Consider the following 72089-nt stretch of genomic DNA (forward strand, 5'->3'; position numbering starts at 1 on the left):
TTTCTCGTGCATTTTCCTGAAATGCAATGAGTATATGTCGCGGTGCAGAAACACCCTGCTGTGATGCTACCTGCCATGTAAATAAACCAACAACTTCACTTGAAATACTGTAAGTTGTCATCTTCAACCATAACAATGTTGATTTACCACCTTGAGTCATAAAAGAGAGTAACCGGGGTTCTTCGTCGATCGATGGAGTCATTACTGGCATCCACAACGAAAGTTTTGTTAGTCTTACTATACAGGCACTAACTGCGTCGGGTCGCCAGATTGCATCATTTCCGTTGTCTTTTCTAACAACTACAACTGTATGCTTTGCTCCGAAAATAACCTTTCTGACATGTCTGCAAAATCCAAATATATGTGATAATGGAATCACAGATGACAATTCATCTTCATCATTTAACATTATTCTACCTGAGACAAATCCTAAACTGAATTCTGGGTTAGCACCATGAACTACCAGCCATTTATAATCGGCAGCATCAACATAACCAAGTCCATCACCGTAGGTAACTTTATACGTAGGTAATCGTGAATCTATCACCCTGACCATTACAGGTCCACGTTGAGCATTATGCATGATCATCTTATGTTATTGTCACTGATCTAATGACATACCCTCGATCACTGTGGTAATCATCAACGATTTCATCTACGAGAGACCGATAAACATTAATTTCCAGGATACCGCCTGTACATAATCTCTAACAAATAGCAGCTGCTTCATTAGTGATTTTTGGGGCTCGTCTTCCACCAATCAAAATTTCTAGTCGTTCAACGTCGGCAAGGATATTATTGGGGCATGAGGTAATAAGGCCACTTTCTCGTGTAACAAGACCACTTCCAGTTGCTCCTTCTTCCTCCCCTCTAGGGGTTTTATCTGTTTTTTCTTACCTGCTTTTGCGGTTGATTTCCCTTCTGCTCTTGCTTTTTCAAGTTGCTGCTTCATTTCTTCTTCTTCTCTTTTCTTTTTTGCTTTGATCGCTCCATATACTGTTTGGAAAAAGATGGTATAATTATTAATATCTTCTTCAGATCTGATTTGCAGAGTATTAGTGGCGAGACGATATACATCCTTGACCCAATCGGCAGCGTTTAGAGTTTTAACATATTCGGGTTTTACATACCTATTTCTATCACGATATCCATACGCGACAATATTTATTACCTGGTTTGGGTCTTTCATAGCGGCAATAACTTTGGGCGTGAATTTATCTATGATATGTATTCTGACTCTTGGCAGAGGTTATGGTTGAACTTCAGGTTGTGGTTGAGAAGGTAGCCCGGGTGGTGGTTGACCTGTTTGAAGACGCCCAGCAATATCAACAGGTAATGTCTCAAGAGCTTTTTGTACCTCCTCAGTTGCTGTAACAATTATGTTGATTGGTTCGTCATTTGGTTTAAATAACTGTTCTGTACCCTCTGCAAATTTCACCTGAGACTCCTGACGCGCATGTAGTTGTTGCTTGACAGAATCAGGGAAGGGGATATATTTCTTAATGGTCTCTAGTTGCTGTCGAGCTATTTAGCTGGTGAGATTCCATTATTGATATAATAATGATTTAATTACGCACACACTACAGCAGCAGGAAGGGTGACGACAAAATATTTAGTGTCCGGGTGGGTAAATATCCATTGAAAAAAAACAACAGAAACTTCAAAAATAAAGTAACAAAATGAGCTAACCCAATTATAGAAAATCTTAGTCGTTTAGAGGCTTCGGTTTGGCTTTATTGACCTTGTATTTTCATTTTTTTCGTATTATGCTTTATTTTCACAAAAAAAAAACATGCTCCAACAGTTATAGGTTTCACCAGCCTTGCTGTTAGCATGTTAATGGAGCTTAACCATTCCACTGCATCAATGATGTGTCATCTACCAATATGTGTTATTTTAATATATCAAATATATATTCTTTTAGAGGTTGTTTACTGTTTCTGTTGTAACTTAAGATTTCGGGGATATTTATTTTAATAAAAGCCCCCAAAACCCCCAAACAAAAATTAAACTACTTCAGCTGAATTCGTGCACAAATACGAAAAGGAGCGCGACTTCTTTGGAGGCAAAACCGAACAGGGATATGATTTACATGCAGTAGAAATTAAGGAAACACTCGACCAGTGGGACAGCTTGGGTTTACTATGTGGCGTGTTTGGTGTCAAACGTACTTGAGAATTTATATGCTCGAGCTTGCGAGGTTTCGTCTGGGTTTGGTTTCAAAACTATACGGGTTTGGAGTTTTTATATGTTCGTCCACGAGCCTGTTCGCATGCACTAGGAATACACTCGTGCTGTACGCGCGAGTGAAAAAAAAAATAAAACATTCGGAATAGAAGGCGTTAACCAAGTTAGATACTACAATATAAAACTTCAGTTTCCCTACTACAACAAGATTAAGAATAAATACTTGATATATAGTTGTTATATGTAGATGATTTGATTAGATCTTCAAACTATTATTTCAATTTGTTCCAGTCGTTAAAATTATGTTTGAATTTGTTTGTCAGAAATCGTGTTTGCAATTATATTTTAAGCAAGGTATCTTAAAACCCGTCTGAGTCTAACCTGTCCAAGTCAGAAATACTGAGCATATCCGTAGACCTGTCACGGTTCTGGTTATACTGTCGTTATGTTTTATGTTTACACAGTTGTGATTTGTTCGGAACGAGAGTTAATTGTTTGTAAAACTGCTTGCATGGCTACCCAACATGCACTTATGTTTGGCAAATACAGTTTTGTGAGTATGTCTGTAATAATATGTAGATAACTTGAATACCATCGATTTTAAGCCATCATCTTAATAATTCGATTTGTTGCACATTTTTGTAACATTTAGAATTTGACGTTTATTACCAATCCAATTGTTTAGCTCAATTTACAAGTGTCACTTGAGTCACACAAACGAATTGGGTTTGAAGTTTGCATTTTAATTGAAAATTAACTATAGACCTGTATGATGTTTTTAGTGTCATAGAAACCACAATTACACCAGGCTTGGTCACATGACACTAGAAATAGCAAGCACATACCCCACTATTAGGCGCTGCATGCTATTATATATCTATATATCTGTTTATCTGTCTGTCTGTCTGTCTGTCTACATATCTACCTACCTACCTAATTATGTATCTATCTATCTGACAATCTGTCTGTCAATCTATCTATCTATCGGACTATCTGTCTATCTATCTATCTGACTATCTGTCTATCTGTCTGTCTGTCTATCTATCTATCTATCTATCTATCTATCTATCTATCTTATCGAATCGAATCGAATCGAAACGAATCGAGTACCAGTATCGCAGAATTACATTTTCATGCTGGGTTTGGGGGTGACAAAAACAAAAGCTTTCAAAACCAAATCCCTTCGATTTTACAAATATATAAGTACTATGGAACTAATGATGTGCCGGTTGAATGTGTGTGTTAGTGTGTGTGTGTGTGTGTGTGTGTGTGTGTGAGAAAGAGAAAGGGAGAGAGACAGTGACCAATGGTAGCAAAGTTAAATTGTGCAAATTGATATAAAAATAGTTTATAAAATAAAAAACTGTTAAAAAATTAACGGGATTTATTAAAATACGTTCTATTTAGTGAAATAATTGCTTTCTCCTATGTAGTTAGGTGTAAATAAAACGGCAACATTGTTTAATTAACATTTATTTATATGTAAAAAAATACAGCAGTTTTGTTATTTTCCTGTTTTAAGTTCAATGAACTTTGCCGAACATCGTTATTGACTGTACTTACTTATTTTTAGGACTCAACGTAAAGATGCCATACGGTACGTGGTACCTTGAAATAACATGAAAATGCATATCCTCGTACTGGGATTATGCAATGTGTTTCAGCGGAAGGATCACCAGACCCCGCCTGCATCTTAATAATGCAATTTACATATAATTTAAAGTCTTCATTAACTGCAAAGGCTTCCATAGGAAGTGAAGGACATTCCTAGTATACACTAAAAATGTTGCCAAAATGACGAGAACTTTGAAGGTTTAAGAATTTGAATTTGCATATTTCAAATAGTGGCAATCATGAAGATGTAAGAGCATTCCGAATTTCCTCTTACCTTCCCCATTCTGTTTTAGAGATTTCGACAGTTAATTTCGGATGGAAGGTCAGAGCGAATTCACTGTCGAAAACATAGAAACCAAAGAATCACTCGGTAACAAAATAAGGTACTCACGTTAAAAAAGGGATAGCTAAAACAAGCAACATTTTACCGAACTCTACCTAACTTATACGGATTCATATAATATGTCTATTCTATACAAAATATGGCAAATGCACTAAAATTTTCCACCCTAAAATAATTGTCTTAAAAAAATAAACGGGGTGGAAAAAGACACAAGAAATTTGGACTAGTGTCAAAGTTGCTACGACAAACCAGGTAATACGATTTAGTACTCACATCCAGAGACAATGCTACATTAATAGAACATTACGTTGTCTCACCCTTCTCTCCACAAAATGCTTTCCAAATCATTTTGTTTTGCAGAATACTGTTCTTTTCTGATATTTTTCCACCTGCTTAAACTGCCAAAAATTATAATGATAATAATAAACTTTCTTTAACGAGGATACCATATATTTTACTGACTGACCCATCTGCCATGTGGTCCTCAATTTTTGTAATTGGTTATGTTAAAAAAAACGTATACATACTCAGCTATCCTAGAACACTCATTCACACAAATTTAAAATGAACGAATATGTGTGACTGTACTGGAAACAGATACGTGTTTGAACAATAAACTAAACACAGCTACATACATTTCAGTAGAACCTAAATCGTATATATACATAAATCAGATAAGACATGGACAAATTACGTCTGGACACAGTCATAAGGCTCTCTATCCTAAGGCCTTAATATGTCATTTCAGCTCTTCAAGATAGAATTTGTTTAATTATATTTTAAACGAGGCAAGGGAATTTGAATTACGTTACGTATCCTAAGGTGTAAGGAACTCCATATAGTAGATGCTGATACAGTAAATGAGCTTTTGACAAGAATGGTTCTCGATCTCGGAATCTGGAGATCATTGTTAATTATAGTTCAGACATTACGCTCAGTATTTGATGCTCTTAGCTCAGTTGGGTTAGAGATATAATCTGGAGAAAGACCGTTTAAAGACTTATATGTGATGAGTCCTTAAAAATAAAGAATACGTTTTTGTATGGGTAGCCATTGTAGACGTAAAAAAGAAACATTCGAGGGAGTCATAATAGGAATATGGTAAATCGTAGTCTATCAGCAAAATTTCAGGTCTTGGTAATGCTTTATATATAAATCTCAGGCTTGTACTAGTGTATGTCTGTCTCTGTCTCTGTTGTGTTTGGCCCTCTACCATCATTGTGCCTAGACAGTCCCACCATGTTAAATTTCCCTTGACGCTATATAGACCCACCATGTTCGATTTCCCATGACGCTATAAAGGCCCATAATATATTCCCTTGTTCAATTCCCCTTGACGCTATACAGGCCCACCTTGTTCAATTTTCATTGTTCCTAGAGAGACCCAATCTATTGTCCCTCTATAGTCCCATCCCTGTTTCAATTTCCCATGTTAATTTCCCTTGTCCCTAGACAGACCCAAACTCTATTGCCCTGTTCAATTCCCCTTGTCCCTAGACAGACCCAAACTCTATTCCCCTGTTCAATTCCCCTTGTCCCTAGACAGACCCAAACTATAGTCCCGTGTTAAATTCCCATTGTCCCTACGGTACAAAAAAATTTCTCTAATGTTAAATTTTCCATAGTCCCTACGGTACAACTCTCATGTTTTTAATGGTAAGTCCCCTAGTCCCTACGGTATCCCCATTTACTACTTATCTTATGTGTGGACGTTTTGGAACCTGCGTATGGCATGTCAGCTGGCCGTGAGGATGGACAAATTTAAAGTTATAGGCATTATTCAGATGATTGCGAGTGACAGCATTATATAAACATTTGACGAATCGAAAGAGGAAAATCATTCCTTGCCTTGATTTGTAAACTGATATACAGGTACATCAGTACAAATGTTTGAACACGACAGTAGTACAGAACACCGCCCAAACAAATTTCTGTCCTTTAAATTCTGTATAACACACAAAGACTTGTACACTACCACACACTCGTATATATCTCCACCCGGACCGTTATGGTCCAAATCTGCGATTTCAGCATGCAGCGTCAGTAGCGTTTCGATAGGTAAAATTAGTATCATTTCCAGAGAGACATAAGCGCCGAACTAAAGCATTTATTGACTGCTATTGGTTTTACCCGTAGTTGCAGTCTAAAATTGCTCCATCCTGAAGCTTATCCCCAGGCATCCCCCTCCGAAAAGAATTCCATGCTAGCCTTATGTTCCACCCAAAGGGGAAGTAGCTGATGTCACTTTTCCACTCTACTGCTCAGCTGATCCCATTGTCATATTAATAGGTGATAATAAAAGATAGAAACAAGTACTTGGGCTGTTGATGTTTATAGATGTACATTGCTATTAATTAAGTCTTTAAAGCAAAAAATAAATTGAATGAACCAAACGCTCAACCTATTGTATCTTTTGTGCTTTTGAATATCTCAACATTAAGAAAATTAAATTGTGTAATATAATTTTAATATCAAAGCCATGACAATATTTGGAAGTCGTATTGGTTTTGAGACTTATTAAAAAGTTTCGAAGTGGGAGAAAAGGTATTTAAACTTTCTTAGAAACGCACTGCTCAAAGCCATTTATCTGGACATATATTTTAAGAAAGTCAGATAATTTTCAAATAGGATAAAACAGTCTTTCTATTGACCAAACTTCTATTCTTTGAACACAAATCAGCAAAACCCGTTATATAGAAAATAGGAGTTTGAATGTCATTAATTTTATAGCGCATAAAATAATATTTCAGTTATAGGAGCGGATTTCAAATTTTATCGCACACATACACTATGCCAAATTGTAAGCAACGCATTTATTTCCAAACGGAAAACATCTTTTTCATGTTCACACAAAGCTTAGATGCATTGAACTTATCGTTTATTACTTTATCTGAAGACCATGTTATATTTCGCTGGCATGCAAAGTGATTATATGGTAAGACCACGGGCCCAGACAAACTCTAGCTAGTCATCGTTGTGCCACTCTACAAAGAAATAAAAAAACGACAGAGAATGAAAGCGGATCGGATATCAGGTCGCGGTATATACTTTCTTATAACACACTGTATGTTCATTCTTGCGCTCATACGTGTTTTTATAGAGTGTTAAGAACAAACTAGAAGCGCACATGGAAGCCAACTGAAAGACATTTACATGGTAAGATCATTTTAATCACATTTTAGTAAATTTTAGTGTTCTGTCTACCATTAAACAAGTTTACCTGATATTTTATTTGAAACCTTTGTCATAGATCCGAGAAAATTATGCGATGGTCTTTCCACCTTAGTCTGTTAGCAAAGTTTATTAATCCTTCTAGTCCACTGGGAAGATTGAAACAGAAATTTATTAACACCTTCCTCCCATGAAGATCATGAAAATGGTGTCACTTAGACATCCAATATGGCTGCCACAACCGCAATCTTGTAAGTAGTATTATCATCACTACTTCTGAACATAAGATCATAATGACATGAACCTTTCACCAAAATTCTTTTTGTCATGTTTCGTTTGTCCTAAATGATAACGGGGCCGATGTCTCATCCAATATGGTAGCGTACGATCATCGTGAAAATCTGATCATCGAAACTCCTCCTGAATGGATGGTTGTATTGACCAGCATTTTTTCTAAAAGACTCTTGATGATGTCTAGCTTGTCCTGAATGAAACTAGTACTCGCTGGAAATGTCAAATATGGCTGCCTCGGGACTGCATTTCTCCTATTGTTGCCGATGTCGAATGGATGATAATATTAACATTGGATTTTCACTAAAAGGCTTCTTACGATGTCCAGTTAGACCTAAAAGAAACTGGTTCCATCAAATATTTAAAATGACTGCCACAGGGTACATTTTGAACATATTCTTGTCGCCAATCCTCCTGAGGTGATGGACACGGCATCATGGGGTTTCCAATTAAGATTTAAATGAAAATGGTACTGCTCAGATCTACATCATCAATATCTTCCATCGCTAGCACTTCTAAATGTATGTCCATTGATACATGGGGATTTTCGCGAAAGACATCATGCTAAGTCTAGTTTCTCTATGAGCTTGTGGGTACATTCAAATGTCCACAACACCACCAATAACCTACATGTCTCAAGTACATCGACTGGCTCTAAGTCATCGTCGACCTCACTACGTTTAGTTGGAGAAAAACAAGTTATTTTCCAGCTGTCCCATATTCACACATAATATCTTCGTTGTTAGTACCGCAAATATCACAGTGGGACTATTAGAATTCACATAATTCGAGAAATCAACATTCTAGTTACCTGACTCATGTAGGAACAACGCGTCACCCACCTAAGAAGGATACTATCATCCTCATCCTCGTTATCGCTGGTAATGACATCAGTTTGCTTACTAAACCATGTCTTAAAACCATTTTCATAGCAATAGTTTGAAGTATCGCACCATCACAATATAAATCATATTGATCCAGGACAATAAATTAATTAAACACTCAATTCTTTTATTAATGCTCGTGAGGAATCTTGTAATTAGAGCACATCCGTACTTTGCCTTAAAATTAAAAACGACTCCTTGAAACACGAAAGAGATTTACTTCAGGCTTTACACATTTAGTCAACATGCAGGTATTGATCGATAACTAAAACGTATTTCAAAATCATTTGTTCAAACATTTTGTATTTTCATGCTTTAAATGCATTGTTTTAGAGCCGCGATTCTAAATCGCTGACTATGAATGAGGTTTAGTTATCACGCTTTTGTTACCTGGCCCCTTGTTCATTAGGCTAATATAATCAAAGTGTGATTTTGACGTTGTTGTTACATGACACCTTTGTTATTTAAACGACAGACATTGCGTACCTCGCTTCGGCACCTCTGGTGATAAAAACGTCATGACTGAGCTCATTGTCTTTGATGGAGCACAAGATAAATGCTAATTAAACGTTGTGACAACGGAACCTTATAAGAAAGTCTTTAGAATATGACAATGGAACCTTATAAGAAAGCCTTTAGAATATACATTTATTAGGAATTTTGCCTGTGAAATAAATCTTTATCTAGTAAGTTAGATATGCAATAAGGGTGCCGTGGTAACCATCTTAAACTTTTTGTATATCAGCATGTCTGAACAGATGGTCATAATGGTATGGGGTTTTAACACAAAAAAACTTTTAAAATCTAATTGGTTATAAATAACATTAGTGCTGACCAGACCTCCAACGTCTTGACTACCTTTCAAATTATGGTATCACTTGTATTCGTTAAAGAAATATTCGTTAAATCCCTTGTCATTAAAGGGATAGTCATATTGCCATGAGATGTTCATTAACATACTTATCTAGAAATGGATGATGATATTAACATGTGATTTTCATTCACACATTTATCATTACGTGTAGTTGCTCCTAATTGAAGATTATATTAATGTAAACACCACAAAAATTAGACAAATCGTGCAAAGTTTCTTCTCTGGAATGGATGACTCTAGTGATATTTTGAAACTGCTTCTTTCTTGCAGCACATGTTTGTTCCTGTATAAAAACGATGCTGGTAAAATCTCAAAAAATGGCTGCCTTGACGGCTATCCTGAAAATCTATATCTGATTACGTCCCTTAATAGATCGTATCGGCATCTTATTGCCATGTATACGATATATCAGTAGGAAACTAGTTCTAATGAAACCGATGCTTATCTAAACTCGAACACAGCACCATATCCATCGCCAAAATCTAGCTATTGCTACCCCTCTTACATAAATGATGGCATTGAATTGGGCAATCAATAAAACACCTCCTGGAATGAAATAGTTCTGAATGAAAATGGTTCATATATGACAACCAACTTATCATTGGTTTTAGAAGAATGGGATTACGTCAAAGGTCACTATCAGCTGTTTTGTACTTAATTGAGTTCATGATAATATTGACTTGTACATGTGCATGTACATTTTGAAAAGATTTTGTATTTAGTTATATTTTAAGAAACAAATTGATTAGTCGGCACCCTGTCATAGATTTTGAGGATTAGGTTTATGGCTGCAGTGGCTTGTGAGCATGATTGTTACGACACTATCGTCTACAACTAAGTAAAAGAAAGACGTAACATTAATAAATAATTTATTTCTCTGAGTTATGAAGTGAGATTTTAAGAGGAACTTAGTGTATTGTGAATTCAATCCCAAATAATCCAAATTGTTCTATCATAAGTCCAAAAGTAGAGACTGTTCCGAATGAATTCCAATATTGGTTGTGCTGATGTACCAATAATCCTGAATAGGTTCATATACCAACAGTCTTGATGTGTCACAATGATATAATCCAGAATGTTTTTGAATGATTTTACAATAATCCCAAAGTAGTGTTTTAGTCCAAAAACGTCAATGAGCACTTTGTAATTTCTATGAATAATTTAATTCAGTGATTCCTCTCAAATTATGTCTGATCAGAACAGTAAATAATTCCACAGATGGAACTATAAAGAGTTATAGTTTTGTTTGCCTCATTTCTATATACTAATTTTACGTGACCTAGAACACTATAAAAGGTCCAGAATGTGGGCCAAATGTTCGCTTCCACAACATTCTAAGATTGTAAACAAGGCTAGTCTTTGAACTCAGATATTTCTTTAAAACTTTCTGACATGACAAGAATCAGGGTTCACACAAAACTCTATCTTCAATCTTGGACAACAATCAGGAACACAATATAAATTATAAATATCTGTAACAATGACAACATAAAGAACCTGATTTGTATTATTTACCCAAGTTTATTACGTGAACCAAAATATCAGACTGAGACTATAACAATTCTCAACATTTAAAAAAAGAAATATACCATTCTTAGTTTGCGCCTATCGATTGTTTTGTTCTAATTCTGTATGCACCTCAGCAATGAAAGTTTTAATACTCTTCCTTTAGTACTTGAATAGTGTTTCAATTTATAATTTTTCTGTATGGATCATAGAATAGAAAACACAAAGCTATGATTTATTCTCACCACCTTACATTACAAACATGCGGATTACTTCGAGCTTTTAACTGTCGTTATATATATATATATATATATATATATATATATATATATATATATATATATATATATATATATATATATATATATATGTGTGTGTGTGTGTGTGTGTGTGTGTGGTGTTATTACATGTGTAGAAGAGGGGTGCAAGTTATTGTCAGAAAGAAAGTGAATGAAAACACAGGGGTCTGTAACATTAACTTCTTTTATGAGATTGTAAAATTAAATGTGCATACTCCAGCCTACTCTTTCTGACATCGATAGAGTCGAGAGAAAGATAGAGAGTGAAAAGACAGAATTCCCTAGGTCAGTCGTGCAAATATAACAAAGTCAAAGTATAAGGGTACACCATTAAAACAAAGACAAACATTGTGTTTGCTGCTGGTCACTCTCGTGACTTTGTATTGAACATGAATGATATTAGTGAACCAAATATAAAAGTCAAACGCTCAGCAAAGTTTATGAAGAATTAGGACCGCAAGATAAGTAGGTGTTACCTGAATGTATATCGTCTTCGAGAGACATTGTCTATGATCCCCAAGCATCAGCGCGAATCATTTGTACGTAATGTAATACTTTCCAGCTGTCCATTCATCCATCCGTTCATCCGTATGTACGTTGCCTCATCTCCACATCTGTCCGATGTAAATTCACGAAATCGGATACCCATCTTGCCACTTTGAAATTGAGTTGCAAAAGATTGGTTATTCTCGGCTTCATAAATGAGATCCATGGAGGAGTCCAAGATCAAATATAAAAACATTTTGGTTACAAAGACATATTCAAATCTTTTCTGACGAATCTTTATATATATATATATATATATATATATATATATATATATATATATATATATATATATATATATATATATATATATATTGATGAGATTGTACAATTAAATATGCATATACTAGCCTACTCTGCAAGTATATGTATATATCAGTTGTAAGTATATATATATATATATACGTGTGACGGTTTTCACGTTATGACTCTAGGGTCACCGTCTAATGATGGGAAGGAATGATTTAGGGATCAGGACTGTTTTGTAATACGCGGTGTTGGGATTTGAGATTACGAACTATCGTAGTTGCTCTCAAATTAAAATTACGTGCAAAGATTTCCTTCAAAACGGACGTCGCTATCACCAAGAATCTGTCCACCCAGCTGAGATTTCAAGTTAGTGCAGGAATGTCCAAAGTGAACCGATATGACCAAGTCTGATGAAAATGTGTTTAAAACTTTAATTTACAAGTTAACGTCCCAAAGGCAATGTTTTTATTTTGTTTATCGGGTTTTTGATGTACAGTAATCAAAATATTTCGTAATATTGCAAAGATTTACAGATCAGTGCATATTTTATTTAAAGAAAATAAAAGATGCATTTCTGTCTGCATATAACAAAAAGGTGAAAAAGAGGTTCTACAATTTTATTCGACAAGAGGTTTTGTGATTCAAGCTGAACAAATCGAAATTAATACGTTAAAGCATTTTAGTAAGCATTTATGAACGAGGTATCAACTACGTGTTAAATAAATACTAGAAGCTACGGTAACAGTTATCACAAGTTAGCCGTTGAATATGTTTTCAAACGATCAAGACGAAATTGTATTTCTTTGGTTTTCTTTCAATACTATTCAGCTGTATGAAATAAAGGAACAAATTATTTTTGCAAACTATTTTAATCTTTAATTTCTCAGAAAGAGAAATAACCTGGGCTGGTGAGTTATATATACACTACTAGCTACTTAAAATTAACGTGTCCACCTTCAAAAGGTGGTATTAATTTAATTCGTGTAAATTTCCTCTAGAACATGGCAGAAGGTGGCAATGATGACCCGGCAGAAAAGTAAGTATTACAATATACGGAATACCAATTGTTCAGATATACATGATCTGGATTTTGTACGTATTTTGTATATTATACTTTCCTGCTAAGGAACTCGGACGGGTACACATCTTGAGTTCTTCAGGAAATGATTATCTGAATCTGAAAATGTATCAATACGACCGTTGCTTCAAACCCAAATCGTATAATGCATGGTAATAAAACAAAAGGAGTCTTGATGTGAAATACCATGACATTTCAGAAGGCAATTGTTCGGTGAAATATGTGGTGACAGGAAACGAATTGTCTACTAACGAATTTAAGGGGTTTCCAATTATAATACAATTTTGACGTGCATGATTTTAATCGTTTGTGTTAGACATTCACTGTGCCTTAACGTACCAAATTAGAAGTGTTCAGCTATATCTACTTGATGATTATATCACAGAAAAAGAAATGACATCAGACAATAGAAAATGAAGTCATGGCTAATATTAATGTTCAAATCTGAATAGACTGGGAATTGCATGAATGTATCAAAAACGCTAATATAACTAGAATCAACGAACATCAAATAAAGGTGTATGTTCTACGAAAGCACGCATGCAAATGTCTGTCTCCAACTCATAATTTGGCAATGAGTGTTTGAAAACGAGAAAAAAATTACCACTAGTGTTATAAAGTTCACAAAATCGGTAAAGTTAACATCCTAACAGCTAGTTATGAAATATTGCAAAAGAAATACGCACCTTACAATCGAAAGATCCAACAAGACACTGGAGTTCGATAAATGATGTAGTCAAGAAACACCTTTTCTAAATATTGCATTGCAAGAATGCCTTGAATATTTTCATGAAATAAACTCAGCGGACACAGATAGAACCAGGAACTCCAAGAAACGGCGCAAGTGGGGGATGTTGTCGATAACTCTTGCCTAAATGACCCAATTACAGCTTAAGAAATGTTAAAAGTTGTTAACAATCTCAAATACATAAAGCAAGTTAAATTTATAATATATGAAATTAATTTATAAAAAGCTCAATTGCTGAAATACTACATGTCTTTGCAAAACATTTTATTATAATCTTGAATACTGGTTCGTACCCAATGATTGGACTAAATGTGATGTAATGCCAATTTATACAAATGTTTCACAACCGAGCTGTAAAATTATAAACCTATTATTTTACTTAGCTGTTTTGGTAATGCTTTTACAGATATACCACATTCAAGATTGTCTAAATTCCTTTATGATAATAAATTACTATCTGAGATTCAATCTGGATTCAGCAATAACTACTCCACTATAGACAATAGATACTCCGCTATAGACAATAGATACTCCGTTATAGACAATAGATACTCCACTATAGACAATAGCTACTCCACTATAAGCTGTAAGACAATGGGAATATTTATCCGCACCATTGTTCTCCTCATTCCTAAATTACATCTAGTCCGTTCTACAGGTTACAGGTTATTTAAAACTAGCTTGGATTTAGAAAAGATCTAGCTCTCATTACCCAAAATACACCTAAACGCTTAATTAAGTTTAGAGCAGCAAATCATAAGTTTCCTGTTGAAACTGTTTTGCTTCAACGAATGATATCGTACACTCTATCAGTCGCAATAGATAGCGACTAAATATCACTATCTCATGCCGCATTATTATTTTCATGATGAAATATGTTAATTTGCGTCCGATGTTTTATATTTCAAGGACTAACTTTAATAAATATAATCAAGTAATGAAAACTGGTAACATACGACTCTTTAAAAATATTTGCCGATTCTTAGATTGTATTTGTCGAATTGTGTAATTCCTGTTAATCATATGATATGATATCACACGTTATTTTCATGTCATGTCTCATATATGTTATAGACTTTACAACCTGAGTGTAATAATATTGTCTTGTCTCAGTATTAAACATTTACGTATAATTAATTTATTGTAGATGTATCATATACATTTGTAGGCAAATGAAAACCTTACTCCAATTAAAATCGAGACCTCTTATAATAAGTAAATCTGATGGACACCGACAAGAGGTCATGTTGTGTTTACACCGGGATTCACCAGTCCAATCACATCTTTCGGATTTATGAAGCGAAAAACGTCATTCGGAACTTATGATTCCTAATGTTATCTTTAACACGAAATGCTACGCTTTGTTTGATAGGTTATTAAACGTACGAGGACCAGAAAAATGTCAAAGGCCACATAAGGTAAACGTTGGTAGTATATATTTTATCTATGTTGGATATCTCGATTTTAATCAGATTTACGAAGTCCCCTGCACGATTGTGAATCCAACTTATTGTCAGGTGAAGAAAAGTTATTTCTACACGCGGAATTGTCTGTGTGTTACTATAGTTGAAATTATTAAATGTCAAATGTTTCCTAAATAGGAACAAAGTGAATTCAATTTTTTGCTGCCACTATCATTTCACAAAGAACGTTCCATTTTTATCATTTTATCCATTATTAAACTTATGGAAAACTAACTTGACATTTCCAATGTCGTAAATGTGCTGCGACTACTACATCTAATATTCTTAATGATGTTGCTTCTCCTGTTAATACTAATGCCATTATTATAATTATTATTATTACCTCATGATAGTTAATGCAAACATATTATGCCTACCGCCAAGATATCAATCAGAAATGTGAATCAAACATTACTTTACATAAATGATATGACCGTAGCGTCATACTTAAACAAACTCTAACATTAGCTATTCTTTATTTTTTCAGGCTTAGAAGAGATGAAATCAGGTAGAACTATGCGTAAATTTCTGTATTTTAAGACAACACTTTTTTGAGGCAGAACACTTTTGTCAAGGCGAAACACGTTTTTGAGGCAGAACACTTTTGTCAAGGCAAAACACGTTTTTGAGGCAGAACACTTTTGTCAAGGCAAAAAATGTTTCGGACGAATGATACGTAATTATGCTCTTGACTACGATAATTAGCAAGAGTTTAATTTTGTTTGTTTTTCTTAAATTACCATGCAATTATTTCAATAAATTTGAAATGAATTGAAGTACGGTGCTCTCATAATAGTGGGTTCAACTGGAAGATGTAGACTGTATTAAACAACGTTAACTATCTTGAAGCTGATACTCCAGATGACTATGAACATGGGTCATTTAATACCTTGTAAGCAGGCTTTTTGTTCTACTTACAAAAACGGTAATGTCTAAACATTTTGCAAAGGAATTTCAAATTATCTCAATAAATTGGTGGATATATTCACCTGTGTGTTCATTTGTAAGTCGCATAGCATTATAGAAAACTGTGAGAGTATTTATCTCTTAAATAAAACTTGTCTTAAGCTTTAATATTAATCACCTGGGATTTATCATGGAAGAGGCTTAAATTTAATAGCATGGTTCATACAATAAGTAAAATATAGAGCAGACTTCTTCCTAAAACTACTCTTTTTTAAAAGATATTATACAGAAATGGAAACGGTAAAAGTGTTAGCTGTGTGGATACAGTTTGATACAATAACTTGTATTCGTTCAAGAATTTAATGATATTTTAAGGAACATAAAGCGGTACAGGTGCTAGTTGCATGGATACAAATTTCGAACTATCAGATACGATCATTTGTGTGCGTTAAATAATTCAATGATGATTATAATTTTGGCATAACAATTTAAAAGTTTCTTTGAGTCATACATTTCCTGTCATGGTCATAATGCAAGATATCATATGACTTGTTCGTTGATGTACGCATCACTTAACTTAAGATCATCTATATAATTATGTTATTCATCTCTTAAACATAGAACCTGAAACATACACTTATCCTCGTTTACACGCCAGATTTATACATTTTCCAGCGCCTCTGAAAGGAAAAGAGCAAGCCTTTGTCATTTGACCTAGAAGTTAATCTCATTACATTGGCATTCTTCTTCTTCTTCTTATTATTATTATTATTATTATTATTATTATTATTATTATTATTGCTGTTGTTATTATTGTGGTTGTTAGGGTTCTTAGGGTTATCTTTACACTACGGTTATGGAGATGTTATTTTTGACAATAAATGTCTCAGTTATATGGTGTAAAAACTTAAATAGAACGCATCATTTTATAAAATCTAGGGACAGCACTTTTCGCTCTGTTTGGCTGATATTCGTAACTCTCTGTATTTTCCTCTGTATACTGTGATATCTGTCGTTGGAATTCTGAATGAATGTGTACTTAGATGAGAATTAACTGATGGGTGTATCCGCTTTGCCCGAATGCCTATATTAGAGACTTTATTCCATCTTTTTAATCACTCAAATTTCCCTACAGCATCTCAGTGGAAACAATTGGTCAAGACACAATCAACAGTCACCGTGAAATGTCTACACTTTCAAGCACAAATTCACCATTTCCACTCTGTACTGCATTGCGAAGAATAATTATGAATGCACATTTCCCAGGTTTATAACAGTCAAAAACGTAGTCAGCCGTATACCGACGTCTTTCAGCATGTGCTCACATCATGTATGTTGACAAGATATATTTACCACGACTTTTACATGACGGTGGTTCTTTCCAGGGTTTCCCGGGTTCTTCCTCCGCCATGTATACAGTCCGCCATGTATAGCCTATCTTGTGCTGAAAATGGCGTTAAACCCTTTCTGTGTTTGCTATGACTGAACGAGTTACTTTTCCTTGCTGTATGGATATGGCGTTACGGACATACATTTTGTCTTGACTGTTCCCCCCGAATGTTTCATAAATTCTGAACAAACTAATGCAGGAATTTATAAAGCAAATACGTAAATAATCACATGTTTTGAAAATAACGCGGACAAGAATAGCGTATAAGCCAATTCTGAATCTGTTCTATCTCACCTAGAGCTTGCACCTTCCCTTTACATACAAGTCAAAACATGTGGAAACCACAGAACAGGTTGACAAATTTCATATATTTACACCCTATCGTCCCCTACAAATCAAGACATGTGAGAACCATAGGACAGATTTGCGAATTTGACGTTCTTGTACCTTACCTTCCAACACAATTCAAATCATGTGAAAAGTACGGGACACATCTTAAAAATTTCACGTTTATATACCCAGGGATGCACATGGCATAATCTATTCTTGTAGATTATAATTGTTGTAACTGTACTTATCGTTCTCAATTTTTATATGCATCTAATACAGCTTCTTTTCCATACAAAATGATCAGTCAGCAACATGTGCTAATAACAGAACCATGTGCTTTTTATATGTGATTTGCGATAATAATTTAAAACTCGAACAGGACCATAATTGTCTAGAAATTCAAACATTGGAGAAAATAAAATTACATTGTCAATAAAGGGACATAAAATAACTTAAGATATACTGTGCGTTCCTCCTTTCCATGTTTCTTCATCCTAAAATAATTTCTGAAGCAACTTATGATACATGAAATATTATGAGACAATTTTTTTTAAATATTGTTTCAGACTATTGGAAAGCCTGAAGTAAGTACAGAGTATTTACATTCTACGATTCATTTTTAACGAAAACTGGTGATAATAAACCGCCTCATTATCAAAAAATGGTGGTAATTAACCGCCTCATTAGAGACACAGCTTAACATAACTATGTGTCTTATTATTATTATATTCTGTACAATATGTTGCTTTGCTAACCACTTAATTCTGAATCGACCCTTGGTATATGTAACTAGCTAAAGTAGTATCTACCGCTATGCTATCTTATTGGGTACAGTTGAAGAAAGTGATCCAATCAGATCGCTTGTTACATTTTACGAACAAGAACCTTTTGAAAATAATCATATGGGCCTTCCGCAAACAACGTGTAGGTTTCTCCAGCTTGACTCGTTTTATTTTTGTTTAATCAAAGTAATTAGACCTTATAAATCGCGATACCTATGTTGCGAGCTATGTCATTGATATCGCTTGCTATTGGTAGTAACTAGTTCAAATACAAAAGGGCACTTGTGGAAAGAAAAAAAAATAAAACAGTGTTTGAGCTAGCTACGCCAGTCAAGGGTCCATGTTAAAAGAAGCTGATCGAATTCCTGTTGCTATGCAACTATGTCGCAGTTGCAAGGACTTCTGATTCGTTTTATAATCAACGAATTTAAACAAGAAAACAGGCAAAAGATATATTATTATATGCTCATTTTTCCCCCTATAATTTTACATTATCACAATTACTGAACTGCTTCATATTACAAGACACGCGTGTCTTAAAATAGTATCGTGTATGAGGGACTACTATGATTGTAAACAACGTACGCTCATATAGCACATGCTTTATATTTCAGTTTATTAGATTTGATTTTTGGATGAACCAAAGAAGCTGTTTCGTCCATATGAAAGTAGACGATAACAATGTTGACGAGTTTACTGAGTCAACAATGAAATTTTCAAACTCCAGCTGCTTCGCAATTTTCCACGTTAACATTCCTTTTAAAATGTTTCGGATTTAGGCTAGCGATAGAGGCCATACATCTCATTACATAACTGGGGTTTCTACAAAGATCATAGAAGCGACAAGGCATTAACATATCTTCTTTAGCTGGTAATAAGAAGAGCAAAAATATACTTACATTTTTGCATCTTGAAATTCCTCAAAATATAATTTCATAGTTCTTTAAATCCGAATGACATTAACTTTGTCGTGGGTTCCGATTACATTTCAAACTGCAATCACATTCAACTTACTGCACTCAAGATGAAATGAGCGCGATATTCCAATGCGCCTTTTTGATAATTTCTTTTGAAATAGTTCATATATTTGCCACAATATTATTCTCAAGTAATCAATGACAGAACAGAAACACACACGCAGCTGATTCAAGGCGGTTTTCTCCTTGCTCAAATCACATTCACTTCATACGGAACTGACACAGATAATAAGTACAGTCCATCACAATCAGAAACGTAGAATTGAGTAGGATCGACATAAATAAAATCCATCCATTCCAGACCAAATAGAAAAGTTGTTTCAATGCACATTCATTCACAATATGACTATACATTTCAATGTTCAGTAGACCAAAACACAACACTCTTTTTGAAACTAATGTCGAGCAAGACGAAACTCAGAGGTCGATATACGGTAATATCGTTACTTTGTGCTGATGAATGTACTGTTGTGAATTTGTTGTGGAATACATCTTATATTCAATTGCTTTGTTTCTTTGTATTCTTTTTATTATTAATCCTCAGATAAGAAAAGCAAAATGAATATATAATAGAAAGGTTACTGCATTGGTATAGGAAAATATGAACTACTTTTTCGGATTAATACTTTATTTCAAAGGTCGATCAGTATTACTCAAAAGAATGCATTCATATTTTCCCATGCAAGCTGTAACCTATAAATGCAGCTCATTGTTCACGAACTATGCTTTTTGTCCGTCGCGAATCTGGGTACATATCATCTACGACTGGGTAAAATATTACTGCATGAAAATTATTTTACGTATGAAATGTCATCTGTTTACAGAACTAATACATCTTTTCTTAGCACATATTTACACCTGTAACTAAGATAACAAATATAATTAAACAAGATAATGGCATACCTTTCTTTACATGACACTGTTGTATATATACTTTAGCATATAATATTTGTTTCACGCAATGTCCCACCTGCTTTGCAAGTTGCATACTCATAGGGCGAGTAATTAAAGATGCATATAGGTCTATTATACTTTCGTCTTCTCAAGAACATAAAGATAGACCAGGTTATTGGAATATCGATTGTTAAAATTTTTTATAGCTGACCCGGACATGTCTGATGTTGTTTGTTTGATTGATTGGTTGGTTGGGCGATTGATTGATTGGTTGGGCGATTTATTTAACAATGTATTGATTGATGGCATTTGCATTCAACGCTTTCATTTTCGTAGTAAATATTTTTGCTCAACAGGAAAACGGTTAACACAGATACGGAGTAAGTACCTTTTATGTATTCAGGTTATCATTTTTCTGTAACATTGTATGAACTCTTGAATGCCTCAATACCGTTTATTCACATGACTGGTCTCAAGGATACGAAGCCCTTCTCTATACTAGAGAGCTGATAACCTCTTTTCTTCGCTCATATTTTACTGCAGATGGGAAACGTCCATTGTCCTGAACTGATTAAACTGACCACTTTTCAGTGTTAATTGCCTGTTGAGGAAAAATCAGTAGGGTATTATTAAATATTCCATGTTATAGACAAGTTGAAGTTTTCTTATTACAACTTGTTTGATACAGCTAGGAAACTAAGTTTTACCTTACCTGTAGCCCTTACTGACAATTTGGTTAGTGAATTGCTTTTAACGCACAAAAGAGATTTAAATTTTCAGGATCAAATTGGACATAATTTTTGCCCTTACCCCATCACTTTTGAGGCCGCAAGTGGCCGAGTGGTCTAAAGCGCTCACCGTTCCGGATCACTACCTCCGTCTGCGTGGGTTCAAGTCTCAGACTCAGCTAACTTGGGTACGTGAGAAAGCTTGCTAGTAGCTTCTCGTGGGTTGGTGGTTCTTTCCGGGGTTTTCCAGGGTTCTTCCTCCACCAGTTATACTGGCCACCATGTATAGCCTATCTTGTGCTGAAATATGGCATTAAACCCTACATTAACAACTAAAACCATCAGTTCTAAATCTGCACGTTAAGAAGTGTTGCCAACAACATAGTCCAGGATAAATTAAACATGTTCTGATGCATTTTGGCGTCTCGTAGATAAATTAAAATTAAGACCCTTGATGCTGTTTTTAAAAATCACCATAGTTCGTGAACCATTCAGCATATTCTGATGCAGTTGCGTATGAATATTGTCTTCTCGACCTCTATGTGTATTTTATCGGTCATGTTGCGTATGAATATTGTCTTCTCGACCTATACGTGTCTTTTATCCGTCATGATTTGTTGTTAACTCCACTTTGCACAGAATTATTGCCATTAGCAATTAAGCTCGTATCTTTACAAGGAATGGTAGTTATAGCCGGTACAAGTCGCGAACCATTCAGCTTATTCTGATGCAATTTGTTAGGAAAAAGTATTCAGATCTAGAAGATTATTTTATAGATTTTGTTTTGTCAGGTCTATTTTGCATAGAGTTGTACCCCATGACATTTAACTTCATATATTCACAAGGATGTTGCTTTTTTGTTAGTTTTTTATTAATGTTATTCTATAAAGTCTGAACCAATCAATGAAAACTAAGCAGTTTTAAATGTTACTCGTTTGTTTCCCTTTCAGATGGGACGAAGTTAAATTTGTGTGAGTCAAAACGGTGACATTCTTCCCTATCTATTAATCATGCACATAGTCTGACGTCAGAAGACTTCTTTATGAACTCCAAAATATGTATCACTCTGTAAAGTCCATCTAGCAGAAAATAAGCATTCCTCTTAACAAAACGTTTACGTCTTACAAACCAGGGAAAAGAAACATAAAATAAAGTGCAGATGTAAAGAATTGGATATTGATTATTGGATTCAGAAGTATGGATTTTTAAATGAAAACTTCTAAGCCACTTTATTCCTTGTATTTGCATGCCCCACTTAATGAAATAGATAGAGACATAAAGTATTCAATTTGTTATTGGTTCAGCCAAAAATTGGTTTCCCAAGGAAAGCCTTAATGGTATATTGAAAATAGTTTATTTTCAATCAGATTTGTTGTGTAACTATGTTTTTCACCAGCTGTCAAACGTTTTTCACTTTCTTTGATATCAACATTGAACTGAGTTATGATCCTCGTTTATAAATCATCCTAACTTTGGTTTAAGCAGCAAAACTGTACTAAAATCGTTGAATTTGCACGAGTATTATATATATCTACAACACCTTAGTATTCAATATCATCATTAACAGGAGTTGAGGCTCCTGATATATAGTTCTCCAGACTTTATATTCAGATCGTAACTAAACTAAGGTTTATTGGACTTCCACTAAAGTTTGCATGAAGTACTATATTCACGAAACCTTGAACAACTTTGAATTTTAAGTGTTCCATGACATCCTATATAGAATACATTGACCCTAATTACGTGTCCTATAACACTATGGTGCCCAAAGCATTACTTTACTAAGGATTGTTAAATTTCAGCCAGATTTTAGATCTATCTTATATTGACAAGAACTTAGATAAGGCTGACATCGAGTTATTTTACGGTATCGTTTAGAAACTACCACCTCTCATACCATTAGAGGTAAGCGGCATTACCGGTATTCTGGTTTACAGAGGTATTTATTCCGATGGTATGTACAACGGTACTCTTCCAGTGCACCGTAACTTCGGTAGTTTCCGTCAGTTAGAAATGTACAGAAATTCCAGATTAATCTTGTTATGAATTTAGTGATTTTTACAATTTATTTTCATCTTTTCAATTTTTGTTATCAAACAGTTGTATTTTGTCACAAAAACATTTTGAATTATTACAAATATAATTCCAAACTATCTAATGGCAGCACAAAGTCATTTATTACGTGCTAGATATAGTGTAAGCTTAATCATCCCATTTTAGTTACAGGCATAGATGGCAATTTGTACAAAAGTAACATAGACACAGAGCAGATATTAACTATAAGGTGCTGTTAGGTATATATGATTTATAGTGTGTACTTGACCCTTGTCCGTAGTTGAGGGTAGAGTGTTTGTCAATCTGACTATTGTCATGTTTTGTTTACATGATTTTGTCATGATTATAAGTAATAACAAAGATGTTTAATACGATTTAAGTTAAAGACCTGACATTGTTTACGAGTTAGTAAATTTTTCCAGAATATTCTAATGGGTCATTGGTCATGTGACAGTCTGTACATAAATGGAGGATTTGTAATGAAACGTCTTAATTCTTTTTCATATCAATCTTTGGGAATCTGTGATCAGAGTTTGTTGTTGTGTTCAGATATAATTTTAAAAGAATTCTTTATTTAAATTATTCATTGGAATTACAAAGTGATCATTAACGTTTTGGAATAAAACACTACTTTGGGATTATTGACGATTCATTCAAAGATATTTTCGATTATATCACTATATAATACATCAAGACATTCAATACTTTTGGACTTGCGATAGGATATCGATCATTATTTGGCATCTAATTCACAACAATAAATACCTCTTACATTTTTACATTATAACTTAGAGGAATAAATTGTTTCTTGACTTTTACTCAGATTGCTGGTTTAACTTCCTTTCTCTTACATAGTGTAAGACCAAGGAGTTGCAATAGTACTTTCGTGGGGTCCGCTGCGACTTTCTTTTGAGCTGAGATATTCTCTTTTATTTTACCGCAAGATAATTAATTTATTTCAAGCAACATAATGGATAATGGAAATAGTATGGTGTTTGTTTGCTTAAATAGGATAAGGTTAATAGATTTCAACAAATTTAGCATGCATCTTTTTATCGATGAGACTTTCCATGAATTTCGTTTCTTGTCGTCCATGTCGTACCTCGTTTGAGTTATTGCTGACAAAAACACATATCACCCAACCTTTGGTTCCAGAGTATATGACTAAGGCTGGCCATCACCTGTATATTGATATGACCTTGGATAAAGTCGTTTTCAAGTAATTCGCATGATCATTGATATGCGTTGTGGACCTTGATTGTCCGTACTTTTCTAAGTTTGATTTCAGCAACATAACGTATCTATGTATCGTTTGGTGTTTCCACCAAGTTTAATACACACTGTTATCTCGAAAACAATATGACCGTATTTGGCTTCCAGAGTTCCAAGGCATTCATGCGAGTTATGGTCCTTGATTTTCTGTCCCGTAAGCTTTGGTTTCCAAAGCACAACCTTACAAAGCATTGCTGTTTTTCACACATATATGGTATGCAGCTTGATAAAATGACTTCACGGTGACTTTTATTTCCATCTTACTAATCGTTTGGAAACGTAATGCCTGTGATTTCCCACAATCATTTTTTATTCTACCATTGTTGGATTAGACACACATTTTGAAGGTTCATTTATATTAATGAGATACTGTAATTTGTAGTTTCCTAATGCCAATATAATTAATTGTAAGGTTACAATATCATTAATTAGTAGAGAGATAGCTTAATAATCATTAATTAGAAGAGAGATTGCCTAATATCATTCCTTGATAGACAGATGACCTGTTGTTTCAAACTTTATGTCTTGCATCGTAACACCATTAATGGAATCTAAGCGATTTTTTTGCGCAGCTTTAAATTGATGGACTCTTGCTTTATTTTGATTTCCAGCATTTTGTTCATCATTGCATGTAGTTATGATCTATCATTGTCGGATACCACAATGTTCCTCAGCCCTGCTGTAAAAAAGAAAAAAAACATGTGGAAAGCGCACCTTGCATAGATTTTAGAACAAAAATGCTGCTCAAATTGTACCGAAACGTTGCATTTTAATTTCAAATTATATTCGATATTAATAGTTATTAAACTCGTGTTGAAAGTTGTCTACTATCTTTGCTCTGTATATTATATATTCCAGACAACTACAGCTGGAAAGGTAACTCTCTCTCTCTCTCTCTCATGCAGACACGTCGATGTTTATTTGCTGTTTATATAGATATAATGAAATTGTGTGTATTACTTAGATCTGTTTTATACCTCAGTTATGCCATTCCTTTCTTCCGAATTCAAGCATATTACATCGTACATTACCTTTAATGATTGAACTGCATTAACGCTCAGTTTTTTTATAGACTTAGGAAGAGTTATTCCCCATGTAAAAAGAAACAAGATGTTAATCGTCATACATGAATATTCTAAGCAGAGATGGGCGTCTGTATTTACATTTTAACTGGGCGTCGGTATTTAACATTTTAGCTGATGGTCTGCATTAAACATTTTAACTGGCCATCTGTATTTAATCTTTTAGCTGGTAGTTTGTATTTAGCATTTTAGCTGGGCGTCTGTATTTAACATTTTAGCTGGGCGTCTGTATTTAATATTTTTTGGTGTCTGTATTTAACATTTTAGCTGGGCATCTGCTGTTAACATTTTAGCTGATTTAACATTTTAGCTTGGCGTCTGATTTTAACATTTTAGCTGATTTTACATTTTAGCTTGGCGACTATATTTAACATTTTAGCTCTGCTTCAGCAATGTATTTGAGTTCTCATACAGATGAATCATTTTAATTTCAATTTCCATTTTGCAGGGAAGAACAAGAAAATAAACGGTTTGAAATATTTTACTGTTATCTTGCATTTATATTTATCAAGCCTGATATTCCTGTTATATTGAATTTACTTTTTCTTTGTTTACCAAAACGGTAATCATAATGTCGTACATCTATACCAGGTTATGTGAAATGAGTTTACGCTTAAAAGATAACAGATTATTTAAAAACTTAATTGACAGAACATAACATTCATGTATTGATATCATCCGTTATTATCAGAATTTTCAATTGCATAATTTCAATACAAGCTTTCCTGTTAGAGTACTTCCTCATAATAGTGCTTTGTATTTTTCGTCTTGAAATGGATTACTTTTCTGCCAGTATTTGCTTGCTTGATATTTAAGATTTGTTTCATTCCAGATATTCCAGATGGTTCAGTGCGAAATACGAGTAACCAGTCTCTCTCTCTCTCTCTCTCTCACACACACACACACACACACACACATATGTTACAGTTAGAGAAAACAATTTTTTACCTGTTTAGTTACATTTATCAATTGGGGCCTATAGTGGCCGAGTGGTCTAAAGAGCTCACCGTTACTGATCACTACCATCTCACCTCTGCCTGCGTGGGTTTGAGTTTCAAGCTCGGCTAACGTGGGTACGTGCGAAAGCCTGCCAGTAGCTTCTCGTGGGCTGGTGGTTCTTCCCGTGCTTTTCCAGGGTTGTTTCTCCACCAGTTATACTGGCCGCCATGTATAGCCTGTCTTGTGCTGAAAAATGACGTTAAACCTGCAACAACAACAACATTTATCATTTGACATCGCCATAATAACATGAAATCTGAGTTTCCTTATCTTGGTCCATATGTCTTTTAGTCTGTCCACCTTACTGCGCAGCAGTAAGAGCATGCTTTGGACGTTTAAACATTCCAGTATTTTTTCGATTTTGAATTACATGTAGCTAATATAATACAGTCTCTGCTGACTTTATTTTCTTTAACTATTGTGTGCATTTAGAACCACGGACCAGGACAGAATGTAAGTATATTTTTTTCATTCAATTAGTCCATTTCCTTTTTAATTCATCCATTTTAACGTAATCGACTGTAAGCTTTTCTTTTCCTATTTATTTCACTGTAACAACCAGGGGGTACGTGCTCTGTGTAGTTCCATCTCCGTTTGGTAAATGGAAGATATCAATAATCATCCGTTGGGGCGCACAGAAGCAGTTGGTTTTTGTGAACCTTTTGATATTTAGACAACTCTCTGTGAAACACCTATAAGTAACATTCTGGCCAAAATGAAGTGCTGTGTTATATAGTTTGTTGGACTTGTTGAGCATGCAGCATACAACATACCTAACTATTAATATATGATAATTTGTAGTGTCCTATGGCAAGACTTTGCTTCTAAATGTACTTGATTCCTGAGTCAAATAGAAGGCAGATTGGACTTGACCTGTCATCGCCATGCCCCGTATTCATGAAACCATGGGGAAATTAGTGTTCGCTTATATACAGTTTGGATAAGAAAACACAAGCATGTAAAGGACACTCAGTAGCACACAAAACTGTCTTTATGGACATATATCTTTTATATAAAGGTTAAATAATTAAACAGTTGACTTGAAGAGACCTTGATTAATGTGAAGTTTCGGAATCAATGACATTTGAGTACGAGTATGCTCACAACTCGAGCTGTTACGAAGAGACAGAATCAGTTTCCATTTTCACTAAACATCTAAGAATTTCTTCCTTACCCTATTACTTGTCGGAGATATTTCTTATTGCTTTTTAAGTCACAATGAATTTTTTTCAGACGACATTCTGCAAACACCATTAATTAAAATACAGCCTTAAAATATGGACTCATTTATGATAGTCTTGCAATATCTGGAAGGAAATTTTGAGGACTTCCTCAACCCTTGTTGTCAAAACTAAAACGATGTGCATGTGTTCAACATTAAATCAAAGAAATGATTTTCCATCCTTTCCGCTATTCTCTTCCTCTTGCAAAACATTAATATGGTCTGGAGTGTCAAGATGATGTAAACAATTTGAGAAGTTCTGAGGTTGTCAATGAAACCGGGGTTAGGCCCTGGACCTTATAAGTTTAATGAGTCCCGAGCTTTAAATCCGAATATATTCTCAGTGTAATGCTGAAGGCAAGAAAGTTCTTGGCTTTCTTAAGTGTAATTTGGCTAATTTAAGTGTAATTTGTCTAATTTAAGTGTAATTTGTTAAATTTAAGTGTAATTTGTCTAATTTAAGTGTAATTTGTCTAATTTAAGTGTAATAATTTAAGTGTAATTTGTCTAATTTAAGCGTAATTTGTCTAATTTAAATGATGTAGACCATAGTGCATACATTGTATGTATTTTGTTGTAAATATCAAATTAAAAATAAATATTATACCTGTATTGTATAAAGCACATCTTTTCTAATTTATATCAGTATTATAATGTATTAGTCGGCCGATATAGCAGTCTCAAGTCATTTTTTTAAATTTCCATATATTTTTCACACAGTAGTATGCTAGTTGTGTTATTATATCAATTTATCCCCATATTATAAATTATTTACACAGTCGTTTGTAACCTCCTCCACTAAGCCGATTATGTACATTCTTGAATAACATCCTTCCACTACTTTTTATAGCTGTGTTGAGAATTTATGCTAGACGGTAGGTCGTTTGCTGGTGAATAAAAACACTGTAGTTTTCGTATCTTTATATATAAAAAACTTGACCTTCGATAAACACACACAAAACATTAAGTCATACATATCTAATATATTAATACATTTTGAATATGCTTTTTTATCGAAATGCTTTTATACTTGTATTTTCAATTAGAATCTTCGAAGAAATAAGGTATTTTCTTTCTCTCTCTCTCTCTCTCTCTCTCTCTCTCTCTCTCTGTACGGAGCGTAATTTACTGTATCAAATGCGAATGATTTCAAGACGTAATTCATTTCATACGAAATGCATTATATTGATTCTTCACAAATAATCGCATGTACGTAAATTTTCATTCCTATCACTATAATAAATCATAAGCCTTAATGGTTATATGACATTCATTGAGTTGAGTGCACGTGCTTTTATATTATTATTATTATTATTGCAGACATTGGTTCGCAAAAGCTAGGTAAGGTTTCCATTTCCATCTATAATGAAATCACATCTTTAACAGATGTGTATGTTAATCATGTATGTTTGTGAAAGTAAACTTTAACTATTTTTTAATTTCTGTTTCAATATAATTGTACCATATATATATATATATATATATATATATATATATATATATATATATATATATATATATATATATATATATGCGCGCATAATGGGATAACTTGAAGATGAAGGTCAACCTTTCTACAAAACCTTTTCATTGAGATATTCTCATTTACGGTTTAAAACAGTTATCAAAGGAAAAACAAATAAGAAACAATCATGCAAGTACTAATGAAGAAAACAAAGTACATTTTCGTATATTATTTCTTACCATTCCATGCATTTCGTAGTGTCATGGACAATAAAGTATTAGAAAATACATTCATTAAGCAAATATAGGTCACATTAATCTATTTTTATGATGACAACATCTACTGACGAATATTTTCTTTCCAACAACCACGTGCTATTTTCGCTTTCCATGGCCATGTGGATAATTTGGAATAACACGTAGGCATTAAAACAACATCGGTAAGATTTAGCATCGCAGTCCTGGCCTTTCTGTCTTCAAAATCTCGGTCTGGTATGGAAAACTTCAAGTCCTCGTGAGAAACAGAGTCCAGGAATTGATTTAAAAACCATTACTATGGAGACATAAATCAAGACAGTGCTATTTGAATTAAGAAATTTTTATGTTTGTTACTTTTATTCATACCCCATGTCAATACCTTGAATTTACTTGGGTCCTGAGATAATGCATGTATTTGGGTATAGGAATCTTTGAGTAGTCTATGAAGTTTAACACCAACTAAGTCTTATGTTTAAAATTAAGGTTTTGCTATTGAACTTTAAAAATAAAGTTTTTCAAGGTTTTAATATCTGGAATTGTTTTTGTAATAAAACATAAGAATCAACAGTGAAATAACTTCTGTCTAGCTATTTAGTATGCAGATCAGAACTAAAATACTGACAGAGATCGTTTCTCTTCTACTGTGTTTCAGAAGCTTTGAAGCTTTGTGTTATAATGCACGTGTATTTTCAGATCCATTCTCGATGCTAGATTTATCAGGTCAGTTTCTCTGCGATGAATTTCTGTGTGTGTGTGTGTGTGCGCGCTCGCGCGCGCGTGTGAGTGTGTAAGTGGGAAAGGGAAAGGGAGAGAGACAGTGACCAATGGTAGCAAAGTTAAATTGTGCAAATTGATATAAAAATAGTTTATAAAAAAAAAATAGTGTTAAAAAATTAACGCGATTTATTAAAATAGGTTGTATTTAGTGAAATAATTGCTTTCTCCCATGTAGTTCGGTGTAAATAAAACGGCAACTTTGTTTAATTAACATTTACTTATATGTAAAAGAATACAGCAGTTTTGTTATAATTCTGTTTTAAGTTCAATGAACTTTACCGAACATTGTTATTGACTGTACTTATTTATTTTTAGGACTCAACGTAAAGATGCCATACGGTACGTGATACCTTGAAATAACATGAAAAAGGATATCTTCTTACTGGGAGTATGCGTTATGTTTCAGCTGAAGGATTACCAGACCCCACCCCGACCCCCTGCATCTTGATAATGCAATTTACGCATACTTTAAAGTCTTTATTAACTGCAAAGGCTTCCATTAGAATTGCAGGACATTCCTAGTATACACTAAAAATGTTGCCAAAATGACGAGAACTTTGAAGGTTTAAGAATTTGAATTTGCATATTTCAAATAGTGGCAATCATGAAGATGTAAGAGCATTCCGAATTTCCTCTTACCTTCCCCATTCTGTTTTAGAAATTTCTACAGTTAATTTCGGATGGAAGGTCAGAGCGAATTCACTGTCGAAAACATAGAAACCAAAGAATCACTCGGTAACAAAATAAGGTATTCACGTTAAAAATGGGATAGCTAAAACAAGCAACATTTTATCGAACTCTACCTAACTTATACGGATTCATATAATAGGTTTATTCTATACAAACTAGGGCAAATGCACTAAAATGTTCCACCCTTAAATAATTGTCTTAAAAAAAAAGAAACGTGGTGGAAAAAGACACAAGAAATTTGGACTAGTGTCAAAGTTGCTACGACAAACCAGGTGATACGATTTAGTATTCACATCCAGAGACGATGCTACATTGATAGAAAATTACGTTGTCTCTCACCCTCCTCTCTATAAAATGCTTTCCAAATCATTTTTTTGCAGAATGCTGTTCTTTTCTGATATTTTTCCACCTGCTTAAACTGCAAAAAATTATAATGATAATAAGAAACTTTCTAAATCGTATATATACATAAATCAGATAAGACATGGACAAATTACGTCTGGACACAGTCATAAGGCTCTCTATCCTAAGGCCTTAATATGTCATTTCAGCTCTTCAAGATAGAATTTGTTTAATGATATTTTAAACGAGACAAGGTAATTTGAATTACGTTACGTATCCTAAGGTGTAAGGAACTCCATATAGTAGATGCTGATACAGTAAATGAGCTTTTGACATGAATGGTTCTCAACCTCGGAATCTGGAGATCATTGTTAATTATAGTTCAGACATTACGCTCAGTATTTGATGCTCTAAGCTCAGTTGGGTTAGAGATGTAATCTGGAGAAACACCCTTTAAAGACTTAAATGTCGTGAGTCCTTTAAAATAAAGAATACGTTTTTGTATGGGTAGCCATTGTAGACGTAAAAAAGAAACATTCGAGGGAGTCATAATAGGAATATGGTAAATCGTAGTCTATCAGTGGTAGTATAAACCCCGAAAAATAAAATTCAGGTGACTGGGGAGGTAGAAATCTCGAAAGCAATTATAACAGAGTATACTATTTTACTATTCTTAGCTGGATATTTTACTAGTATTGGCAAGCGAAAACTGTTGAAGTGCACGGTACTCAATTTTACTTTGAGGAGAACATGCTCTCTATGCTTTTCCTCACCGTATTTGATACTGACTCAAGTCTTATCTGAATACTGGTGTAATACGGCATTATTGATTCAAAATCGATCTAAAGTCAAACGATGTGAAAGATGATTTATTTTTCCCCGCGTAAGACGTGGAGGGTGAATAATTTCGTGAAATCTACACATCATGTATTATCGTACTTTTCTTTTGTATTGGCAGAATCTTGTATTTTTTTAAAATATTTTTTAATCTGCCTTTGCAATAGTTTTTCGACTACACTTGATTACAGAATGTAAGCCATTTTAGTCTAATCACTCGCTAAAATTATCATTATTTATAATATCACATATTACGTTTTCTTTTACAAAAGTAATATATATATATATATATATATATATATATATATATATATATATATATATATATATATATATATATATATATATATGTTTATTTATATTGACGTTCCAATTCAGCTTATCGTGATATACATTTTTCAAATTCTCTTACAACGCCATTGCTTCTCTACTGTAAGCAACTTTACGATTTCAATATAGGTACACTTTATGTTATGTTCATTTATCACATCGAGCAGCCACGTTGTTTTCGAAATACTGGATGAGCAAAGTTCAGTTTTAAATGCCAATTGATTTTTATTAAAATTGTCTTGTAAAAATATCGACTTCATGATAAAATGCTGATCTGCAATAAGTCGAAAACTTCCTTTAGACGCATACATCATGAAAAAAACATAAAACAGATAAAACAGGAGTCGGATTAGGAAGACTGGAATGTATTTAACGGCACAATATGATTCCCACAATGTACAATTTGCAGTGAAATCGTCCTGTATGATGATCCCAGAATCACAGCACGAGTTAAGAGCTCAGTGGAAAAGAAACTAGATAACATCAAAGCGGAACCGTTGTCCAACCGGGATCGGACCGAATTGCTATCGGGCAGGACGCCATCATCATTATCTGGAATGCAATACATTAGCGACATCTACCGGATTAGTGGTGGTTTCAACTTCAACGATCCTTGCAGTGTCAGCATTCAGCTGAAAAGGAAATATAACGAGAAAATCGATGACCTGATGGCAGTTGTAAGTGACAATGACAAATGGACCGAAATACCTGCGACTCTGGAGGTAATTATTTATGTTACTGACCTAACTATGGAAGATCTTTATCTATTTCCAGTTCATTAGAATATTCATTTTTATAGTTGTTAAAATTATTTCAAAACTTCTCAAGCATAACATTAGCAATGACATTAAACGTAACCCGGGTGGCAGAGTGGTCCAAAGTGATCGCATTTTCCGATCACTGCCATCTCACCTCTCTGCTCATGGGTTCGAATCCTGGGCTCGGCGTGGGTATGTGAGAAATCTTGCCAGTAGCTTCACGTGGGTCGGTGGCTGTTACCGGGGTTTTCCCGGGTTCTTCTTCCGCCAGTTATATTGGAATTATGCCTAAAACAATAAGAAGTGTAACCTGTAAATAGGAGATAACAAACTGAGCTCTTAAATTTGTTAAGATCTCGATTATCAAAGCTACTATATAATTCAACTGAAATATGACTGGTGTGTGCAGTTAATTGTTTGTTTTCAGCAGTAACTGATGACCTGTGATTGGTAAGTTCTCAAGTGTGGCAAGACATGTAGGTGCAGTGGCAATTTAAGGGTAAACTCTCACATCCCTAGTCTCGTTTGCGAGATGTGTGATGGTTCAAAACTTTTAAAGGTATCACAATCTCTGCGAAATAGTTTTAAAATTGTGCAGTATAAACCCTATCACCACGACGTCATCGACATCGCATGGCTTCAACGTTTTTTATATGTGAGAAAATATATAATAACTTCATACAATGTCATCGCGTCATATCGAAAGATAAAAATAATTAAACATAAACTGATAAATTCAAGTTGAATTTATTACGGTTGCTAGACCGTCTGTATAGGTATTCAGACTTTTCTATTCCACAAACCTGAGCTTATATTAGTATAAACTTTAGTAGTAAGGAGAATGTGATATATACACCACCGTCGCAAACTTCAGTGTAAAGTATATAGTCTGTATTGTACTTTACCATTTAAAGTTCAGTAGATCAGAAGAGCGTATGGAGCCTCTTGGATTGGCTGTTGTCTGTCTTCCATCCGTCAGATTGCGAAAGCTTTGTTTGCTACTGCTTCATAGCTGTTTGCAAGATTGGCATGAAACTTTAAAACACACACACACACACACACACACACACACACACACACATCAAGCTCTAGATGGTATAAAAAGAAACGGTGTCTTTCAGATACCAAAATAAGCCGCCACAATCGCCATCGAAAACATATGCTGGCACTATTTCTCCAGAATGGATGGACATATCCATAAGGTGTTTTCACTGAAAGATTCCTCGTGATGTCGAATTGGTCCTGAATAAAATTCGTGCTAATATGACATCCAATATGATTAGCGCAACATCAGTCATGATAACTTGTTCTCACTACTCCTGAACGGAGTTTTATTGACATGAGGTTTTCACCAGAAGACTTCATATTGTGTCTGGTTGGTACTAAATGAAAATAATACTGAAATGGCATCCGACATCGCCATAATGGCGGATATCATGAAACTATTGTCATCGATACCCCTCCTGAACTTGTGGTCATATCGACATTGGGTGGACACCAAAATACCTTTTATGATGTTTAGCTAGTCCAAAATGGTCGCTATGGTAACCATTTCGAAAATCTTCTTGTCTTTCCTCCTCCTAAATCGCCGGTCATATCGACAAAGGGTTATCCAAGAAACTCTTCTTATGTCAAGTTGATACTGAATGAAAATGGTGCCAATCGTACACCCAATATTGCCCCACGCCGGCCATCTTGAAAATCAAAGTTAATGCAGAAGAATATCAGAGATGGTTTCAACACACAGCAATTAAAGAGAAGAAACGGTCTTATTGTGACTTCAGAGATCAGAATTACCTGGTTAAAATGCATATTTTCTCAACTTTATCAGTAGCCAAACTAAAATCATACCAATCTCTATGTAACCTATATCTGCATTAATGATAAAATCTTGCTATTCATTTTCTTTGTACAGGTAATTTACTTTGACGTTTCGTAGCCAAGATCGTGTAGTGTTCAGACGGTACAACATTTCAAAACCAGAACGTGCTCAATTCAAAACCGTGTCCCTGCATAAAATGTTTAGACAAATTTAATTTACAGTTAATGTGTAAACCACTAATGCATTCCTAGTAACGTCAAATAATCATATTCTCGCTACATGTAACGATAGGTGGCAAATGAACACCGGCGGCATTTATGTACTTTACACCCTAACACCTATCAACATCATCAAGCAATACCTGACTCATCTAAAACCTTTTTTATTGACAGAACGATTGCGCCGTTTTTGGACTCCGAAGCATGGACTGCGTGTATGTTGTTACCGTTCCCAAAGCGACAGAGGCTGAAGTAACAGAGGATGGATACCAGTTTTCGTCTGATGTATACTGTCTTAGAGTCCCAGAAAAAGCCGTGGACCAACCCACTACCATATCAATCAAGGTTAGTGTGTGTGTGTGTGTGTGTGTGTGTGTGTGTGTGTGTCTGCTTATTCTGAAAATATGTTTGGTCTCGTAAGTCGCTCACTAGTGAACCTATTATACCTTTCACTTGTAAAGCACTTATTTTACAACTGTGTGGTCCTAAGTTCGGTCCAAGAGTCTGCATAAAAAAATGTAACATGTCTTCTTTATGCCCTTGAAGACCACTCCCCTTCAGTATCTCTATTTGTATATTTTATATATATATAAAATAATCGTGATGATACAAATGTTTTGAACACTGATACTTATTCCTTGGAATCGTTTAATTTTATGACGTGTTTATCGGTGAGACAATTTATTTAAAATTGTTTCTAATGATATACGAAAATCTTTGTTTCTTTCTCGGGAATTTAATAATGACTTACTAAAAAGAGATGATTACATAGATTGAATCACTAATGCCACATGCACACTACGTGTATCTAGAACATGCTATACGTTATTTTTTTTCTAAGGTTCTGCTCCCCGATGGCAAAGTAGCGGAAAAAGTCCAGCAAGTCAGGGACAAATATAATATCGTGGCCATTTCCCCATGTCTGTGTGTGGAATATAGGGTTCCATGTAACCTTAAAAAGCAGGTCACGGTGACTATGCCCCTTAACCAGCCGCGCAACCGTCAGAATTACGAGGTGATTCTCCTAACATTGGAGGAAAACACTGTATCACGAGTGAAAACCACTGTGCGACCCATCGACAATAACGCTGTATCAGCGGATGTTCCGTCGCCCAAGATGTAAGTTCCACTTTTCGACACTTGTGTTTGAAATACATTTCATTTATTATTAAATTCATGATACATAAATTCTTCCAAACCATCACAATGTGCTCTCCTCGACCCACATGCCTTCGGAGACAGTAGAGAATGTCACCGACTTAAGATGTTTGGCTACATGCTGTTGCTCATGCCAGAGATGTGGATCTAACACAGAGCCAAAGAGGCTATAAGCAACCTGTTTTTGCTGCACTATACAGGACCATAACGAATGTAAATATCACACGTTTAGATTTTTATCTTCTTACGAGATGTACCAATTTATTAATGGCTTATGTTGGTATACGACAGTATGGTATTTAAAGGTACATTTGAATAATTGGACCTTATTTGAATAGGTAAAGGCAAAATAGTGACAAGCAACACATTCTTGTCCCCACCCGATTCTCTGAGTAACTTGTTTTCATTTCTTATGTTTGACATTTTTCTTCTTGAATGCCATCCAAATTTCCCTTGAACACAGTCCATACTAGTCACTGGCCTAGCATCTTCCATAAAAAAATTTCTTTCTGTGTACAGATAAATAATAAAACAAGTTTTGTACTAGATGCTCGCAATTAAAACAATCTTTAGCAGGACAGTCCACGTTCTTAAAGTACGAATGTATAGTGCGTCCTGAAGACTTTTTGCCAAGGGTTATGCAAATAAAAGGCACAACTGTAATTACACAACTATTCGCCGGTTGTTCGTAAAGTAAAATCACTCGGTGTTCCACAGGAATACATTGACAATTTTTACAGACGACAGTTATATACCATCGAAACGTTTTTTTTTTTTTTTTTGTTTTTTTTGGCTACTTTCCAGTCAGGTGTTTGCACTTGTTAAGAAGACAGCAGACGTGAAGCTTCTTTACGATGAAGTCTTGCTCCATCTCGGTTTAGCCAGATATTACAAAGTACTCTCTTTCCGGGACCCAATAAAGCTCAGAGCCCTCCACACAGAGTGTACACCAATGGAGAAGGTACAGCAAGTTATCGACGAGCGTAAGAAGAAGGGCTATGTTCTGGAACGCAACGGAGGTCAATCTAATCCACTGGTTTTACGTCAGGAACAGCGGCTTCGAATGGACCTCTCGGGAAATATAGAAAAGGACATCTCGATCGCAAAAATCGAGTATTTCATCACCGTGCTATTCAGCGCTGAGGACCAGAAGACCGTCTTCCCTTACAAGCTCAAAGCATCAGTTGGAGGGACACACTTCGGAACTATGACTATATCCTCCGATAACTTTAAAAGGGGAGAGTTATGTTCTGTGCATTTTGATCCTGAGTTTATGATAGGTAAATAGTGGACAAAACAATAGACTATAATAGTTTACCTTATTTTCATGTTCTTATCCAAATTAGATGTCTTGGACTTTTATGCTCTATAGGGTTACATGAAGTTTCAAATGAGAGCTAAGGTTTGAAAACTGTAGTAGTATCTCTTCTTAACTTTTGCGAATAAGTCAGTTTTACGTGAAAATCAGATTAAAGCTCTACATTTATGTATAATATATTCTCCTGAGTTTAAACCAATGCGAATATACTCAAAACATATTTATTGTTTATTTGCAGTGCATTTGATGTTCAAATATGTTGATAATGTATGCATATATGTTTATATAGTTTGGCTATGCGTCATTGAAAAATAACTTGTTCATATATATATATATATATATATATATATATATATATATATATATATATATATATATATATATATATATATATATATAAAGTGACTTATAGGTTCTTTTGGAAATGATCCTTGTTATATATGCCTTATTATTAGAGTAGTAATAAGAAAGTTGTAAAACTTTGTTGGAAGCGTACGTCAAAATAAAATATTATTCATTACTTGCCAATTGACATTCTCATAGAAATTGTTCTGTCCGCTCAAGATGTTAACTGGTAGATTTGCAATAATCCCCTCTTCATCAAAGACAGCTCATACACATAGTTGTGACAACCACTTGTTTTGATGCCGTTTGCTTGGAAGTGCTGTAGTTTGGACTGACATAATGTATAGGTCATCTGCTTTTGTATAGCCATATAAATTCGTCAAGAAAACGCATTTGTGATACATTGTTGCAAACAGTGCCAAAGATGTTCAATTCCATCATCAGTGGAATTTCTTACAACCATCCCAGATAATAAAATATTTATACGATGGTAGTTAATCTACATTCTCAAAAGTCTTTTCATTCATTTTACAAAAATGCTGATTTGCAGTAAATAGAAAAAGTTAATGGAAAAATGCAAAAACATAAAATCCTGTTTTTGAAGTTTCTATGAAAATATCTTAATCCTAAAATGGGTTGATTATGTATCTGAGAATTTGTGGAATAAATAAAGGACTTGGTGTGCAATTGTAAAGAATTCTGGACGATGCTGATCTTTGTAAAACGAATTTATGGAATAAAGTTGGAAGTGGTGTACAATAGGAACACATTTAGAACAAAGCTGATCATTGAAAAACGAATTTGATGAAAATAAAAAAATGGAATTGATGTGAAATTGGTGACAAATTTTACCGATCATCGAAAAATGAATTTATAGAACAAAACTGGAATTGACGTGCAATTAGAACACATTCTTGATAATGCGGATAATTGAAATACTTTAAGTTAGTATGAGGAACATAATGCAAAATAGCATGGTTTCACGTTAGGAAAATCACTCAGAAGATGCATATACATAGCGGAAATTGCACATTTTGTAAGCAAAGAATGAAGGAAATTAAGTTAGGCTTTTGACGTAAGCAAGAACATAATTTCTGTCCTGCAGATAATGTTCAGTACTATTTAAGCGTTAACATCCAAGGAGTGGTCTTTCACTAGAACGTCCCTTGACGTAATATGTCTCTTCTTATAGCAATGGCTGGTATTGGTTTGTTGTCCATTAATTAGCTTATCAATGGTGAGCGACATCTTTGCCCAAAATATTAATTAGCGCACTGAATGGGTTCCAACTCTACAAATTATGCAGCCATCATGGATAAGGTTATTAGCCTATCAGTGTGCTAAATAGTATTCCGTGATATCTTAGAATTCAAATTGAACGAGTTCTATATTTTTGGCTGCTATTGACCATTTGTGTATGTTCATTTATCCTATTAAATTCAATATGTGACATTCAATGATATTGCAAATATCACCGAATGTTTCTTTAGACATTTGAATGGTCTCTATCTTTTTAACTGCTGTAGTCCATCTGTACATGGTCATGTAGCCTATTACATTTCCTAAATAAAGTTATTTATTATCAATTTATGTCACTGAGTTTTAGGTTTACTGTTATCAGAATAATTAATTAATATGGTGGTTTCTCATAAACTAACCTTATTGTTTTGGTTGTTTTACTTTGGTACACAACCTTTCTTGTAACAGATTTCATTAAAATATGACATTGTTTATAATACAGTACACTTTCTATGACTCTCAAAAGAACATACAAATTGTAGATTCGTATCATTTCGTTCCTATTCTCCTATGTCCTCTGCATGTCCTATTCTCTCCTACACATTTCTTTTGTTTTGCAAGCGTCACTCAATACTTTTTTGTTAATATATTTAAAGTTACTTACAAGTACATTGGACTTGACGCTTATTATACATTTCATGTTATTAGTGTACCAAATATATGTGTTATAACTTCGTGTAAATCACGTCACTATATGTTTTGTATGCAAGATACATTAATAAAATTTATTAACTCTCAGTACTTGAAAATGTTTTAGAGGAGCTAAATGAGATCGTTTCCTCGACAATATCTTTGTCACTGTCTCTCATCAAATTACACAAAATACGTCAGCATTGTAGGAAAAGCTAATGTATATTTGGTACTGATATTATCAAACAATATTAAATCTTGAGAAAGGTAGAAAACGTACATTCCTTTACACTGGTACATCTGACTTTGAGATGTCGCATACGTAAACACATGCATGTATCTATAGTGAGGACTAATTCACCGGCGCGTACTTGTGCTCTTACCGCTCAACCAACCAATGAGAACATCGTGTGCATATCAAAATAAGTGAATGGGTAATCTGTGGTACCTATCCGAAATTTCAGATTCCCTTGTTTTATACCGTACATGCCAAAATCATATCTGGCTGTACATCTCTTCAAATTTATATAATGGGATTAGCTTTATCTCACCACCTTCCTTTTTCTTCCTTTTCCAGTCAAACAGTCCAAATAATATACTTATCAGTATGTATCAGAGCTAATGAGTAAATGTTGACCATTTCAAACATTTCGTGGTCCTAATCAGACTCCCATAGCTGTTTGATATTACAAATGAGTTTATATGCTCAAAGACACATTTTGTTATTAAATTTCATAATGCATATGAATAGTTTGTGGCATTATGTGTAAAATGGCACGTGGTATTTTAATTTGCTAGTCAGTAATTATCTTCATACGAAGTAAATCTTTCGTTCCTTATGATTTATCATAAACATTTGAATGAAACTTACAACCAAATAGCATGTGTTATTAACTTCTTTACTTTACAGTTAAATTTAGATCTAAATATATGCAGTTGCTATCTTTGAGCATGCGAGTATCTCTAGGGTGTCAGTCCCTGTGAGTGTAAGCATATATGCATATGCTAACACTTGCAGCAAAGCCAGTCAATGAAGCTATGGAATTATTACGATAAGTGTTTTGTTAAGTCTTATTTATTGATGGCTACTCTGTATTAAAAAGATAATATATGACACGTTTAAAAATGAAACTTAATATTGGGACTTTCACATTTGTGCTCCTAAATGTTCATGACATAGTAGGAATAAGATCGCATACGTTCAAACGCGCAAAAATTGCCACTTATCGAGCGGTATTTGTTAAGGCTGACACACACAATCGACAAGTATTACATTTAAAATCGACGGAATGTAATTTGTTTGATTTTAGTGCATGCTTTTCGTATAAAAACTCTGCACTTTGGAACGCGATTTACATTACGACATAGCTGATTGAAACTTGCCACCTTAAAGAAAAATAGTTACTGGAAAATCTTTATAGTTTTACAAATAATTTTTTGTCAACAACTGTGTTTAAAAATGTGTAGTTTCACTTCAAGTGCAAAGCTACACAGTACAGATATATCAAAGGTTTACCAACTTAATTCATTACAAATAAATAATTTAAATTTATCCTAAATTTTCTTTATGCCCAGAGTGTCTCGGACCCTTAGCCCTGTGGATAATCCATCCTACTACACGATGCGAACTAACAAAAAGTAAATGCACCGAATATAATTTATGTGAATATTATAACTGTTATCCATTATTTATAAGCATGTCTGCAAGTGAATTATCTGTTCTGGATCGCTTTATTGCTCTATTTGATGTTTGAATATTTTGTCGATAATCTCCGTTGATTTCGCAGGTCTAATAAATTCGATTTCTACGGGAGATTTCAAACTATCATATGTGAGACTGTTATTTCAATTTGAAATAACATAGAATCAAACAAGTCAGGGATGAACGTGTCTATATTCTGAATGGGAAATTCGGACTTAAAATCCTTGTAACTCAGAGTGTAGTTACGTGTACGTGTACGCTGTCGTTTGAAATTTCCTCGAAGTTAACACGATCGAAAGGTTAATATAAATATCATCACTGGGTGATACAATCCAACTTTCACACCTAGATGATTGTGACTGTATTGGTCGTTGTGATGGTAATGCACCTTATATCGTTTCTCGCCGACAATCACTCATGAGATGCTATTAGTTGACTGTACTAGTTCACTATATAGAGATCAGACGTCAAAACAACAATGAACATTGAATTTGCTGTGTTAGAAAAAAGATTAACGCTTTTATAAGTACACGAAACCTAACCCAGAATTTATAAAACTTTTGACTTAAATGTGGCCAAATAAAACAATCTAACAAAAAATTACTAGAAATCTGAGACTTTATCTAACATTAAATTAAACGCCTGATTTAATGTATGTTAGATTTGGTATGTATCCTGACATTGCATTGCATTTTACTATCTAGAATGCTGAATATATGTCCAGCACTCATTCATTCACTACTAGTACACAAAGCCTCAAAAATATATATTTAGCCGGATTACTTTGTGTGATTCTTACTAATGTCATCATTGGTGCTTTTTCAATTTAAAAAAAATGATAACTTATTTAATTTGATGTAACGTGTTTTTTATTACCTAAATAGTTGTCTCAGCTGCGAATAAAAAGTGACAGGAACAGTTTACACATGGCACAGTCACTAACGTATACATTTAATTCAATATCTAATTTATTTATATCAGACGATTGTTCGATCCATCCAATGATACTAACAGTGTTCTGGAAAAGGGTTCCTGATTTTATACACATATCCAAATCAGAAGCTATTGAGTGACAAGCTTACAGGCACATAAATAAATTAAATAAAAATAATTTTTAACATTTCTACTAAGCTCAGGTGAAAAATGACGCCAATAAAAAGAAACCTTTGAACGATAGACAAAGATAATCCTTTAATTACCTTAAATTTGTACAGCTATCTAATAGATAGTAACTGAAAAGGTTGTCACTCAATTTACAAGTCATTATAAAAAGAATGTGCAGTTTTCGATGAAGCAGGATTTAATGCACGTTCAAGACGCTTGTGTGATCCGAATGTAGAAACAAAGGTGCATATTGGATTGTAAATATGAGTGTATTTATGAGTTGTAGTGACCATTACGTAACTCTCCTTTCGTTAATCCATTTTGTTTATAATGGTGGGCTTTGAGATATAGTACGTGTAGATGTTTGAATGTAACTATGAGTGTTAGTGACCATCGAATAATACCTCATACTAGCACACGTTTTCTCTGTTAGATGGTAAAGATGGGTGTTCCCAATCGCTTTTGCTTTTAATGGTGAGATATAAAAGGTATTTGTAGATGTTGGTTAGTAAAAGTGAGTGACGTTTGTAATTATGTTTGTCAATTACCATGACATAGCTCCACGTTTCCACATCGGCTGTGTTTGTTGGACTGTAAGGATGTGTGTTGGATGGGAAAGGAGAGTACCTGATTGTAATTTTGTGGTAGCGATCATCAAATCACTCATTTTCCAGAACTGTTTATATGCATTTGTTGGTATTTGTCTGTAAGAACATTTTGTGTATTCGTGTATGTGTTGCAGACAATGTTTGATTATCATAACTCTTAACACTACTTTGTATTTTTGTCTTTACAAAGGCGTGTTAATAACCATTGCTTGTCACCTACCTTCCCTTACACATTAGTTTGTATGTGAGAATGTTAAATTGTAACAAGCGAGTTGGCTGATAAGGGTGTAAGTGTTAGACTGTAGAAAGTAATCAGCGAAGTTTTCTATACTTACGTATCAAGTCAAAAATAGATATTGGACAGGATGTGAACTCTGATGCTAAGCGTAAGAGCTGTTTCTCAAAAAGGCCGGCCATTTATGAAAAAGTAAGGTGCTTTAGAAACAAGTTCGGAATTTGCCGGAACACTCCGATAAACAGATTTTTTATTTTTATTAACTCCAAAGCACAAGCGTGAGTCCATTGCCTAAATATATAGCCTTTTATTTGCTGCCCAAAATGATATAAATAACGGCTGCCTGAGTGTTAGGTAAAACCCCGACTTAAACTTCATATAAGAGAGTTTCGCCTTCTTCATCACAGATAAGAGAAAATACGTTACTACATTTTAAAGATTTTCTTTTATGACTCAAAGCAATATTTGAATGCTTAAATACATCATTATATTGACTTATTCTGAAAACGATTTGGTTTAATTCTCTCTTGAAACATTTGAAGCATTTTTGTATTCCTTTTTATTATACAATATTAATCATGAAATATTGTGTTTAATGGATTATTAAACGGTATTAAGAATTTATATGTACTTGTAATCGTAGTATTGATCTATTGTAAAGACTATTTCCCTACTGACTTCCTGTTCAATAATAATTAATTTAGAAATAAAATACCTTTAAAGTTACAAAAGATAATATTTTGGTATTTAAGGTCAAAATATTTAATAATTTGATTTTACTACAAACAATCTTGGTACTAGTTTGAAACATTGAATTCTTTAGCATTATTGCTATCGTTAACTTATTCGATATTGAATTATTTACATTATATTCTAAAATTATAGAAATTCCAGAATTGTATGAAGTTGGAAAACCTGAAGAAATATAACAATTTTATATGTAATTTTGTACATCTAAAATGTATCCCTTTATTCACTCTATTCCAATGTGAAATGTGCGACTTTGGTAAGCTTGCAATCAGGTTTGGTAACATAAAATTCATTTGACATTATATATTTTGCATGAATCGACACTTGACACTTTTACTATCGTATTAAAATCTTATTACTAAAATCAATGCAGTTGACACAATGCTACACTTGTGATACTGACACGTTAAGAAAATAAATGGAACAAAGATTATCAGACGATACTAACATCGTAGATTTGGCGTGTTTTAACAACATAAATAATTGCGCAAATCTATATTGTGATGTACTCGACAGTTTTTACAGAGGTATATAAATATCTAATGTGTTAACAGCAAAGCAACAGCCTCCATATCAATCGATAACGTGTATTTGTTTACATGTAGGGATGGGATAACAGTGTGCCAAAAATTGGTTGCCTTGGAAAATGAGATTCAAGAGAATCAAAATTTTCATTTATATATTTCAGACATAAAGCAAAATATACTATAATGTTTCAGAAAAGATGGAGATTGAGAAAATCACACTCAATAAACATAGCATTGAGACAGGCTGCATCAACTCTGATAGTGAGATGATACAAGGAAAGATTAGATTGCTTATTTGATGTAAATAAAAACATTTTTTCTAAATTTACAGAACAATTCGAAGATGTCTTACACTTTATGAAATCATTATAGATAGATTTAATCAAAAGAAATATAAATTATGAAAAGAATAATTAGGTCTCAAATATAAAGGGAAAGTATGGGACAGTCAATTATTTGGGGTGCCTGACAACTTATACATTGGTGAAATAGCCAAAATTTCGAAATTCGAAACAATACTTTCAGAGGGATAATGTGTTAACTTCACAGGGGAAGTATTCAAAGTAAGCAAGTAATATTAGGTGATCCGGTAGTTTACAAAGTGGAAGATATAAACGGAGAGGATACTGAGGTCATATTGAATGAACATGAGCTGTTTATAAAATAAACATGATAACACGTACAACGTTTACAAATTTTCTAGACCATACTAATGAGAGCAACAAAGTATGCTTCTCCTTGCAATACCTATAACTTCCCCGATCACATTAACATCAGTATATAAACGCTGCCGTCAAAATCCAGCCCTACTAAAAGACGAAAATTCGTCTTCTCTGTCTATATCATATAGACAAAGCGCATTAACTCCGAATGTATCGTCACCGTTTCAAGATGCAGACTATTTGTACCCCGACAAAAATAGGTATTAACATGATCGCATCATGTTATAAATCATTTAAATGTGTTAAATGAATGAGGGTATACATTAAAGTATTGCAGATGCGGTGACGGTGCATGGATGTTATTTAAGTAAAACCTTTAGAGCCAATCATATTTCGCCGTTGACGTGTGTGCCACATAGTGTACATATTTTGAAAATGAGAGTCGCTTGTATACGATGTATGTGTAGTGAAGAAGACAATGTCTAACCCTTCCATGGAACAGGATTCCTAAAGGTGAAACGAGTTAATGGTAAGTTAAAACATACTTTTCCATCTACCACTGTTCTGCAATTAAAGAAGGGATGTATTGCAGAGTGGCAAACATGGTATATGTAGCTCTTTTCATCAGCTGTCACGTGAGCGCAATGTTGTCTCGGCAGGCAAAATTCGAGAAATGCGCACGTTTCGGAGACCATAACTTCAGCTTGGTACAACGCAGAAAAGTCAATGATGGCTTGATGACTGGAAAAAATATCTCAGGAGTAACACAAGCCATAGAGTAGGGTTTTGTGCCTTTAAAGACGTAAATAGCAGAAGGAAATCGAGGGTCATGGGTGGAACGAAGTATTTGGAAGTTAAGTACCTTCTCTCTTAAATAGTATGGCAGACAGGGTCATTGGGGTCTATCTAAGATATTTTTGTCACTCTAAATGATTTATTCCTACAGATTATTCTTTTTTTTCAACATCAAGCTGGCATCGAGCACCTGTGGATATGGCTAGCACCATTTTCATTTAAGTCTTTTGATTGAAATGCAACGACGCGACCATACGTTCAGGAGGATTGGCGATAAACTGACTTTCAAGATGTCCCTTGTGCCAGTCATTTTGAAAACCTGAGGGGCACCATTTTCATTTAGGATTAACAAGACATCAGAAGAAACTTTTCAGTGAAAACCACATGTCAATACAACCATCCATTGAAGAGAAGCTGCAGTAACAAGAATTGCAGCTCCGTGGCAGATATATTTGATATCCGGCGAGCACTATTTTTATTAGGACCATCTAGAAATCAACAAGAGATTCCACGGTAAAAAAACAAACCCGTTTTAATTCGACCATCCTTTCATGAGGAGTAGTGATGAGAAGATTATTAAGATGGTCGTATGCTACCATATTAGTTAAGCTATTTGCTTCTTTGTCATTTGGAACTAAAGTGACGTGACAAGATGTATTTTAGAGAAAAATCCATGCCAATATCATCATATGTTTAGGAGTAGTAGCAATAACTTTATTTTCAACGTAGTTGTTGTGTCAGCCATAATGGATGTCCGAGGGACGTCATTTTCATGGTTTTCATGTGATAAACATGTTCGTAAAGTTATACAGCAATCGTCCCATCAGACTGGAAAGATTAGAGGTAATAAACATCTGCGAACAGACGGTGGAGTAAGGATGAAAGACATTATGTAAGCTCTTCTAGTCTATGGCTAGAGCATTCAAATAGAAGTATAGTGTAACTTGATAGGCTCAGGAATAAATCCATAATTTAATTCTCCTATTTAAATGTTCATGTACAGTTTACATTATATACATGCCTTTACCCTAGGGTTTCATTACACAAGAAAATCCCTACTTCCCTGTAGGATTAGAATCTAACTGTCCGTAGGAACAGAGAGAAAGACAATCGAATAAATCCTTTCACACTGAAATCTACAAAAACGTCTCCTCCTCTCAAGCACGTGAGTCCATATTTCAGTCTAGTTGAAACCTGATACTTGACACACGAAATCAGATAAGGATTCTCTCACTCCCTAGGATCACTGCCCTCAGCCATGCTGCTTTCGGTGACTCTAGAGATAAATATTTATAGGAAATGCAGCAGGATGGTAAAGATAAATTTTGTTTTGAAAAATATTTATTTATATTGTTCTTATTTTAATGTCCATATAACGGATTTTGCCAAATTTGTTTTCAAAGAAGAGATGTCTGGTCAATAGAATTTTTTTTAATCGTAACTATTTGAAAGTTAGTCGAGTTTATTAAAATACATGTTATGGGAAATGGCTCTAAGCAATGCATTTCTAAGCAATGTGTAATGTTTTGTGAAATAAATATACTTTCTATCCTACCTCAGCATACATGTCACACACTGTGATAGAGATCAATGCTAGATTGTCAATTTGACGAGGACAAAACCAGGTGCTCCATTGCATTTCAGAGAGATAACTCTGTTCGTAGTAGACAGGGGTAAGAGTTATCTAGTCACAACAGACACAGTTTCGACTATGTGTACCACTTTTTAAAAAATCATTAAAAAATACAAAATATGATCTAGATCAGAATTAACATAATCTCACATGTTGCCAGTGGCTTAACTCTTTTTTTTTAGTCTAACAGAAAGTACAACTCTCACATAATGGACCAATCACAGCTAGTGTTTTTCTTCATTTCTGAATGCAATCTTCCCTATACCTTATGCTTCGTCCACCTGGACTAGCGCAAATGGTACCGTTATACCGATAGCAAACCTTAATTTTTCCATAAATCTATGAAATAGTTCGGGACTGTATAAATAACAAATGTACTTAGTCTCACTTGTGAAAAACAATTTTATGAGGTACTAAGTTGTGTCTTATATGAATGTGTATAGAAATGTCATTGAGCTGTTTGAACTCTTGCTTTCATACTTTTGCTTCACTAGCAAAATCATCTTTTGAAATAAAATGAATTCTTTTAACTATGAGCTGTGTCTTATTCATATCAGCACTTATTGAACTTCACGTGGATGATACGGGATAAATCTCATTTTATCATATTAAGTAATAACAAGGTTAAAGGTCAATGTACCAAATAGTATGCACCTTTCCTACTTCAAAATGTACAATTCACCTAAAATAAGTGTTTGTTCAATAAGTGTTTGTAGATGCAGAACTTGACATCAGAGACAGGTGGACATGACCCAATCTTATTATAAAGTAGAAGCTTTGAACTTTTTACACTGTCTGCAGATCCATGAGGTCACTAACCCTCAGTCCTCACACAAAGGTCTATCTACCCATCCTCTTTGTAACACAAATAGTTAGCTTCCCTCCTTTGTGTTGTGACTAAAACTGATTCAGTAAGCGAATCAGTCAACAAATATAGTAAAGCACAGCGACTAAGTGGTTATGTTGGATAAGGGGTGAAATTAGGGGCATAAAACACAGAAAAATGCCAAATATAAACAATAAGTATAGCGGGTCAAATGAAGTTAAAAACAGGAGGAAAGTGTGTATCTAAAAGGGAGAGGTAGCTTACTATAAAGGAATTAAAGGAGACAAAATCAACAATGCAAAAAATGAGAAGTGAAAGTTTGATGACCTTACCTTGGACAAATATATGAGGGCAGGGCCCCATAGGGCCAAGGACCTCAAAGGCAGCTGTGCTATAATATCCCTTATGGGTACCCAAATTTCAGGTGAAGTGGTGTTCATTTCCATCTAATATAAAAGAGTGAATAATTTAGATAATATGGATACATATAATGTATATTTCCTCTGCATAAGAAATTAACAATAATGGGCTTAAATTAGGCAGGAACTTACCTGAACCAGACAAAACATACTTTCTCAGTTTTTAAACTTGTAACGTTTACTGAGACAAATTATTAATTGCCTCTACTTACATTTACGTCAAGATTGAGGGCTAATATAATACTTCACAAATATTCTCTTTATTGTCATAACCAGGCACTGAAAATGCGAGTTTTTATTCCTTGAAATGTTATGTCTGATGAAAGGGAGATAACTGAACGATATACATAAGGTGTGTTAATTTGGTTTCCTCTAATATATTATCCATGTGATATAGATGAGTTCATGAACAACCTGTATTAACTTCATTGCAATTAAATTATCCAAAAATACATTATTGATAAAGTTAGAACCTAGCATTTAGACTTCCATATGTAGTGGAGACCTCAAGAGTGATGTAAATTTAATTTCTTAGATGACGCGGCTCTTTCATATCACATAGTTCATATTTTCAACAATGCCGGCATGTAGAGTACAGCCTTCCATAACCATGCAGATATGGTCCCACGACAATTCGGAATGTTGCGATGGGATGCAAAGTTTCAAGAACAGTGTGGATTTGAATGGAATGAATGCGCACTGTGTGACCAAAATGGTTATCAGTCAGTAATGTTGGACCTAATATGGAAATTGCACAATAACAGCTGGACAGAAATAAATAGAATTAATTGAAAATCAATAGTAGATTATAATTGGGCTTATACAAGTGTCAATGTGAAATGCTAACTTAAAGAAACTGCTATTGTGTATTGGTATTCCCTGCTACTTCAACAAAAGGGAATGCAAGGGAACTGAGCTAAATAAACTGCATGAACAATTGCAAGGCAGGAAAGTGTACACAAATGGACAATTAGAGCAGAACAATTAAAATCAAAGTGGGAAGGAATACCATATATTTAATAAACTACCTAAAATTACTCATAGCAGAACATCCTACATGATACAAGTGATCTATCTACAAGTGTACTTAGAGTGTTCTCTATCCTGGTTTATGGCATGCCTTACAAGAACAAGATAGTTGATTTTGTACACATGATTTTTAATCTTTTGCAGGTACAATAGTCATTATTTGGCCCAAATCAACTATATTATGTTTACATAACTTATTTTGTTCCATGTATTCCAGTCTAGGAGCTAACAACACAGACATAAAGGCATCAGGCAACACATGTCTATATCTGTCAAATCCATAGTTGTCAAAAGTCCCCAGCCAAAGCCAACTTGTGCTATTTTCTGAAGATTTCATACATTTTAATCTTAAAGGACTTTCAATATTTGACTAAAACTGTTCAGCACCCATTTGTTTTCCTACATCAAAACCAGTAAAGTTCATAAATGGCGCCCACATGTATGCGTTTCTTTGGATACACTGTAAGGCTGTTCTTCCCTTTAGGTATCACAGTACCAATTGTTTTTCCATATACCTCAATGCTAATGTTTTCTGAAATATACTTTCTATCCTATCTCAGCATGCATGTCATACATTGTCATAGAGAACAATGCTAGGTTTCCGAACTCCAATAGCCAGGTTGTGCAAATGTCTCAAGAATGCCTGCTCATACATTTACAGACAGCAACAAAAGTGTGCATAACTAATCAATGACTGTATCGTATGAACTTTGTAAGAATTCCGTGCACTAATTACTGGTACGCTTTGTGATAAACTTTTAAGCTATATATTGGGCTTAAGGTGGTGATTAGTTTTAAACTCCAAGCATAAAGATCATTGTTGTTTTCAATCGTTGGGAAATTTAACATTAGGACCAGTACAGTATATATGAATGGTTCCCAACATTTGGACAATGCCGTGAACCCCCAGGGGGGCACGTGATTATTCCAAGGGGACTGTGAAAGGGCAAATTTCTGGCGATCTATGCAGAACACATTAGTTTGAGACCAGAGAACAATTAATTAGATTTATGGAGACAGGCGGCTTGTTAAATCGCTATAAATCTAATTAATTGTTCTCTGGTCTCAAACTAATGTGTTCTTCATAGATCGCCAGAAATTTGTCTCTTCACATAGGCCCCTCCTTGAAGAGTAAAATCGGAGATTTTGCTCTCCAAATTTTTGGAGATCTAATCTGATTCAGTTACACGTCCTCAGGTGAACCCTTCACCTCAGACGTCCCTAGTCTACTTAAGCAGTCAGCCCCTACATACTCTTTCCCTTAATATATCGTACCTGGACTTGGTACTGCTGTAGTAATAATGACCATCTCATTAATCGTCCCTTTATCAACTTAGCTTGAGCTAAATAGGCGAGTGATTGGTGGTCAGTTTCCAAAATAAATTTTCGTCCATACATGTAACGTTGGAACTTAGATATACCAAAGATAATTGCCAAGCATTCTTTCTCAGGGACCGAATAACTACGTTCTGCAGTTGACAATTTCCTGCTACTGTAAGCAGCTGGGAATAAGTTTCCGCCATGCTCTTGTAATAACACTGCCCCTAAACCTCTATCACAAGCGTCAGTACGTAAAACAAAATTTCGTGTCACATCTGGCAATTTCACTAATGCGTCTGACGTCAGTCTGTCCTTTAACGTCTGAAATGCTCGTTCACATGCGACTGTCCATAGAACTTTCGTCGGAACTTTTTTCCGAGTCAGGTCAGTCAATGGGCTCGCAATATCGCTGAATTTAGAAACATATCGACGATGATACCCTTCCAGTCCCAAGAAAGATCGAACTTCCGTGATCCTGTTCAACTTCCTGTAATCGACGCAAAATCTGTGTGTATCGTCTTTCTTCTGTACCAACACAACAGGAGAGCTATACGCCGACTCAGTTGGTTCTATAACTCCCAGGTCTATCATAGCTTGAAGTTGATTTCGGACAGTTTCTAATTTCGCATAGGGTAGCGGATACGGTTTCAACTTCACTGGTTTCTCATCTAGTAATTTCAGGGTGAACTCCTCCAACTCCGTCATGCCAGGTCGCTCTGTCTTGGAGTAACGACTCCACTTCCTTACGTTGCTCTGACGTTAAGGTCCCGTCAAGCACAACATCGACGTAGGTTTCATCCGTTGTCAAAGAACAACTAGGGAGCACTTCCACCTCTCCTCCGTTGTCGTCGAGTTCTTCATTTACAACTGTAGCAAACACGAACTCTGTGAGTGTTTCTCTTTCACGGTAACGTTTCAGGAGATTTACGTGGTACAGATTCTCCTTCTCTCCTACCCGGATACGGTAGTTCTGCCCATCCTTTTCCTCTGTTACCACGAATGGTCTCCTTCATGAGACTTTAGATTTGTTGTGCTCTAACGGCAACAACAGCAACACCTTGTCACCCATATCAAAGTTACGTTCCTTCGTCCTTTTGTTATAATATTTGGCTTAACGTCCCCTTGAGTCGCGAAGATTTTCTCGAGCCAATTTAGAAACCTCTTGCTCATCCGTCATTAATTGTTTTTACACAGCCATGGGTCCCCTGACTGTCTTCCCACAGACTAATTCAAAAGGCGAAAAACCCAAACTTGCCTGTGGTACTTCTCGATACGCAAGGTATCGATCCCAATCCCTGGGTCGACCTTCAAACAGCTTCTTCAGAGCCTGTTCCATTGAAACACTCCACCAAACCATTGTACTGCGGGTGGTACGGGGTAGTTGTCAGGTGTCTAATAGATATTAATCTATTTACCTCTTCCATCACCTGGCTCACAAACTGCGTCCCCTGGTCAGTCAGTATCTCCTCAGGGACATCAACCCTCGACCAAACTCCTAACAAGGCCTCAGCCACCGTGACTGAGTAAATGTTCTTCAAGGCCACTGCCTCCAGGTACCGGGTGGCGTACTCTACTATCGCTAGTATATAATGATTACGGCTTTCTGACCCCGGCTTTATCGGACCTACCAGGTCCATCGCCACCCTCGAGAAAGGTTCGTCAATCAGTGGGGTGGTTCCTAGTAGCACCAGGCGATGACATGTCTTAGGTGCCACCCAATGCCACTTGTCGCATGACAAACAAAAGCTCCGAACATCCCCATACACACCTGGCCAGTAGAACTCCCTCACCAACCTATCTCTGGTCTTCGTCACGCCCATGTGGCTTCCGAGTAGGCCCTCATGTGTCAGCCTAAGCACTTCTGCTCGCTTCGCTATAGGCACAACAACTTGCTTGAACGTATCGGTCCCTTTCTTGGCGTACCGATACAAAATACCGCGTTTCGTCGCGAACTTCACCTCGACGTCTGGCATTTTCCGATTAGACCCATCTTTTGCGTACCTGCGTACCTTGTGAGAGACAAATCTTCTTCTTGAAGTTTCCTCAACTCGCCAGGTAGCAAATTGTCTGTGGGCGAAGTCGTGGGTCGTAGCGGCTTTGACCATGACCTTCGCTTCATAGCCCTCGTCTCAACAGACCCCACGTGTACAGAGGTGTACACGTCATAGGGTTAGGTTGTGGCAACACATATCTAAACCCTAATATTACATCATGAAACAGTCCCGACTAACACGCTGCTTGAATTCGTCCCTTTACATACGGTGAATCATGATCAATGCTAACGACCGGAAGCGTATCCTTCGTCCAGTTAGAAAAGTGGACCTCAAACGTCCCGCCTCTGTAATCCCCAGGCCTGACATACCTACTATCCACCAAGGCCGGATAACTGCAGCCGGTATCATACAGTACGGTTGCCCTCTCACCGTTAACCGTAGCTACCTCTGTATTAGTCAACTCCACTGTTTCTTTTCTCTTAACAGTATTCGGAGTTACCGCATTAATCGTTGTCGGACGATACTTCCTACAATCCTTAACGACATGGCCTGGTCTGTTGCAGCCGTAACACACCGGCTCACCTTTCCTCCCCGTGGTATCCTTCTCTGCCCCCTGAGTCTTCCCCGACCCATGGAAATGTTCTCGGCTGTGATTTCCGGCTCCTGGCCTACCACCCTTCTGGTCATAGACGTCTTTCGCGGCTCCCTGTAAGAATGATGAAACATCAGTAGCCCACTGCACTTTGGGTAGCTCATGAATGAGGTGCTAACGTTTCGAACTGTGTCAGAAAGTTGTCAACGATTTCGTCCTTGTCATTGAACATGGGCATGGTGATCTGTATTGGTCGTCTTTCTTCAGATCATCTACTTGTTGGTCCTGAATGTTCATACAGATCTTCACCCCTCCTGGACTCTGCTTCTATTCTCAGTCTCTCTATGGATAGCACATGTTCACGTTCTCTAGATTTCTCTTCGGCCTGCAATCTGGCTAGTCTGAGCTCTCTTTCAGCCACTTGTATGTCTTTCTCTCGTTCACGCTCAGCTGCTTGTCTGTCTTTCTCTCCTAGTTGCTCCTTGTGTTCTTTAACACTACGATCAACAAATTCAGCTAACTGGACGCCTTCATACGCTGACTCTTCTAAACCAGTTGATTTAATTCTCTAACTAATTGTCTGCCTGCCACCATCCTGATCTTACGAGAATCAAGTCCTTTACCTACATTCAAGTTTTACTGCCTATTTGAAAATAGCCCCTCACGTATTTATCCTATTCATAGTATGACTCTACTCAGTTAAACCAGACTACCCTGTACCAGTCAATCAATAAATAAACGGGCAGTACACAGCTGGAATGTCTCCCCAAATTAGTGCAACGCTTACCCACTAACAAGGCATAATTTAATAGTGAGGGTTTTGTCTAAATATCTCTTCTCACAAGAGAATACAAAGGTAAGTTTTCACTTTGCTCCACAAATTTAGAATACGACTTGACTTCAAAGGTATGTGTCTCAATTCTTACAATATTTTCATCACAATAGAAAAGAAATGGCAAGAAATTCGCATGCACAGTATAAAATAAATAAGCAGACAATGATTTGATTTACTCTGATCTCCATTTATTATAGTAATAATGAAATTATCACTGTTTAGATACTGACTGTTCTATATTTGCTCAGGCTCTTTTACTCGAATAAAAATGTTCTGATTCCGAGGACGAGTCCCCACTTGTAATCGTACCCACGATCAACTTTGTAGAAACCTTACACAAAATCGGAGGGTGGGATGGAGTGATTTATCTCTGTAAATTTTACTGTATGTATAATATGTTGAACAATAGTTGAAAATGATTACCATGTTCCGTTTAAAGTCAGATCCCCGCTGTTAACAGATGCAATTAACTGGACAGCATCAAATAGTAACCATTGTCCAACAAGGATCAGACCGAACTTCTATTTGGAAAGACACTCTCATTATTGTCTGGCATGCAATACATCAGAGACTTCTATCGGATCACGGGTGGTTTCAACTGCGTTTCCTGTCTTGTTTAGAATGCAACTGAAGATGAAATATAATGTGAAAATCAAAGATTTGAAGGCAGTTGTACGAAACAATAACAAGTGCATCTAAATTCCTGCCACTTTGGAGGTAATTGTTCAAACAAATGACCCTTCCATAAAAGACTTTTAACTATTCCCACTTCATTAACATATTCATTTTCATATTTGTCAAAAATTTGTTGACAACATTTTCATGTATAATAGCGGAGAGAACATTAACTGAAACCCCTAAGTTGCATAAGTTAGATATGTAAATATTGACGATCAAGACATATTATGTAACTGAACTGAAATACGGTTGGTGTGTGCAATTAATAATGTCTTATCAACAATCAATGCTGCCATGTGATTGATCGATTTTACGTCTGGCAAGACAGATAGGCGGATTAGCTCTAGAATCAGTTAAGTAGATAGCTAACATTTTTCATTCTCTATTACGACATATTTGATATACTCATATCGTTAAAGTCATAAAATCTGTTAAATAGATTTTATACTGTGTAAAATTATCTCTGTCACTTGATGTTTTCGACATAACATGGCATCAAGATTTCTCACCTGTATGAACATCAGATAATAACAATCATATTTAATTCATTGATCTGAAATGGATATAATAATTACGCAAGATCTTGTACACAGGAAAATCGTTGTTATATGGTCAACAAATGTGTGACTATACTAGTCCCATATACAGCCGTATATATGAACGGGCAGAAGCTGTATGGAGAGGCATGCCCTCTGTCGTCCTCAACAAAACTATTTAGATGTTTGACATGACACTTTACACACACATTCATCTCTATGCCTAGATGGCCTTGACAATGGCGACATCAGGACAGAGAGAGATATTTTCACCACATTTGCCATCTTGAAAATATCCTTAATTAAACCTTCATATCGTTTTCATTGAAAGACTTTATATGATGTTGAACTGATCCTGAATGAAAACGGTGCCCTCCAAATCCAATGAGATATTATTTCAACGACACGTAAGTAGTGAATGGGGATACCCTAGCGACAATGGGACTTTAATGTTAAAATAGGGGGTTGTACCCTGGCGACAATGGAAAATTTAACATTAGAGAAAAAAGTTTGTACCCTGGCGACAAGGGGAATTTAACATGGGGAATAAATCGTGGGACTGTTGAGCGCCAAGGGATATTGAACATGGGGAATAGAGTTTGGGACTGTTAAGTGACAAGGGAAAATGGAACAGGGTCGGGACCCTATTTTAAAAAAATAAAAAATATAAAAAAGGGGTAGGCAATTTAAACTATCTCTTTTCAAGAGATTGGAGTGGCCCTGAAAAGGGCCTTTGGTTTTATGTTAATGTATCCATTAACATAAGGGGCACCGCATTGGTCTTCTTCTTGTCCTTAGGCTGCGTCTCACTGTAGGACCGTAAATCAGCACTCTTTTGAGGCATCCTTGTCTTTCTACGTAGATCCTACGTATCCAAAGACTGGTGTATGTCCTATGGACAACTGTCCAGTTGGATCGGACATACATGGGTATGTCCGTCCGGAAGATCATCGTTGACACAAGGGTGGAAGAGTATACGTCGGTCCACATGTTGAGGCGCCGAGAACAGGTGAATCAATGCAGTGAACTTGGCTTATTTATAGGTAGAGGTAGGATTGAAACGGATTGAGTTTGTTGACCAATCCAAACACACGTTACAAAATTCAGTCAGCCCGCATCCACTCCGAAGAGAGCACTCTGCGACGTCACGTGGTCTATATAGATTCGCTAGCGCCTGTGTGCAGTCAATCTATGCGACAGTGATTCAACATGACGGAAACTCAGAAAACGATCAATTGGGGTGCACCAGCAGTGGAGACCACCCAAGGGAACCCGGACTTACTTTCAGAAGAGGTGAATTGGGATTTTGTGGATTTTCTTACCTCGCAAGAATTTGTTCCGGAACCTTCGTCTCCTTATTCAGACAGAGACAGAAAGAAGAATTGGAGAAATTTATACAACAGCAAAAGGAAGCGGAACAAGCTTTTGTCCTACAGCAACAACAGCAAGAAGAAGAGGTAAGAGGTAAGAAAAAAACAACAACAACAAGAAGCAGCAAAGAAACAAGGGTGTGAAAATCAAACGGTCACGGTATTGTTAGACATTTTAGCGGAGTTAAGAAGTCTGAAACAAATGTATCAGACTTCTTTATTACGACCAAAGAGAATACGACCTTCCCGAGCTAAACACGCTAACCCTGTGACTAAGCCTACCGTGCCACCCTTAGTGATTTCAACCAAATCATCATCATCATCATCAACAGTACGCAGTCCAGAAGTAGGCCTTGGTCGTGGCAAAGGCTTAAGGCAGTTAAAGTTGATTGCTTAAACTCACCCCTACACCAAAAAAAGGCCCTTTTCAGGGCCACCCACATTTCTCGAAAAGAGATAGACTTTCAATTGCCAATAACTAAAAAAAAAACCATTTTACCCCGATAGTACGTGTCTGTGTATGAGTGAGTGAGTGTACGTTCTTATTTTAAAATCAAAACCCAAAGACACTTGCCTTTTTATACCTAATTTATTCTTTTATAAATATTTACAATCCAATTCACAATTCACAACAGAGCACTTTAAAAAGTTCATATACTTCTTCTGTCTCATTGTTTAGTCTCTCTGTTTTTTGAATTTCTTCACCGTCACAGTCTTTTCCTCCTCTTCCTCCTCACTTTCTTCCCTTCTTCTTTTCTTCTCCTGTTTCTTTTTCTTCACCTGTCTGCTTTCTTCCTCCTCTTCTTCTTCCTCTTCTTCCTCTGAAGAATCCCTCTCTTCTTCTGACTCCTCTTGTTTCTTTTTTGGGCAATCTGGAGACCAATGTCCTTTTTCTTGACAATAATAACAGGTATCTTGACTTTTGTCTTTTCTAGCCCCTTTTTTCTTTTTTGACGGTCTGGACACTCTGAAGACCAATGCCCTTTCTTCTGACAGATATAGCAAGTATCTTGACTTTTATCTCGAAAGGAAGGAGAGTAGTCCGTCGGCTGGTCTGAAGAGAATTTTCTAATGACCCCTCGCAAAGCTCTGATGAAATGTTCGATTTGTGTAGTCTCTTCCATCGTTGTGCTCGGTTTGAGAGTGAAATGAATAGTAAAAGGACAAGACACATACCCTTTTAAATACGCTGGTCTGCCATGACTATAAATTAGTCTATGGTGTTTAAACTTTAGTCATTTGACGTTTTGCACTCAAGATGAAACGATCCAATTCATTTGAGAAGAAAGAAGAAAAAAGTAAGAGGCAGAAACGTGATCTATCGCCTCGTACCAGGGCTGAAGTCTTGGCACAAATTCATGCCAGTGATTTTGAAGAGGACATGAGTGAACCAGAATCCAAACCCTCTAAACAAAGTTCACCATCCTTAGTCAACCCTGAAAAGTACTATTTGATTCGAGAGACGGAAAAGAACTCCTCTAGAAAATTTAGAACCACGGCTTACAAATACACGGTGAAGTTTAAAGATTTCAAGGCTGAAGTACCGTTAGAGAAAGCAGAAGGGTTCATCACTGGGGTGTGGGATTCTTTGCTCACCACACTCAAGCGACAATGTCGACCCAAAGAAGACGATCGCTTGAGACTTTCCATACAACACGACGGTTTGAAATCCCCTGTTTGGGTCGAGTTTAGCAGCCCTGCAGAATTGACTGCTTCCAAAGTCATGGACAAGATTCAACACGTACAACAATCCAATGACCAGTTTGACATCACCGATGGAAAAGCCACACTGGACATGACCCACGTCTCTCCTCCTCAAGCGACTGGCCGCAAAAAAAGTCTTATTGGTGAACGACCTTCGCAGCACCAAAGAGAGTCTCGTCCGAATTCACAACCCTCAAGACCAGATGTGTTTAGCCCGTGCCATCGTGGTGGGACGAACCTATGCCAACAAGAACGACACGGTAGAATGGAAAAGAACCTGGAAAACTATTCAACGATCCGACCGAGCCAAACAACGAAGTGAAGCAGAACTCCTGTTGCAACAAGCCGGCCTGTCCACAGACACACCCTGTGGCTTTCCTGAGATGCAAACATCGCAAGATATTTTAGTTCCACGTTACCCGTGAAAGTGCACCCTCAAGAAATGCGTGGGCCTCTGTTGTTTCGAGGGAAAGACTTTAAGCACGGAAAATACATTCATGTCTATCATCACGATGACCATTTCAATACCATTACCAGTATCACCGGATTCCTGGGATACGGTTATCACTGTGAGAAATGTGACTATAGCTATAACAATCGAGAGCAACAAAAGCATTGTGGCTCGAAATGCTCAAGATGTTTGGCCTCTCCACCCTGTCTGAGCGAAGGGCAAGAACCAGTGCATTGTTCAACTTGTCAGCGCACGTTTGTCAGCCCTGCCTGTTACCAACAACATTTGAAGGCGCAAGGTTCACAGAAGAAATGCGCTTGTCAACTGCTGAGATTGTGCCCCGCGTGTGGACAAGGCATACGTGCCAATAGTGCCAAGGCACACGTATGTTCAGGAAAGAAAAAATGTCACATTTCTCACCACATCGTGGACTTGGAACATCAATGCTGCGTGCAAAAATACCAACCCCAACCAGAGAAAGAGGATGGACACAAGAAGAAAGACAATTTCATCTTTTTCAATTTCGAATGCATGCAAGAGACCGGCATTCACATTCCTAATTTCTGCGTGGCTCATCGAGCGTGCGAAAAGTGCATTCAAGAACCTATCGTGAGTCATTGCCCTTACTGCAGCAAGATTCCTGGAGGGAGTGAAAAAATCTTTCGGGGACCGATAACGCTAGCCGATATCGCCCGATGGGTCTTAGACCCCATCGACAAGACGTGGAGCCAAGAGGACATCGAACGTTACGGAGATTGTCATCGTCATGCCACGGTGGTGGCTCACAATTTCTCCGGATACGATGGACAGTTTCTTTTGAGATACTATACGGAACATGGCACCGAACGTCCTAAAGTGACTTTGAACGGAGCCAAAATCATTTTCATGCAAGTGGGACAAGTACAGTTTAAAGATTCGATGAGTTACTTGGCCATGCCTTTGAGTCGAATGCCTAAAACGTTTGGAATGACAGAAATAGCTAAAGGGTACTTTCCACACTTTTTCAATACGGAAGCCAATCAACACGCCGTTCTACCCCATTTGCTTGAGGCTCACTATTACGACCCCGACAACATGCGTACCGAACAACGAGAAGCTTTCTACGCCTCGAACCCTTTTGACTTTCAGGAAGAAATGCTAAAGTATTGTCGTTCCGACGTGGACATTTTACGGCGTTGCTGTGGAAAATTTCGAGAACTGTTCATGGAACACGGAGGGGTCGATCCTTTGAAAGAAGCTTGCACCATTGCCAAAGCGTCTTCCTTAGTGTACCGACAACGATTCATGCCTGAAAACACCGTGGCTGTCATCAGTCCTCAAACGACCAACTGTGTCAAACGTCAATACTCGGTCAACGCCCTACGCTGGTTACATTACTTGTGTGACAAGGAAGACAAATGGATTCAGCATGCCCGCAACGGAGGAGGCGAAAAGACCATTGGAACGCATTCGGTCGATGGTTGCGACTTAGAAAACCCCAAGATCGTGTACGAGTTTAATGGTTGCTTATTTCACGGATGTCCCGTCTGTTACCCTGACCGTGGCACTAAAAATAAGTTTTTACAACGAACCATGGAAGACTTGTACCAGGCCACTTGTCAGCGACGCCTAAAGTTGGAACAGGAAGGATACCAAGTGGTGGAAATGTGGGAACACGAATACGATCACCGTTTGAAAACTGATCCCGAATTTAAACGCCTCGTGGAAAGTTACCAGTTCATGGACCCCCTGAACCCGAGGGATAGTTTGTACGGAGGAAGGAGCAATGCCACCTGTTTGCTATACCAAGCCGACGAAGAGAAAGAAGAAGAAATCAGATACTTGGACGTGTGTTCGCTGTATCCTTACGTGTGCAAATATTGTCGCTTTCCTGTAGGGCACCCGCAATTATTCACGGAACATATCGACCTGAAAAACATTCGACAATACGAAGGCTTGATCAAGTGCAAAGTTTTGCCTCCCACGAACCTATACCATCCCGTCTTACCTCACCATTGTCAACGCAAACTGATGTTTCCTTTGTGCCGTACTTGTGCCGAAACATGCAACCAAGATCAATTTTGTCATCACACCCAGGAAGAACGAGCCTTGACGGGGACGTGGGTCAGCGTAGAATTGTTCAAAGCTCTGGACATGGGATACCAACTGTTAGAAGTGTACGAAATTTGTCACTTTCCCAAGACAGAACAATACCACAATGGTGACCCCACGCAGAAAGGCATTTTCGCAGACTACGTGGATGCCTTTTTGAAACAAGCAAGAAGCCAGCGGCTATCCGTCCTGGTGTCACACTCCCGAAGACCAAAAGACATTCAAAGAGAAATACTATGAACAAGAAGGCATCCCTTTAGATCACATCGAGAAAAACGAAGGCAGGCGATCGTTTGCCAAAGTGATGTTAAATTGCTTGTGGGGTAAAATGGCACAACGACCGTGTTTACCCAAGACGGAATATTTGACCGAACCTTCCCTCTACTTCCAGATGATTCACGACAAAACCAAATTCATGAAACACGTGGACGTCGTTCGCGAGGATTTGATCTTAGTGAATTACGAAGAAGATCTGGACTTTGTACAAGACGACCCCTTTGGAAATGTCATCATTGCGGCTTACGTGACAGCTCATGCTCGCTTAAAATTGTACGAAGCTTTAGAACTGTTAGGTGAACGTGTCCTGTACTTTGACACGGACAGTTGCATTTACATCCATCACCCGAGTCAACAGCACCCTGACATCGAAGGAGACCGTTTAGGAGCCTGGACAGACGAGCACCCCGACGACAAGATTCTAAGTTTTGCCAGTGGTGGTCCTAAAAATTACTGTTACGAATACCGGGACAAACAAGGAGAAGTGCACACGACGTGTAAAGTGAAAGGATTGACTCTGAATTATCGTACCAGTCGAGTGGTGAACTTTGGCGTATTGAAAGAAGCTTTGCAGTCTAGAGAAGATGAACACTTTAAAGTGACCACCTATCAACCCAACAAGATTGTACGTTTACACACTCACCACATCGTCAGTCGACCCTTGGAAAAAGTCAAATCGTGTACCAGAAGCGAGTGCGACTGCCCAACCACTTTACTTTGCCGTATGAACATGTTGGTATAAAACATTGGTTGTAAGAGGATAGCCACCCACCAGAAGGATGAATTCGCCAAAGCAAAATCGAGTGAGAAACCCGATGAGAACTCCAAGTTCAAACCCTACCATTTTCCGGTTTTCTTGCCTGACTATTGTGATTGTGCCCGTCGATTGGACACGTTTCAAGCATGGCCTACGGATAGGAAAGGATTACCTTCTTCACATGTTTTAGCTAGAACAGGATTTGTCTACTTGGGACCTGAGTCAGGATTAGGATACGAAGTACAGTGTTTCGCTTGCGGACTGAAGTTACGAATGGATCTATGTATCTATAAAGATTCAGCTATTCTGGAACATACTCGATGGTCTCCGCACTGCCCTTACCTTTCTATAGCCTTTCCACCCATGACATTACGGTACAATGATGAGGGTACCTTAGAAACGGTACCTTCCAAAACAAGACATAAAAAAGGAACGATGTACCAGCTTGAGACTGCATTGCGACTAGTATAAAAAGGTGCTATGGTCCAGATCGATAGTTCATTGTGACTACCAAGACCAAGCGAACAAGATGAATACTTTCAGAGAAACACAAAACAAGTTCAGACAGGTGCACTTCAAGTGTGGGACTTCTGAAGTGGAATGCGATTGTGAGCCTTGCGATGGGAACGATGCTGTACGCGGTGACCTTAGCGATGCCGTAAAGCATCATGGGAACTTTGTTCTCACTACCCCTATCATGGAAAGTGACGCTGTGCGTGCCAAACCTGATGGATGCGAACGCGATGCCGCTCGTCCTCTTGGACGCTTTACTGGGTTTCATTTTAAAGGTGGATGTTCACCTTCACGTCTACCTCCCTACGGATGTCATCCAGCCCTGAGCACACTCCTGTCCATGTCACCCAACCCTCATCGAAACGAACCTGTGAAAGACGAATATTCGTTTCCTGTGCGTTTGTCGGAATACTGCGACTTTGAAAATCGTCTTCAATCGTTCAAAGGAAAATGGCCTAAGTATCTGGGAGGACCAACCCCCGAAGAATTAGCCAGAGCCGGATTGTTCTACTTGGGCGAAGGGGATAAAGTCAAGTGCTTCAGTTGCGGCGTGTCACTTCACCACTGGGAACCGCAAGATTCGGCCTACGTAGAACATGCTCGATGGTCACCGAATTGTCATTACTTACCCTTAGTGGGACCGAGACATCGAAGTAACTTACCATGTCGTTGACGAAGAAGAAACCAGATTTGTTGGGAGTCAAATGTTGGACATCACCGAGACCAGTATTTAAACTTCATTTCAAAAACGATATTGAATCATTACACTGGTCAACAGTGAAATCATTACTGACTTGAAAAGGCCCTAATCTGTAGTATTTTGGTGTGCCGAACACGAATATAACCGTGAAAAATTTGTATTGGCTCTCGTTTTGAAGATATTCATATACCTCATTTTCTATGTTTCACTGTGTAAATTTCTCCAGTAGGACTGCAGCAACATCCGGAATAATGATGTAACATTGCATAATACCATCATGCTCACATCATCCACAGTTGATTGCATCATTTTCTGATGCAATGCAATACTAATGCCATGCGGCTGCTGAAGTAAGTTGACGTCAGCAGTGTACTATACATGTGTAGGCCTATTATACTAATGCCAAGCGGCTGCTGAAGCTGACGTAAGCAGTGTACTATATAAAGCCCAATCAGATAGGTTCAGCATTTAAAATATTTTAGACGTTGTGCGAGACAGTTCAAGCTACTGTTACATAAAACTTATTATTTTATCCATTTACGTACAATAAAGAACAGTAATGCCTCGAAAGTGTGTTAATACCGCGGACAATTTTTGCTATATTTGTGGGGAAGTGACATTTGCCAACCAGAAGAAAAGTATCAATTCTCAAGTGAAGAAGGCATATCATCTTTACTTCGGATGCAAGGTTGGTGACCAAGACAAGCCTTGGGCTCCGCATATATGCTGTGCTACATGTACAACACAGCTTTCACAGTGGTTGAATTGCAAAAGGTCATCAATGCCGTTTGCAGTCCCAATGGTGTGGAGAGAGCCAAGCAACCACCTAAATGACTGTTACTTCTGCTTGGTTCCTCCTCTTTCCGGCGGAATAACGAAGCGAAAGAAGTCGAGAATAGTCTACCCAAACATTCCGTCTGCATTGAGACCAGTTCCACATGGTGAGGGACTTCCTATTCCAGAACCTCCAGCAGAATATTCTCTTGATTCATCTGACGAAGACAAAGGTGAGTCGACCTGTTCTTCTCCTGGTCCATCAGCATGCAGTGATCCAGATTTTCACTGTGGTGCATCATCAACCCCACACAGAATAACACAGGAAGAACTAAATGACCTGATTCGTGATTTGGACTTATCAAAGAACAAGGCAGAATTGCTAGGATCAAGACTCCAACAATGGAATCTTCTAGAAGAAGATGTCACAATTACTGCATATCGAAAGCGCCACCAGCAATTGGAGCCTTTCTTCAGAAAGGAAAGTAATCTGATATTCTGTTCCGATATTGAGGGCCTCATGAATGCTTTAAAAATCACTCATGACCCACAAGAATGGAGACTATTTGTGGACTCTTCGAAACTGAGTCTCAAGGCTGTGCTTTTGCACAATGGAAACATTCTTCCATCTATTCCAGTAGCGTATGATGTCCACATGAAAGAGACATACGATAACTTAAGGCAGCTACTGAATTCCATTGAGTATAACAAGTACAGCTGGCACCTCTGTGGTGATTTGAAGGTAGTTGCCCTTTTAATGGGACTGCAGCAAGGATATACAAAATACATGTGTTTCTTATGCGAGTGGGATAGCCGAGCAAGGGAAATGCACTACATGAGGAAGGAATGGACTCACAGGCAGAATGTAGCCATTGGAGAGAAGAATATCCAACACCCAGCTCTGGTTGAGGCTCAGAAAATCTTGCTACCACCCCTTCACATCAAACTAGGTTTGATGAAGAACTTCGTGAAAGCCATTGACCGGACTTTGCCAGCATTCCGATACCTGCATGAAAAATTCCCTCGACTCAGCGAAGCAAAGATTAAAGAGGGAGTTTTTGTGGGTCCTCAGATTCGAGAGCTTTTCAAAGATGACCGGTTCAACAACTTGCTGGAAGGTGACGCGAAACAAGCATGGAATGCTTTTCGCCTAGTTTCTACAAACGTCCTCGGAAATGTTAGGGCAGAAAACTATAAGGAACTAGTAGAAGACATGTTGATGAAGTATAAGAAACTTGGCTGCAATATGTCTCTAAAGATTCACTTCCTTCATTCCCATTTGGATTTCTTTCCTAGCAACTGTGGTATTGTTAGTGATGAACACGGCGAACGTTTTCATCAAGATATCGCAACAATGGAACAAAGATACCAGGGAAAATGGTCCACTACAATGCTGGCTGACTACTGCTGGACACTCCTCAGAGATGCTCCCGAACAGCTGTACAAGAGACAGGCGAAGAAATCTAAGATGTAGTCAATGACTTGATTTTTTATAGGTAGGCTATTACAGTTGACCTTTTACTATTGGAATGCATTTCGTTATGTAAACATTAATTTCTTGCAGATTACAAAAAAACTAGAGCCAATTTTGCAATTTGACTGTCATATTCGTGTTCAGCACATAAAAATTGATAAGAATTGACTAATTTTATTTCAGTAACATGACTTTTGTAAAAATTTGTTGTCCAGTGTTACCTAAAGAACTGCAAGAGAAGATTTACAAGGAAGTTTGGCAGGGGTTTGCCAGAGTGAAATCTCAATGGGTAACTGCAGAACTTTTGTGTCGAGAAATTCATAAGAGGAAAGTGAAAAAAGTCAACCAGTGTGTTAGATTTCTTTGGGTCAAGTGTGCATTCGTCCTATTATATTACTCTAGACCGTTTACATCAAAAGAGTTCAGTGACATTCTTGGACGTTACCCTGAATGGCAGTGGTCAGAAATTACTCACTATGTGGATTACTTTTGCTCTAGGAGAAAATTGTGAATTGTACGGACTGACCTATTCATGGATGCTTTACAAGAGAACATTCGTGCTTTGCCTGTGGAGTTGAGAGAACGCATTTACCGAGAGCTGGTCAAAATACAAGTGAAACGTAAAGAACAGCTGCATCCGTTACGTCACCAGATCTTTAACCACTGGTACCTGAATGGTATAAGAGAACTGATTCGTCAGAAATTGTTTCAATGGTCAGACCTTGTTCAATACTTCCAGGCCCCCGATGATCCACGTGTTGATCATTTTGGTTACTTCGAGATTCACCTAGTGCAACGCATTGAGGAAGACAAGTTAAAGGATTTCCAACATATTTTACGTGGAATCTACTTAGAGGAAGAGGAAACTTCTAAACAAACTTTGAAGTTTAGGTTACAGTATGCAAGATTTAGATTCCCCACTGGAGAACGAAGATCTCTGGCTAGAATGTACGTGTATTGTTTCTGAAACAAACAGAGTATAAAAACAGGCTGCCACGCCACGACTTTTATCACATGTAATTGAACAGATTCCGTGGAAGGAACTCAATGACCATATTCAAACCGTGGATCATTACCATCAATTATTACAAGAACTGTATCCATTCAATTTGGGTCGACAAGTGGTGTGTGTCTTAGTGACTTGTTTTCTGGGATATCGTTTACCAGCCGATTCCATGTGGACTCTTGACGAACAGTACTTACCACCCCAATAGCCTTAAATGGTCACGAAAGACTCCTTTTGCTTAAAGCCTTGCGTTTTCATCTGGATACTTCTCGACCTCAACAGGAAAAAAAGATTCGTCAACTTTTAGCTACCGAAGACGTGTATGACGATGTGCGTGTAGCTTGTGACTTACACCTCCATTGGACAGATGTTCGTGACTGGAAAAAGGGGGGTTTTGAGGCTTGGACTCAAGAAGTGGCCCAGTATGCACAAGAGTTGTTCAAGGAAAAAAGTTACTTTTCAACCTGTGTTAGTCACAGTGCCAGAAGAGCCCGTCACCGAGAACAACCACTCGCTTCAGGACAGGACTGTCATGGACGTTCCTGAAAGGTCATTCCGGGAGGACACTTGTGTGACAATACCTCATGTAGAGACTGTAAGAACATTACACACTGTCCCTAGGACATCTTGGTTACCCAAAACATGTTGTACAGAGACTTGTTTATATTCCACTTTGATCGTTTTGATGTGTTTTTTATTCCTGTACATAACTATTTGGCTTTTATATATTTTTGTCTTTCGTGTTGTTCATATTTGAAACATTCAATAAACGTGTCCTGAAAAAGTATATAAACTCTTGTCTTGTCTGTTTTCGTGTCACAAGTGACATTCCTAACACTATGGCTACCTCTGCTGTCTCTGCTCCCTCTTCCTCTACTGTCAAAGTCATCGACGAACACTTAGATCGTGCCAGTTGGGAGGTTTTATATCTTCGCCATCCCTTTAACATGCTCATTGCTGGACCTAGCGGTTCAGGCAAAACCGAATTCGTCAAACGCTTGATCGAACATAAACATCATTTGATCGATCGATCACCTCAGCGCATAGTGTGGTGTTACAAGAGTGGCAATCGGCGTACAGCCTCTTGCGAGAAAGTCAAGGCGATTCCATCGTGTTTGTGGAAGGCATTCCTAAAGAAGACGACGGCATCGTCTCTGACTCCCGTCAAACCCATTTGGTCATTTTCGACGACATGTTAGGAGAAGACGAAGAAGAAATTAAACTGTGGTTCACGCGCAAAGGGCATGATCGTAATGCCAGTGTCGTTTACATCACTCAAAATTTGTTTCAACAAAGTAAAGCCCATCGCACCATCAGTCTCAATGCGCATTACGTGGTCTTGTTTAAAAGCCCTCGAGATAAATTGCAAGTGCAAGTCTTAGCCAAACAGTTAGGAACGCCTTGGCTGACTCAGGAGTACGACGATGCCACTCAAACTCCACACGCCTATTTACTCGTCGATTTGAAACCTACGACCATCGATGATTTGCGATTTCGTACCCACTTGTTTCACCACTGGTGCCAAGACGGAGGGCCTGTCCTGTACACGTCTCTGTCCTCGACTTAACTTCATTCCACAAAAAAATCTATAAAAAATTCAGACACTTTTCGTCTGTCTCATACAACGTCAACATGACGTCCCTTCAGTCGCATCTTCCCGTCAAATTGCTTCGTGCCTTGTATGGCATCAGTCGAGAAAAAAATCCACAAACACGAGCTCGTGTCTTAGAAGCTAGTCTCAAAGAAGTCTTACGATGGTTCACGGTGACAGCACGTCAATTACTACAAGGGATCATTCAGATTCCTCATCAAACCAAACGCTTTTTTGATCGAAACAAAGTCGCTTTGACCCAACTGGCCGATCCCCGCATCGACACTCAAACCAAAAAACAAATCATTTTGAAACCTGGAGGGAGCGGTACTCTAGGAGGGGTCATCATTCGCTCTCTCTTAATCCTAATGCCCCCAAAGTTCTGCCCAAGAAAAAAGTCAAACGAAGCTCCAAGAAGAAGAAAAAGACCAGGTCCCCAAGGAGAACTTCTCCAGTGGCGGGACCCTCCTCTTACCAGACACCACCCCGGAAAAAGAAAAGAAGCCCCCAGAAAAAGAAACAGAGAAAAAGTCCCCAGAAAAAGAAAGTCCACAGAAGAAAACTAGTCGCAAGAGAGGCACTTCGGTCAGGACGCAACCTTACACTCGCAAACCACGACCTGCCACGGCGGTGACTGCGTCTCCGGCAGCCTCAAGTTCATCCACTTCTCCGTTGATGACACCAAGAACTGAAGAGTACTTGGAGACGTTGATCACACCAAGAACTTCTCCGTTGATGACCCCAAGGACTTCCCCAGTGGCAGGACCCTCCAATTTAGTCGCAGTGGCTCCTGCTCACAAAGTACCTTCTCCCAAAATCAAAGTCCAAGAAAGATCGGGCATGTTACAAAGTTTACTCTATTTGTCCAAGCAAGAACTGGCTCGATTTAGTCCGTTACGTACCCCTGCACGACGTGTCATGCCTGTTCTCAAGTTGATACGACGTAAAGACAATCAGTGGCGACGCGTTCCAGTATAAAAAAGGTGTGTGACCAAGTTGGGTATCAGTGTTTTGGTGCTCCTGAAGATGTCACCCTCCAGAAAACATCCCTCTTCTCAACAACCCCAAGGAAAGAAAAGGAAAGGACTGCCACCACGTTTAGTCAAACATGGGGACATGTTATCTGTCCTGTCCAAAGCTTCTCCACCCCTACGAAAAAAACTCATTCAATCAGCTTCCAAAGAGGTCATCGATACCGTGTGCGAATGTTGTTTGAACATCTTGAAAGGCACGATCCCTTTGTCCAAACACCAGAAACAATGCTTAGGCAAACATCGTCACGTTCTTCGCCAAATGGTTCAAAAGAAAGTCCCCCTTCGTCAAAAGAAGAAGATGTTGGTCCAACGTGGAGGCATTTTACCCCTCTTGTTAGGCCCATTGCTGAAAGGTGTCTTGGGAACCATGTTGGGAGGACTGATGGGAGCAAGATAAAAAGGCCCTCTGAAGTCCCAAGATCTCAGAATCGACCCTTGACAACCCCATGGAAGGACGAAAACTAGCTTTAGTGCCTTACAAACGATGGATGGAATACCATCGTTGGTAAGAACAACGCACCCCGCATTTACCTCCAAATTCCCATTTGAGAGAAATGTCCCAGTTACAACACGAATTGCAGTCCTTGATGGATCGCCAAGATTTGTCCGAAACAGAAAAATCGCAAAAGTACGGTCAACTCTTGCAACGACTGCAACTCTTTCACCAGAAAGCCTCAGACGAAACAGCTCTTCCCACTCTTAAAGATTTTAAGACCTTGATGAAAAGTCCAGCACCATCACCAGTACCACCAGCACCACTACCAATGACCAAAACAGAAAAAGAAGAAGAAGAAGAAGAAGGGTTTCAAACTCCACCAGAAAAAGTACGCAAGTTAACAACACCACCTACCTCCAGAATTGGATGGATTAAAAAGATGATGGCCACCCCTTCTTCATCACAAGAGAAAAAGAAAGTGAAGACAGAAGTGAAGACAGAAGTGAAACAAGAACCGATATCCCCTGTTCCGACATCCTCCTCTGCGACACCTATTGCTGGTCGCACACGCAAAGCATTGCAATCCAAGAAAGTACCCCAAGAGAAAAGAGTAGCATCTTCCAAGAGTGGGTGCTTTATTAACAAAAAAACACAAAATGAAAAAAGTCTTAGCCAGCATTTACTACGATCCCTCGCATCCTGTAGGTTACGCAGGAGTTCAAAAATTGTATCGTGCTGCCAAAATGCGACTGAAAAGTCTCCGTTTACCTCAAGTGCAACGATGGTTACAAGAACAAGCTACCTACACTTTACACAAACCCATTCGACGCAAGTTTTCCAGAAGTCGCACCCAAGTGGAAGGCATCGATCATCAATGGCAAGCCGATTTAGCCGATGTCTCTCATTTGGCCAGCTACAATCGTGGCTACAAATATTTGTTTTGTGTCATCGACGTCTTTTCCAAATTTGCCTGGGTCGTACCCTTGACTTCCAAATCGAGTAGCGAGTTAGTGCGAGCCCTGCAACGAGTGTTGAAACAAAGTGGTCGTCACCCTCTTCGATGTCAAACGGACAAAGGCACCGAATGTATGAACCAAGCTTTCCAAAAAGAATTAAATAAACGTGACATTCATTTTTTACCACCGAAAATCCCGAAACCAAAGCCAGCATCGTGGAACGTTTTCAACGCACTTTGAAAGAACGTATGTGGAAATATTTTACGTATCACCACACTCTGAAGTACATCGACATCTTACTGCACCTGGTGCAAGCGTACAAGCAGTCTTACCATCGAAGCATCGGACGTGCCCCGCAAGAAGTGACTCCCAACAACGAAGTGCTGGTGTTTGAGCGCCTGTTTGGTACGTCCCCGACGAGGGCTGCCCGCAAGAAAAGTGGAGTGTTGACCGTAGGAGATTGGGTACGCATTGGCAAAACCAAACGCACTTTCGACAAAGGTTACTTACCTAACTGGACGACCGAATTGTTTCGTGTCACTGGACGAGTGCATGGCCGTGATCCTGCCGTCTAT

General features: G+C 37.0%; 1 protein-coding gene across 1 annotated transcript; it reads left to right on the forward strand.

Moving 5' to 3' along the window:
- Nucleotides 1–12967: 12967 nt before the first annotated feature.
- LOC149775635 (uncharacterized) lies at nt 12968–40244 on the forward strand. Its single transcript, XM_089943454.1, has 17 exons — nt 12968–13000; nt 15741–15761; nt 18446–18463; nt 20889–20912; nt 22211–22231; nt 25446–25463; nt 26118–26138; nt 26502–26531; nt 27101–27121; nt 28937–28954; nt 29211–29231; nt 30306–30332; nt 30705–30728; nt 32998–33310; nt 35561–35731; nt 36228–36505; nt 37349–40244. The coding sequence occupies exons 14-17, from the start codon at nt 33146–33148 to the stop codon at nt 37830–37832; spliced, it is 1098 nt and encodes a 365-aa protein (XP_089799580.1). The 5' UTR covers nt 12968–13000; nt 15741–15761; nt 18446–18463; nt 20889–20912; nt 22211–22231; nt 25446–25463; nt 26118–26138; nt 26502–26531; nt 27101–27121; nt 28937–28954; nt 29211–29231; nt 30306–30332; nt 30705–30728; nt 32998–33145; the 3' UTR covers nt 37833–40244.
- Nucleotides 40245–72089: the final 31845 nt, after the last annotated feature.

Source organism: Sinohyriopsis cumingii, chromosome 19 (genome assembly GCF_028554795.1).
Source record: "Sinohyriopsis cumingii isolate HCF-2022 chromosome 19, ASM2855479v2, whole genome shotgun sequence".
NCBI classification, from domain to species: domain Eukaryota; kingdom Metazoa; phylum Mollusca; class Bivalvia; order Unionida; family Unionidae; genus Sinohyriopsis; species Sinohyriopsis cumingii.

Excerpts from the sequence above, each read along its gene's own strand:
- LOC149775635 (XM_089943454.1), top strand. The coding sequence starts at position 33,146 with ATGCAATACATTAGCGACATCTACCGGATTAGTGGTGGTTTCAACTTC. Across the intron at positions 33,311-35,560 it reads AAATACCTGCGACTCTGGAG|AACGATTGCGCCGTTTTTGG; the intron begins GTAATTATTTAT and ends TTTTATTGACAG. Across the intron at positions 36,506-37,348 it reads GATGTTCCGTCGCCCAAGAT|TCAGGTGTTTGCACTTGTTA; the intron begins GTAAGTTCCACT and ends GCTACTTTCCAG.